The following is a 72,089-nucleotide window of genomic DNA, read 5'->3' as shown; positions in this document are numbered from 1 at the left end:
CTCAGACGCCCAGCAAGAGGTGGAGCCAGCATTGTCACTGGCAGGAGCAGAGCTATCGGCCTCCTGGCAGGAGGTGGGGCCAGGATCGTCCATGGCAGGCACAGAGCCATCAGTCGCCTGGCAGGAGGTGGAGCCAGCATTGTATCAGGCAGGGCAGGCTATCAGGAGCTACTCTTCCCCTACTCTCAATGCAAATGTCCCACTCATCCCACACTGACTCACTCAGACCTCTGGAGCCACCCAGCTCCTGTCACACACACACCAAACCAGCAGAAACCAGAAATAGTTAGACAAGAAAATAGCCACTTTCTAAAAGTCCTATTTTCAAACCCAGAGTCCAAAAACCATCCACACAAACGGATGCGTGATTAAACCCCGAGTTCAGGGATACCAAACTCGACATTGCACCATGCTCCCCGAGCCAGCTAGGATTATAGCATTAATAATCCTGGCAGCCCATTCTAACTAATGGAGAGCAGGTTACCTTACAATAGTGAAAAACGAATATGGCTGTAATTCACTATTAGGACATGCCAACTTGGTCAGGCTTGTCCTTCCTTATGCTTACAATGCACCCTGCCCTCAGGCCTACCATAGGGGTGACTAACATGAAGTTAAGGGAAGGTTTAGGGACTGGCAAGTAGGTGTACTTGCGCGGTCAGCGTGACAGTACCAGACTGCACGTAGGTCTAGTAATGGCAGACCTGTAGACATACTTTTACTAGGCCGCTCTTGTGGGTGGCACAGCATGTGCTGCAAGCCCACGAGCAGCATTTGTATTTACAAGCCCTGGCACTCCTGGTGCACTAGTCTAGGGACTGACAGTAAACCAAATAAGCCAAACATGGAATTCAATCAATACAGTAATTTTGCATAGGGAGCACTTGCACTGTGGCACTGATCAGCAGTGGCACAGTGCCCAAAGCGATATACCAGCAAAAACATCGTAAACAGAGGGGGCAAACAGAAAAAAAAAATGGAGGAGAGACTCAAGCCAGTGATGTCAGGTCTAACACCTTGGCTTTGTGGTTTTGATACAGTTCTCTTCTCAGTTGCATGGACTGATCAGTGGCGTAACCCAAAAAGATGTGGAGACCTCTGCCCTGAGGCTGATTACAGTAAGGACTGTTCTCATATATGAGAGAGCAACTTTCTTCCCACTAATAAGCAACATTCGAAAGCAACTATAAATGACAAAACACACTACAGTTGTTTTTCAATACGTGTTGCATGTCCTTTGGTACAAATACTTCATGAAGCTTTGATTTGTTCTATTCGGCTTTGTTAATAAACAAAAAAAGAATGTGATATTTCCAGCATCTCTGCAGACACCCAACTACAAAGGAAAGAGACGCGCTTTTTTTCGCTTTTATTAGTGACTGATGAGAAGAAGGCCAGCTAAATTTCAAACTCTTCTCTTCTTGTTAAAGCTTTAGAAAATGCTTGTGTCTAGTACGCCCAAGAGTCCAGCCAAGTACTTTAGGTGAATTCGAAATTGCACTGCTGGAGAGAATTAGTTCATAACAATAGAGTTGGATGACGGTATCTGAGCTATTTGAAGAACTGAAAACATGATGCTTCTTTGTGTATCTGATGAAAATAAATATAACAAAACCCGATTACCAAGATTATATTTTCTCTGCCAAAATATACTTTCCAGTGGTATTATACATCATGCCCTCTACTCAGGCGAAAGCCTGAGTCTGACATAAAAGAAGGCTTTGAAAACGCAGTGTGTAGATATCAACCTCATTTAAACTCTTTTGAGGTCAGTTAGTGTAATTAAGTTGCATTTCCTATTTTAGGCTTCTTGATTAAAAATGCATTGATTCTCTAATAATTCTTTTTATAGCTGCTGTAACTGAAGTTAAAAACACAGGTTTCCCAATGGATTGGAGTGAAAAAAACTTGCCAGTGGAAACTAATAGGCTCAAATGAAATGCAATTTACATTCAGTGGTACATTAAAGCCAGACCTTTGGGCTTTGCCAATACTATGCGCTTTTGTATTCTATTCAATTGTTGCTCGGGGTGTCGGAGATGAGAGCCCTGGGAACGTCTGCAATTGTTTTGTTATGGTTTCACCTGTGTCCGAATAGATATCTGTTTCTGTAGCCCAGTTGTAGTATACGTTACTTTGCTCTGGATGTTTGTAGGTGGACGTGTGGCAGCGGCTTTAGGCCCACATGCATCAAGCATTTTTGGAGTCGCAAACGGTGCGATTCCTTAAAATCGGCCGTTTGCGATTCCAAAAATGCTTTTTGGAATGCATCAAGCATTTTTAGAAATCACAACATTTTTGTGATTTCTAAAAATGCGATTGCTTTTAAGAAATCGCAAATTTGCGATTTCCTAAAAGCAATGCATGATTACTTTTATAATTGCGAATTCGCAATTAAGGTGTCAAATTTACCGAATGGTTGAACCACTCGGTAAATTTGCAAAAAGTGTTAAAAACGCTGCAAAAGCATTTTTTACACATTCACGTTACGGACACACATGTCCTTAGGACATGTGTGTGTGCAACATGATGCGAAAACAACATTTCATGGGTGCAGGGGGGGGTCATTTGAACCCCCCTCTCCACCCTTGAAATGCAATCAGGATTTGCGATATTCTAAGTGCGAATTCGCAATTCCCATTCATTCCTATGGGCATTTTAGCCCATAGGAATGAATGGGAATTGCGAATTCGCACTTTGCTAATCGCATAATATTTGAGAATCGGTAAAAATTGTGATTTTTACCGATTCTCAAATATTTTGAGAAAATGTACATGCATCCCATTTTGCATTTCCTAATTTGCGATTCCCTTAAAATCGCAAATTAGGAAGTGCAAAATGAAACAATGATGCATGTGGGCCTTTGTTCCTAGTGTTTGACAATTGTTATGTCTATTTCAGCAGTCACTGTGCACGGTAGCGGCTCCCTGCGCCTTGGTGTAGTGGGTGAGTCCGGCAGGGAAACATATGTCCCCATGTGGGCTCCACAATGTTTCGATTGGGGTTATGTTTGGCGGGTACAGTGTGGGTCTGGGGTGCGGTGTGTATCTCTCTGTTGTTTGCTGAGAGTCACAGTGTGGGTGGGGGCGTGTCGTGTTCAATGCAACCACATACTGTGCATTGGTGAGTGCTGACTATAATGTGTGGTCCACAATCAGTTTGCTTCATGCAGTTTGTGAGGCGTGGTGAAGGCTGTTAAGATTACTTACTTGGGGGCATATTATCCAGAACGGCTTTAAAATTATCGCAGGTTTAGCGGGCTAAAGCGGCGATAATGGGCTTGATAATATGCCCTGGAGAATTCCAATAGAATCCCATTTTCACACCAGAACATTGACTTCTATTGGAATTCTCAAGGGCATATTATCAAGCCCATTATCGCCACTTCAGCTGCAGTTTTCTGCCCCTTAACCTGCGATCATTTTTAACGCCGTTCTTGATAATATACCCCGTAGAACGTCAGAGGGGTGAATGATTGCAGAAAATGTGTGCAAGGTAGTGACATACTTACAACAACATAATATAGATGTTGCTATACTGCAGGAAATGCACTTTGTCCCCGGAAGTGTGCTCCTTATGCAGCGACATATGAGGGGCACAAGCTATGTGACAGGTTTCACCACTGATTTGGGTAGGGTGGAACTCTGACATTAGGATTCAGGAAGTGTGTGTAGACCACATGGTGGTTCACTGTCACAAGGATAATTTGGCTGTACTGTTGGTTGGGCTATATGGTCCAAACTACGAAAACCTGCAGTTTTATCATGCATTGTGCGCTCAACTTGTTCAATGTGGTGATCTACCCTAGATATGGTGAGGGGTTTTTTACTGTGTCTTGTGCTTTGATCTCAATGTCTCCCGTGGTGTGCCACAGCGGCCCTCAGCAGCTGCCCTTGCCCTCAATGATATTGCCAAGTAGTGAGTTTTGCTGAATGTTTGGCGGCATAGATTCCTTGGGGTGAAAGGTACACTCATTTTTCTACAGCACACGATTTTCACACACTCATTAGCTACTGGTTAATGTCCCATAGCCTGGTGTCTCATGTTTGGCAGTGTGAGCACTTTCTGCATATGTATTCAGATTACTTGCTGGTGCTGCTAGTACTGGAGATGAATATTCTGTGGCCACCTACATTTTCTGGCATTTTCCGCAGTTCTCCCTCCATGACACTGTGTTCCATGAGGAACTTGCAAAGGCAATTGAGAAATTGTTCACTGATAACATAGGAACTATAGAAAATTTGCTAGGGTCTAGGAGGCCTTCAAGGCATATGTCCTGGGCGTTACTATATCTAAGTACTCCAGCGTGCATTGGTCGATTTTTGATCATTTTCATGGTTGGAGGTGAAACTGGCAGGTCTAGAACAGGCACATAAGGAGATGATTGTGCAGAGTCTGTTGCCAACATGGCCTAACTGGAGGAATATCACGAGGTAGCACATAGTGAGGTCACTCATCAAGGAAAGTTTGCGACTGGAAGGGTGCGTGGCGAGGTGCCTGGTACTAAGTTTGTGGTGCCTGTGCACCTGCGATGTGACTATAGTACAGTGTTGGAAGTCCAAGACGAGCAGGGAGTATCTCTTTGTTCTGCTGGGCCGGTGACGTTTTGATTCTGTCATTACTAAGTGGATGTTTATGCCTCACACCTATTTCATGTATTGCATGATGAGCAGGCCATGCCAAGCTATCTTGCCCAAATCACAGGGATGTGACTGACGGTGGTGCATAGGGAGCCCCTGATGGTACTTCTCTGCCCTGTGGAGATTGTGGCGGTGCCGAAAGATATGCCAGGTGGGAAGGTGCCGGGCACAGGTGTGCTAAGGTGACCTTTTCAAAGGCCTACTGGTATAAACTTGTCTCACACTTGGTCACTTTATATGAAAAAATGATTCAGGAAAGGTGTATACCCCCTATGAGGTGAGGCGCTATTGGGCACTATTTTGAAGAGTCGGGTAAGTACAGCTCACTGTTGGTCATCTTATAGACCTTTGTCGCGGTTGAATACCGGCACAAAAATATGTGTGAAAACCTGGGCTAATTATCTGGTGCCTCTGCTCCTGGGCATTGTGCACCAAGAACAAGACGAGTTCATACCGGGATGGTCCTCGATATACAAAGTCAGGACACACTTTGTCACGATTTCTCATAACAATCAGATGGTTCCTGCTACAACTGTGTTCTTAGATGCTGAAAAAGTGTTTGATTTGGTCAAGTGGGGATTTATGTTAGCTGTGTTGTGACATATGAGCATGGGAGATGTCTCTCTGCAATTGATCAAGGTGCTCTATACAAGTCAGATTGCCCATGTCTGAGCCAATGGGATAGTTTAAAGACCTATAGACATTACAAGTGGTACAAGCAAGTTTGCCCCTTGTAACCACTATTGAATGCCTTAGTGGCGGAACTGTTGGCTTGCACACTGCACAAATAGCATGCAAACTGCGATATTTGCTTCCTGCACTATAATTTATTGTGACAGCTTATGTGGAAGCTCTATGCAAGGGACGGAGTCCACCTGTCCGATGTTGGGTTAGAGGCGGTGTGGAGCAACCTGTGGGGTGCGACAGCACTGGTGGGCTGCAAATAAAGAGAAGTGCCCTGTCTCAGACACAAAGGGGGGAGCCGCAGGAAGACGTAAGCCTGCCTGGCGGTGTGGCGGGAATAAGGAGATAATACTTGCCAATGGGGCTGGGTCGAGGGGTAAACCCCTCAATGGGGAGGGGAAGAAGGCCGGCTAGCCATAGATGCTAAGTTGGGGGGTATAAGAACACCGCACCCCGGTCCAGTTCGCAAAAAAAGGAGCTAATACTTGCTACGGAGACACACTGACAAGCGGTGTGTAAGAATTGGGACCCTCACACTGGGATGCCGAACGGCAGGGTGAGGAGTCAAACAAGGAGAAAGGGGTAGCAACTGAGACGGCACTCGCCGCCCAGCCCCCACCGGCTGGCAGGGCACAACAGAGACCAACATGGTGGCGAGTAGGGTCCTAACTCTGGGAAGGAAGCTACCCCCGTGCAGAGGAAGCAAGGAGACAACCCAAAGAGAGAACGAACGAACCGCCAGTCCAAAGGGACAACAAAGTGATCCGCAAAAGGCAAGTGGATGATTTATGACCATGCATGACAAGTCATGAAATATTGCTGTATGACAAATGCCATATGACGTATGAATATGCATGTATGATAATAAAACTGCGGCCAACATTGCCACTAAGGGAATAAAACAGTGTTGGCTTATTGATTCGGAGGCCCATCGAAGGTGCCAAGCAGATGGGTACATACGCAAGAATGGGGCACAGTGCAGGGGTTATTGCAGAGGCCGCCCCGCAGGGGGCTCGAGGGCCGGCACCTTAACCCACCCCAGGCCCCTGGAAGGAAAACCGGTTCGGGGTGGCACCCCCAAGAAGCGGGGAAGTCTGTGTCGCACATCCTTTCGGCCCCCCGCTAGCCTCGCCAGGTAGGCGCCTCGCCCAGCGGCCAATGGGGCTGGGACGAGGGTTAAACCCCCCAATGGGAAAGAAGGCCGGCTAGCCAGAGATGCTAAGTTGGGGGGCATTAGAACACCGCACCCCGGGCCAGTTGGCATCTTGGACCCAGGGACAGCGGCAGCACGGCGAAAGGATCTTGTCCCACCCACCCACACCAAAGGAACAGCAAATGTTGCAGTGCTGGAACAAGGGCTAGGAATGGGCGAAATAAGGAGATAATACTTGCTACGTAGACACACTGACGGGCGGTGAGTAAGAATTGGGACCCTCACACTGGGATGCCGAACGGCAGGGTGAGGGGTCAAGCAAGGAGAAGGGGGTAGCAACGGAGATGGCACTCGCCGCCCAGCCCCCGCCGGCTGGCAGGGCACAACAGAGACCAACATGGTGGCGAGTAGGGTCCTAACTCCGGGAAGGAAGCTACCCCCGCGCAGAGAAAGCAAGGAGACAACCCAAAAGAGAGAACGAACGAACAGCCAGTCCAAAGGGACAACGAAGTGATCCGCAAAAGGCAAGTGAATGATTTATGACCATGCATGACAAGTCATGAAATAGTGCTGTATGACAAATGCCATATGACATATGAATATGCATGTATGATAATAAAACTGTGGCCAACATTGCCACTAAGAAAATAAAACAGTGTTGGCTTATTTATTCGGAGGACCATCGAAGGTCCCAAGCAGATGGGTACATACGCATGAATGGGGCACAGTGCGGGGGTTAATTAGGATTGTCTGGCCTTCTCACAGACTTTCACTCACACTAGGGTGTCATGGGGTGGTTCCTGGCTGTTTTGTTTCCCATCAAATATACAATATTCTATTAGTGTGATAGAAGTTGTTCCTGCACTTTTTGCTCGGTGCTTGTCTGTGTGTGCATCTATGTGTGAGTGTGTCCATGTGCATGTTGTTGTGTGTTTCCCTCCTATGGCCTTTGCTGTAGTTATGCTCTATATGTGTTTGTGCATGAAGGAAGTGTATACTGTTGCTGCATATGCAGTTTCTGTGTTGCCTTCTTAACAGTAAAACCGCATGTGCTTACAGGCGTCCTTCCTAACCACTGAAAGCTGTCCTAAATGCGCTTGTTAGGTTTGTATCGGCAGGCAAATAATTTAGTCATATTTAGTCATATCATACCAATCTCCACTAAGCCACAACGGTTAACAAATGATAGCATTTAATTTGAGATGTCTTGTGTACAAAGACGCTAATGCAAAACTCTCCTCCTTACTCCTGACTCCTCAATCTATTGGATGGAACCAGAACTCTGAGAAGCAAAAATAGCCATGTTCTGGAGTCTCCATGTTTCTGAACGGCCTATCCTCAGCTACAGTCCTTCACAGGAGCAAAGTCCTTTTCATGGAACTCTCTCCCTTCATACTTGAGAACCAAAGCAACATTGCTGTCCTTTAGTAGGTAGCTAAAAGCAAATCTGTTTCGGCTACACCTGGCCTATTAAGCCTAATGTGATTCACAATATCTTTCTTGCTTTGTAGTTTGGTCTGGTCCAACCTTCCCCTTTGACTCCTCTTTCCTTGTGTATGTACTTACTCCATCAAATCTATACCCCTTTCCTTTTTTCCTTATGGACCTTCAGCTTTTCACCCATTTTTTTGCTTCGCCTTTGATCTCTCCTTTTCCCCTTGACTGGTCCACTTCTCTCTTCAACTTTCGGTCTCTTTCTCAACATTCTTTAAACCTATTCTCCCCCTTCTACTTCCTACCACCTTCTCTCTGTATACTCTGTGTGCTTATCCTCCCATCATATGACCCCTCCTATCCCCTGTAATGGATCTTGTTCCCTTCCACACTCCCCTTTACCACCCCTGAAAACACGCCGTGGCCTGGCCCTTCCCTATTTTCTTTTTCTTTCTACCGCTGTCCACTACTGCCACACCTACCCCTTTCACAGTGTCCCGCCTCCTATGTTGGCTCCTCTCTCATCCTCCCACCAACTCCTTTTCCACTTGTATCCTCTTTCACCTTCTCCTTACTCTCCCTCTTCAATCTGTTCCAATCTACCTTTCTCACTTACTCAGTCCCTCTTTTCTACCAAGTTATTTTCCTTGCCCACTACCTCTCCTATCCACTTCACTCTACTCTGTCCTCTTCTCTAGTTCTCTGTTTGTCTTCTAACATTCACCCTTCCATATCAGCATCCTTCTGTGCCCTAATACTGCCTCCCATTAAAAGTACTTTATTTACCCTCTTCTACTTTGTCCTTACCCTCCCATCTTCCATCTACGTAACTACCAACCCTATCGTTCTCTTAGTTCCTCTTTTCTCCAACTCCCTTACCTCCCTTAAACCCATTTCCTTCCATTTCCCTCCCACTCTGACCACCTTTCTAGTCTCAGCCCCCCCCTTATCTTTTTGTGATAGATATCTAGTTTTGTATTTTCAGTTTCAATTTTTGACCCATTGGTCCACACTGCTACTAGACCATTTTGTCACTGTTGTGTTACTATGTAAAAACAATTCTGTACATGCCAGTGTTTAGCGCTATGTAAAAATATTAAAGAAATAACAACAAAAAACTTCCTCTTGCTCTCTCAACTGTCCATGTGCCCCTTCTACATGGGTAATCTTTGGTAAGTGACTTATTATTGACAACACCCTTCCTTCCTGGCCTCAAAGTCCTAGACATTGACCTTTGGGAGCAGTCAGCCTGAAGAATGTCATGCCCTTAAAATTATTTACATCTTATGCCTCTTCTTTATTGGGTTGGGTGGGGACACAGCCTTTACTCCTAAATTGATACTATGGATTATATTTTCCATGCATTTTTTACATTGCAAACACTTTTGGCACACATGAAACCCAAGAAAAAAACACACACGTTTGAGGGTAATTAAAAAAGGGGGCTTGGGGGTCTCCCCCCCTAAAATATAACATTTACAAATAGTACCAAACCTATAAACAACAAATGCAATTACAAGTGTTTTAAGAATTAATGTATAATTTTTGAACAACAGGTGGCATTGTTAGACTGTGACAGGATTTTTCAGAAAAAGTAAGCATGATAAAAGTATGTGTGCTAGTGGAATGCATGGTAAAGATTTTTTTAATGTGAGTGAATGTAAATGCATGGTAGTAGTAAGTGTTATAAAATCAGAAATGTAAAGATGTGCGTAGTAAAGGAATTTTGCAGGGATTCTGCACATATACAGAACTATGCGCAGGAAACCAGGACCTCAGTGTATAGTAGTGTACCAAGTACCCACCTGAGTGCCAAAAATCCAAAGCTGACTAACTATAGTGTTTCATTTGTTCTCCGTACTACAGCGAAGCTACCAATGATTAGACAACCCAGAACATGGCACTCCAATTCTCTCAGGAATCGCAGGAGCAAGAACACTCTTTCGCTCACTCACTCACTTATACTTGTCCACAACATGAGTAATCAGAGACACTGTATAGTTTAAAATGTTTGTTTTAACTAACGTGCTCTAACATGCAGTACACATTCTATTACTAACAGCCGAATGCATGAACAAAATATAGTGAGCATTTTTACAATTCCATAGAATATGAACGGGGAAATAATTTTCTAAAGCTGGTGGAAAACGGCCTACTGTGCCTTGCCCTCCCCATGCTAGGAACAAGTTTATTATAAAAATAGAAGACCTCTGGGCTTTGTCAAGGGGACCTCATACCTCCGAGTCTAGATGCAAAGGTTTACATCTCCAGACAAGCCCAGCTCTTCTCTCTCTGGAAAGGTTTTTCTCCAAGTGCCTCTAACATGCATGCATGCAATACTAAAAGCACTCGATTTTCAGCAGTGCAGCTTTGCTTTGTGTTATGTCCAGATGCGGGGTCTAACTAGTGCAGAATAACAAGGGACATTGTTTTTCGACCTTACACGTCATGTACAGACGAAAACCACAGAGAACAGCAAGGAACACAAAAGGCAGGCGATTCTCATGTGATCATGCACAAGCAGAGTCTTAGTGAAAACAAGGTTGTGCTTTAACGTGCGCAAAAACAGTAGCATGGCAGCGAAGCTTATGCTAACTTAGCAATGTCTGCAGTTATTCCACCAACCTCACTACAGGAAGGTATGGAAATGTCATACAAGCGGATGGGTGTTACCTTTATACTGTATTTAATTTTTTTAAACAGTTGACTTCAGTAGCATATGTGTAAGAGTTTGCTATCGCTTAATAGTGTTGACCTTTTGTCTAAATATGTTTTAGTGTCTTTGTTATGTTGTGCATGAAATGCTCAAATCTAACAATAGAACCGGAACCCAAAAAGTGACTAATGTGATAAAAAAATAAGCACTATGTTAAATAGATGCTCAGGCTCTTAAATGTTTACTAACAACGTGCAATTTCCCACAGAATCCCAAGGAAAAAGTTGTCTAATTTTAAATGTCTTTAAAGTAAAGTCAGGGCTGTAACCTGCAACCAATATTTAAAAAGATAAAATGCAGATTCTTAGAATTATATAATCATATCCATATTCCAATCAGAATGTTAATCATTTGCCAACATTTACTTAAACATGTGCTTCACTAGAATACACAAAGTATACTCATGAATGTGCTATGATGCTAATTTATCTTTTTTCTAAACAATAGAGAGAAATGCCCTATGAAATAAACTGTCTATGTGAAGGATTAAGAGGACGTTACTTTCCATTCTATAAGAACTTAAATTTGATCTATGAATTAGGCTCCAACTAGGTAATAATGACAAATACTCCCAAACTATTAGAACAACAATGGTTTAAGAAAGAATGTGCCCTCAGATATACTTTATTTTGCTATTGTATCTTGAACTTTGCAAGGGTAATGAATGATAAAATGATCTTCCATCTCAAACTTGGTGGCATTCCAAAAATTGCACATGATATTAAAATGATGTAAACCTATTAGATCCCATATTATGTGGCATACAACTTTCAGAGGACAGACCAGAAACATGCAATACAAAAAATTGTCCAAATGTAAATATATCTAAGAAACTGGATTAAAGGAACCTCAATTAGTCCGCTTTACGGGGAATCAGAAATGACATCTGAAATCATTCTGCTGCCTGGAGGTCACATATAATCATACACTAAGTTCACACAGTAAATGCGGTGTGTGGCTAAAATGCTGAATCTTGTAAACTATCTTTGTTGCTTACAATCAATGACTACTGTTAACCACAATGAAAGACACAATCAATGCAAAACTTTTAACTTGGTACTACTGCCTTTGCTGGAACCTCTAGCAAGATGCTTGAAATCAGTACCTATAATTGCATCACGCCTTTATTTAATGTTCTGCAGTCTGATCTATTATGTTTGGGTGTACATGATTTAATGTTGCATTTCATGAGAACTATTATATATCCAGGTGGTAAAGTTAAACAATGAAATGAAATGGACAATAATTTTCCCAAGAAAAATGGTATTGATTTGTTTTGAAATTACCTATTCTCTTTTCATTCAGTAATGTCCTGTATGCAGCTCAAGCAAGGCTCGGGGGCTCCCTATCTGTCCAATGCTGCGTCAAGTCTTACGCCTCCTTCAAGCAGGCGCAGGGTTTTGACGCAGCATTGTCCTAAAAGTGACTGAGTGAAATCTTGTAGATTTCACTCAGCCACTTTTGCGAGGCGCACCTGCCCCAGAATGCCCACCCTGCGTCGGAACGCCCACATATGGCTCAGGGCTTTACAACGTGACGCATCTGCCTAGATGCGTCACGTTGTAAATGGGTCTCAGGGATGTGCCACGTTTACGCCGCCATTGCGTGACGCAACGGCTGCGCAAGTCTGACATAAATCTGCCCCTATGTCTATTTGCGGGTTGCATTCATTGTAATAGCCAACATTCTCCGCAAAAAAAGGCATTTGCTTGTGAAAGTTGAGCCATCATTTCTGTTTGCGTAACTTTCCGATGCTTCCCATTTCCATGCTTTTCAGTAGTAATGCCAACCCTTAGAAAATCTGGCCCTAAATATTTTATGAAAACGATTTATGGAGTGATGAATGCAACTCGAATGCTCGTATTTAAATATACTTGTTTCATCCTAACTTTTGAAATCTAATAGGTCGTTCTCTCTGAAGGATATATCTCTTTGTATTATTCATCTGTGAAATGACTTCCGAATTAGTTAGCCTTTTAAACGCTGAAGGCAGTAATCTGTGATACACGGTGATAAATATATTTACGCCACCAGGTTGAAGAATTTTTTAGAGGGTCTGTTTAGGGAAAAATACAAGTCTTCTGAAATATGCTTTGGGGGCACATTGTTATTACTCTGTTTCACTGCGGCGCTGGGAGTCATAAAATCTCCTTCACAGTTGACCTGTCACGGGCCACGTGAATGCTTGTTTTATAGAAATTATATTTTGAAATAAAACGACCCCCTAAGTTCATTGAAGCCACGAGAGATTTTGAGGTCTGCGGCAAGCATAAAATGACAAATAAGCCCAAGCCTGGGGGGTTTTCAGCATTAGGAATAAATCATGTCAGATACGGCTCAGAATTAAATTTGTATTTAAGACTTGCCTTTAAGGTGCAGGACAGGATCTTTGCCAAAGATTATCTACTTGAAAGAATTGATTTCAAATATTTTTTTATGAGAGTGTTACAGCGGTCCTTTGATGATGAGTATTACCAAAAACTGGTTATGAGCTGTGGCAAAACGCTCCAATATATCTTGATTACATTATATTAATACATTTGCAGTGTGCAAAAACCATCCTTTAAAATAGAAAAAGAACACATTTGATCTCACTCTACATTTTTATTTATTTCCCTTTTTTAGAACAATTAACCTAATATATTATTGATTAGCATTATGTTACGGCCAGCAATCTCTTTAAAAACCTTATAACAACAAATACAATGAAACCTCTTTGTCATATAAGGGAGCTATTTGTTACAAAATGGATATCTTACAGTACCTATAAAATCCTGTAGAGACTTGGCAAAGTACTTACAGACTCCACCATCGATGGAAAATACCTGGTAGTATAGCACAAAAGAACTCCTAAAACACCTCTATTAATACAACTGAATCAGGCAACAAGTGTGTACGTGCAGACACGCACACACACACATGCACACACACAGCACAAACACACAGATCTAAAAGCAAGCATTGGCAGAGCCAATATTTTTGATTTGTGCTAACGTCTGCAAACACAGGCATGCACAAACTGTGTTTGCCATCCTTGTGGGGACTATGTGTGGGTACCTGCTTAGTGGGGACTAACCATTCCCAATGTTTTTAAAATATACTAGTGACATGAAAATGTTAAGAAAAAATTCAAGATAAAGGATCCTGCTTCAAATTTGAAAATATATTGTTATTTAATCGCTCGCACAGGACCATCATTGTGGGCACTTGAATGCGTGCTGCCATCCTTGTGAGGACCTACTCATATTTGCCATCTGTGATTGAATATAGGCAAAGGCACATGGCTAAATGTTTATGCTATAAACAATATGCATAAATTAACATCATAATCTTTTCACATATGAATTACTCCACATATCCTAGGGGTACACAAAATGGGAATTATGCAAATAATGTGTTAGAAAATATCATATATCATGATTACAGAAAGGCACTTACAACTGTATTTCACCAACTGCTTAGTGCTCAAAATCTCCTTAAGTAAGGGAACTAAAGCATAAATAAATTAGCAGGTGGAATCAATCAATAGGGCCAAGTGGAGCCCAGAGTTTGATAATGTTCTTACATATTGGTCACAGTAGCTATTGAACCACATCTTCTTAGGAATGCATGTAAAGGTAATACTTCCATAGGAATTGTGTGTAGTGATCCCACACAGGTGGTACGTGATCACTACATTAGGATATTGTGTGATGGTGATTGCACAAGGTGATATGTGATCACAGTAACACCATGGTTTCCAAATAGACAGTATCTATAGACATGACGAAAATCCCCACAGAGATAGTGTGTGAAGATGATTGCGTGCTAAAATAGAGTGACAATTCAATGCTCACATCTCAGCACAGATAGTGTGAAGATAATGATGTTCAAGTCCAGAGACTGTGAGTATTATAGTGATGTTCAAGTCCCCACAAAGATAGTGTTTAATTATAGTGATGTTCAAGGGCCCACAAAAATGTAGTGTGTTATTACAATGATTTTCAAGTTCCCACAATGATAATATATGGTTATTAGCATGTTCAAGGCCTTAGCAGGATGAACTGTAAAGATAATCATGCTCAAGATCCTTCTGAAATAGTGTAAAAAGACAATGTTCAGGGATAGTGGGTGAAGATAATCATGATCACGGCACATTAAAATAGTGTGTAACATTAATATTCAAGTCCCGTACACCAATTGTATGAAAATAAAGATATTCAAATCCAAACAGAAATGGTATGTAAATTTTAAAGTGGATTTATAACAGCGCGAATTGCTGCCCTGAGGCGTCCAAGCGCTAGAGGAACCTGTTGGTGGGGTGGGTGAGGATGCAGACCAGGAAAAAAGGGAAGGAGAACTGAGTTTTATTGAGGAGAATTGAACAGGTGTGTTTTTAGTTGTTTGCGGAAAGAGGCGAGGTCAGGGTTGGATCTCAAATGAGAAGGGAGGAAGTTCCAGATCTTGGCGGCGTTGAAAGCAAACGTCCTTCCACCCGATCTTGTCCTTTTGATTCTTGGGACTGTTGCCATAAAAGCCTGGCTAGATCGCAGGTCTCTACCTGGACGATACTGGCTTACTAGACTGCGAGTAATTAGAGGTCCGGAGTCCCAGAAGGCCTGGTGAGCAATACACATTGCCTTAAAAGTGACTCTCTTACGCACTGGGAGCCAATGTAGGCTGGTCAGTGCCGCTTTGACTGACAGTCTGCGTGGTATCTGCAGCAGAGTGCGGGCAGCGCAGTTTTGTACCAGCTGTAGTCTCTTTAGGGTGTACTCTGGTGCGCCCAGATAGAGGGCGTTGTTGGAGTCTAATCGTGACTGTATCAGGCCCTGTATGGCTATCTGCTTTGCCTCCATTGGGAGCAAAGGAAGAACTTTCTTCAGTGTCCTGAGCAATCCAAAGCAGGTGGCTGAGAGCTTTGTGACCTGGGTGTTGAGTGAAAGGCTCCTGTCCAGCCATACCCCTAGGCTTTTGATGTTATCCTTCGGAGCCGGGGGGGGGGGCCTAGACAGGTGGGCCACAGTGAGTTGAAGAAGGTGGGGTCAGCAGGGCCCAGGAGCATAAGCTCCGTTTTGTCACCATTGAGTTTTAACGATGACAGAGTCATCCAGGCCTTCACCTCCTCCAGGCATTTTGTTAGTCCACCTGAAAGTGGCTGGTAAGCCTCCTGCGCTAATGAGACCCCCAACTGGGTGTCGTCCGCATAGGATATGATCTTGACTCCATACGGACGAACTACCTCAGCCAGTGGCCTCATGTAGATATTAAAAAGCGCGGGGCTTAAAGAGGAACCCTGGGGGACTCCACACTTCAGGGGCATGCTGGAAGACACTGTCTGTCCATCAAACACTTGGAACGACCTGTTGCTCTGAAAAGATTTTAACCAGAGCCAGGCCTTGTCCACAATGCCGACATTCAAAAGACGGTTCAGTAAGGTGTTATGACTGACCGTGTCGAACGCCGCGCTGAGATCAAGGAGGATCACTGCCACTGATCCTCCCTGATCAAGAATTTTCCTGGACTCCTCGATGACCATTAGGAGGGCGGACTCTGTTCGTGCTTAGGTCTGAACCCTGTCTGGGTGGTGTCTAACAGCTGGTTATCTTCAAGAAAGCTAACCAGCTGGAAATTGACGTACCTCTCCACGAATTTACTTACCTAGGGGAGCGGGGAAATAGGACGATAGTTGCCAAAGTCCAATGGGTCCAAGTTTGGCTTCTTTATGAGCGCTCGGACCATCGCCCGTTTCCAGGCATGAGGGACAATGCCAGAAGCGATGGAAGCGTTCAGGAGGCTCTTGATGATTGGTAAGACAGTCTGAGATGCTAGCAGCATGACTTCTGGGGGTGCCGGGTCAGTTGGATATCCAGATTTTACTTTTTGAGCCATGGACTCTAAAACTTCGAGATCCATGCAAGGAAAGTGGTCAAGCATGGGTGGAGAGACTGGAACGGAGTCTGTCGCCCTGGTTTTATCCTGAGCTATCAGAGGAGTGGTAGTGCAGCGGAAGGAAGCGTATATTTTATTTACTTTGGCTGAGAAAAATTCCGCCAGGTCATTACATTGGGAAACGGACTTTTCCTCAAATGCACTGGGGGGAGGGGGTTTTGTAAGTTTTTGCAGAGTTTGAAAGATTTCCCTAGGTTTAGATTTTGCAGCTAGGATCTTGTCAGAAAAAGTATGCCGCTTGAGCAGCTTTTACTTCCTTTTTGTAGGCTTTTATTTCCTCTCGAAATCGAGTTTTTTTTCTCCATGGAGTAGTCTATACGCCATTTTCTTTCAATTTTCCGGCATTGGCGCTTTTTGTTCCTGAGGGCCTCCGAGTACCAAGGTGCTGTTTTATGGGGACGTTTTACCGTTAATTTCTTAAGGGGGAGGATGGTTTCGAGAGAGTGCAGGATCCAGTTTTCATAGGCCTGGTTCGCCAGACATGGATCCTCATTATTAGGGGGAAGTTCTTTCATAAGTTTATTTTTCCATTCATCTGCTGGTATCCGCGCCCAGGATCTGGCATGTCTTATCATCGGTTTTACCGGAATGGGTTTCTGGGTAAACCAAGTAAAGGGCACCAGAGAGTGGTCAGTCCATGGGAGGGGGAGCGGAGGCCCAACCACAAAATCCTGTAGGCGTTTTCAACCCTCCACCAGGGCTATCTGGTCGCGTGAGATTCGGATAAATCCAAATGTTCAGGCCCACCTTGATGGAGCATTGGTGGAGTCCAAGCTTTGGCCTGCTGTACCAGTACCTTAGTTCACAGTTGCATTGAGGACAATATGCAAGGAGCAAAATAGGTGAATGCGTCAGCATTGATCATTCAGATGTAAAGATTGCATCAGCTCTGAGCTGTGCAAAGTTTAAGATGCATCGGGAATGGAGGCAATGCTTTGCATCATTGGTAATGCGATGTCCTTGATCCTTGCAGCAGCAGCGATGCGTCCATGGAACTGCGATGTCCTTGATCGTCTGGAAAGCATCAACGCGTCAGTGTTGATGCAGATGCATCGGTTCCAAACTGCACAACAAAGGCAATGCGTGGGTTTTGGTAGTTGCAGCACTTTATAATCACTTTCAAGACTCCAGGACTGGATTGGACCACTTTGCAGGGCAAGACTCTCAGATGGTAGAATCCTGGTGTTGTAGCAGGTGAGTTGTACATCTTTTGTGTCCCTGAGACTTCCATAAGGAGGCAATTCAGCAAGCCCTTGGGAAACATTGGTTCTGGATTGGAGAGATGCAGGTCCCGTCCTTCCCATGCCCAGGCAAGAGGGCACCAGACAGCAGGTCAAGAGGTAGAGAAATAGTCCTGCAGAGTAGCACTCCAGAAGATTGGCAGTAGGGTTTTATGGAGGACTGGCCTTTCCACTAAAATCTCTGTGCAGGGAGAAGGCTGTGCATTTTAATTCCACCAATACCGGAGCCAACATCATAATATAAGAGGTTGCCATTTTAAATAAGACAGGCCTATTGGCTTGTCAAGGGATAAAGATTTCCTGGGGCCATATACTTTAGGCCCCGGAGAACATAGAATTAATGTAATATATTATTTCTGGAGGAGGCTGCTGTGTCCTGGCCAGGAGCACTGAATAATAAATGAGTGGCTCCGGTAGCTCATTTATTATTATTTGTGCCTCATTGTATTGGTGCTTGGGCACCCAGCTGGTATTTTATTTTGGTTACAGGGTGCAGGGGGAACCCCAAGGCCCATGTGAACTGGTTGGCTCCATGCACTGTGCAGGATCTGGGTGTGGGTGGCTCAGTTACACTCAGTGCACCCAGCTAAAACAGAATGTTGGAGGGCTGTGGAGAAGAACTCTGCAGAAGCCCACATTCTTGTGATCCTGGCTGTTGAAAGCAGTTTCTTTTTGCACCCAACTTGAGCAGGAGCTATGCAGTCCACTGTCCATCCTCGAGAGCAGGGAGGGAAGTAACCAGGGCTATCCTCCACCTACACACACACATGTGGTGGAGCTTGCAATGTGCTTTCTACAAACTCTCTTTTCCCAGGGTAATGGGTTCCCCGGGGGCTTAAAATTGGCATTGGGCCCCAAGGGTGGGGTCGCTGGGGCCAAACATACCATCTCCCAAACAAAAAAACAAACGTGCCAACACCCGGTCCTGGCCCACCACAGGAGATTGTTTTAAAAGGGTGCCTCCAAATTATCATTTTTACATTGTTTCCCACCTGTCTGTGTTATTTTTTCTGGGATCCCCTGCCCCTACAAAGGACAAAGGCTAGTGGGTCACAGTATCCCTACCCTGCCCACTTACATCTTTAAAAAATATGTATTTGTTTGGACAGGGGACTAGGTCCCTGAGTCCTGTAATGGCTGCCAAAGCAAATCTATCAGTTTTGTTGCCAGACATTCAGAGAGCTCGTTCCAGAAATTATCAGGCTTGAATTTCATATTCTCAGCCCAACTGTCAATATGGTTATACATTTTGAACCATAATTTCTCAAAAACAACTGGATAGATTCACACCAAATCACAAAACAAACATGCTTTCTAAGCACCTCACCCCTCGGGCCAAAAAACTTAGCTAAGAAAATAAATTTACTGCCATATTGCAGAGGATCCGGGATTTGCAGTAACATTTATGAGAGAAAATGGCCTGAGATGCCTTGTCAATTGATATGAGAGCCGTTGAATGTATTGTCATATTTCATTTAGCATTATACATGTGATCATTCTTAAGCTCTCATTTGGATTTGTCAATAATGTGAACTGATAATTTGTTTTGTCTTGTATGTAGTAATATTTGGTTGTGTCCAAATTGTGTTTATGTTTACTGTGTTGTTGAGATTTATTTCATTGGGAGGGATGAACACATGTGAATATTTTTTGTATATGATCTTTTGTGTGTGATAATAACTCTTTTGTATGATACTTACATACAAAATTGAAAAATAAATGGCAACCGCTGTTATTGATTAAAGCAGCCACGAATGAATCAAAATTGTTTGTCATTGTTTGTTTGATAATGCCCGGGGTGGACTAGATCCGGGGAATGGCAAGATATTTTTCCGGTGAAGGGGGCATGCGGCCCTCCTCCTGAGCCTTCAGCAGGCCTCGGGGACACAATCCCCTACAGCTGATCAGTTAAATTATCGGGAGGGGTGCTTGAGGGTCCCATCCCCAAGTCCCCAAGCCTCAGGGAGACCCCAGGTACACCTTTTCCTGGATCCAATTTTTAAATTGATGGGAGAGAGGCATGCAACCCTACTTACTGAGCTTCTTTCGGCCTTAGTGTTCCGATCCCCCAGGGCCCATCTGTTTTTAAAATGAGGAAGGGGCATGCAGCTTCTCTCCCTGTGCTGATGTAAGCCCTTGGGACCCCATCCTTTATGTCTGTTCGTTGTTGAAATTGGGATGGTGGTGTGGGAACCCCTATCTGAGCCGGTTTCAGCCCCAGGTTACAATCCCTCAAGGCTCCAGGAATCGCTCCCACCCCCATAGGAAACAATAATGCTTCTGTGAGGCAGGAGCAAACATTTTCTTTTTCTCTCTGCCCGCGAGGGATAAATATTTTCTCCCTTCATAGCAGGGGGCATGGGGGTTCTGGGGCTACCCCTACAGCCCCCAGCAAAAAACTATATTTGTCGGTGTCCTGGATGGGGTTAAGACACCCACAAAAATATGAATAAAGGTCTAATCTTCAGATTGTAGCATACTTTATCAATTGTGGTCTTAATATTTAACATATTCGATGACGTGACCAAGATGGCACCGTGCTAAGGCACACTTTCGGAGCTCTCCGCTCCCACCGGTCTCTTTGAAGCATTTACAGTGTTGCGGGGGTGCTTATTCTTGCTGGGAGCCCCCCCCCCCGAGGTGCGCCGCTAGCCAGGTCAAGTGCTGTGCCGACTCTGGTGCCCGGGTGCTGGACTGAGCTGTTGCAGCGGCAGCGCCCACAATACTGCCACTAGCCTGGGAAGGCCCTCAGTGACTCCGATGGCAGGGCGATTAATCGCTGATCCACCGCAATCTCCTGTGTGCTCCGGGGACTGCAGGCACACATCCCCGCAGCGGTTCCCCCCTACATGCAGGATCACGGCCGATCCATGGCCGGAAGAGCAGGCTTCGGCCCATGCCGCGATGCTCATGCGAGACCCCTGTGCCGCCACAGTGCGGGAGCCTCATTGCCATGGGCCAGCGGAGCAGTGTATAGATATTACCTTGCCTGGACTGTTGGGGGTCGGCATGGCCCGCCCGGCGGAGACTGTGGAAAGCGCTTGCTGAGCCATGCTGCACCCGTGAGGCTCTGAGTTCTGGCCTAATCGTCTGCCCGCGCCGGGAGGTGAGCTCATATGGTGGGGCTCTCCGACTGGGCCTGCTGTTCCCGGGCGAGACAGGGAAAGGCAGCGGGGCCCCACCATGTTGCAACCAGCCCTTCTCTCTCCCAAGGCATCCCTCACCACTTGCACTGGATGGTGAGCCCAGACGTCAGCACAACGCGCCTGGGGCGCTTGACTATCTCCCACCCGGGGACACAGCGTGGACCCCAATGCATTGCCTTGCTGGCTGGGACTCTGTGGACTCCAGTGGCTGCCATCCATGTCCCTTGCTGTCAATGGAGCCTTGAAGCACGAGTGCAGCCTCAGGGGCCTAGCTGCAGGATCGACAACATCCCTGCCGTGTGGAGGAGACAAGGCCCAGAGGTAGGCCCTCGTGGGCACCAAGCTTCCATTTTGCTGTGCACCTGGGGCGGCTGCAAGTGGCTTGCATGGGAGGACATATAGCCCTGACCACACGGCCCAACTCTACTCCTCACCTTTTCTTCACAGTCTCTAAAGTGGGCGGACCCTGTACACTTCGCTCCTTCTCCAGCTCTGGACCCTGCTTGTACGGAGGTCATGGCTTGTAGGAAGGTCATGGCTGCCACCTAAGGTAGAAGAGATAGATCTGTGAAGGAGCTGTTGCTTAAGTCCACTCATCAACCAGAACACCAAGCAAGCCAGGGGATAGCAGACAAAAGCGAGGGGAGTGAGAGCCAGGAGGCCCTGGTCAGTCGCTCCTTACTGGAGTCACACTTTTCCTCCCTCCGAGATGACCTGGCAACTATGAAGAACGACCTTCAAGCGGAATTGCAGGACGTCAGACGTGATGTAGACTCACTGGGTGAATCAGTGCACACGTTGGAAGAGCATGAAGTTGGGAGGGACGAGGAACTGGAGAACCTCCAACAAGAGGTCCTCCGGAAGCAGGAGCAGACTTAGACCTACAAGCCCACACCAAGGACTAGGAAAACAGGTCTCGCTGGAACAACATCCGCATCCGGGGTATGGCACAGGATGACAGCGATGGCGATATAGAGGCCCTTGAGGCAGGTCTTTTCCGCTCTATCCTAGGGAAGCTCCCGGAGTTCACAGTCAAGCTGGACCACACACATAGGTAGGCCAACGCAGCACAGCGCCTGCGCCTCCAGCAGACATCTTGACCTGTGTTCACAATTATCAATTAAAGGAGAGAATCCTCCGTGAGTCTTGACGAAATCCAAACCTCATGTTTCGAGGCCAGACACCCACTTTATTCCAGGACTTGGTTGCTTCTACGCTGCTTAAACGCATGTCTTTTCGTCCGATTACACTTCACTTACGTGACCGGCATAAAATATTCCTGGGGGCACCCATTCCAATTGATTATTTACTACAAGGGAGAACTGAGACAAATTGGCTCACTACAAGTAGACTACAAACTCCTGGGCATCAATGAACCTGCAACTGACAAATCGAACCAGAACTCATGACCCCGCAGATGCCGAAATGGCCATGGCTGGACCATCATTAAACCCCTGAGGTCTACGGTGGGCCCTCACCCGGACACCGTGGCCAAGGAGCGGCAGGCAGTGCTGTCATCCCTCGCTGGAGCATCTTTAGAATTAGGCAGACTCTTTCCATTTGCATGATTCTTTGCAGGTACACCCTCGCCTCTAGCCAATGGTGTTGATTATTCACTAGGGGCCTTCTGGTGAGATAGGGGAGCTGCAGGCCTTGAGTACCCTTTCCTCCTTTTTCTAAGAGCAGGTCGCTCTGGACATTGTCATGGACTTTGACTTTTTTATTTTTTCATGTTTTTGTTTCTTTTGGGGTTTTGTTTCGCATATTGTTGGGATCTCCTCCCTCCTGCTGAATATTTATCGCACGCAAGCAGGTCGACTATGTGTGCATGTTATCAGTGCTTCCCTTGAGGTGTTGTGACTCTAATGATCCCCCATACATAGTATAGATGAGTGTTAGGATTCTTGCACTAAATGTGAAAGGGCTTAACAACCCTGTTAAGCGTAGGGCTATCCTGTCTTATTAGGAGAAGTCTGGGGCATATATTTGCTTATTGCAGGAGACCCATTTAAAGCCCAGTGACACTCACAGAATGCGTTCCAAGGTTTTCCCACACCAGTTCTACTCCTCCCTTCCCACCAAAAAGGCCGGAGTGGCCATCATACTTACGCATTCCTTTCCCAGGAGGGTGGGAGCCAGAGTGATGGAGGTTAACGTGCGGCTCTTGGCACACTCGGTGATCGTAGGGGAGCACACCCTAACACTGTCCACGATATACGCACCTAAGAAGGGACAGGAGACGTTTCTACATAAAACAATAGGTGACTTGACCTCCTCATCCATCTGTCAAATTCTCCTTGGGGGCAACTTGAATATTGTATTCGTTGGTCAGCTCAACCACTCTGGACTACATCTTTTACTCTCATGCCTGAGGGACTTACGCAAGACTCGACTTCTTCCTCCTGTCCTACTTCCTCCTCCCACTGGTGAAATCCTCAGTCATTGAACATCAGGCTCTTTCGGATCACACGACCCTGACCACGACCCTATTGTTTCCCCCAATAATTAGACCACCATACTCCCAGAAACTTTTAGATACACTCTTACACTGCCTTGAAGTAGTCACACGCTTCACAAAAAAGTTAGAGAATTTCTTAGCTATAATCGACACACATGATACCTCCATTGTATCCGTTTGGGAAGCGCTCAAATTAGTAGCCTGGGGTGATCTCATAGCTACCTCTGCCACAGACAATCAGGCCCATAAGAGAAAAGGGACAAACCTTCCGAACAGGTGTTACAATTGGAGGGGATACATAAAAGGACAGGTGACCCTCGAATTTGGCAGAAATTGAAAGCGGCAAGGGCACATTCAGCCAGTCTTGACCTTGATTGGGCGGAATATGCTGTGCTTCAGCTGAAACATGCATTTCATGTTGGGGGTAATAATGTGGCTGTTTATTGGCCCTTAAATTGCATGCCCAGAGACAGGCAGCGACAGTTCCACTCATTCTGACTGACGAAGGAGACGAGCATACACTGGGCGAGGACATAGCAAACGCATTCCGTGACTTCAATGCCACCTTGTACTCCGCACAGCCCTTACCCTTAGGTACTGCCAGGACGTAACACTCTAACAGCAGACCAGGCAGTGGCCCTGGATAGTCCCATCAGGCCTGAAGAAGTCATCTCAGCAATTTCCCGGCTTAAACTCCTCAAATCCCCCGGGCCGGATGGATTCACCGCCCCTTTTTTATAGAACTTTCTGCCCCTTCCTGGCCCCAATAATAACATAACTTTTTAAGTCTATTGATGAATCCAGGGAATTGCCACCTAGCATGCTTCTGGCGTCAGTAGCGGTATTGCCCAAGCCCAGCAAGGATAGCAGGTATTGCACCTCGTACAGGCCGATATCTCTCCTAAACATTGACTTCAAGATTTTTACTGGGATCCTCGCAGCTAGACTGAGGCCCATGATGTCGGGCATGATAAACCCGGATCAGCCGGCTTTGTGGTGAACAGACAGTGTAGCGACAATACCAGATGGCTCCTACACCTCCTCAATAAGTCACACTGGCAGTCCGAGGACCGTATCTTCTAATCAATAGACGCCGAGAAGGTGTTTGACAGGGTCCACTGGCTCTTCTTGGAGACTATCTTGGAAAAGTTTGGGTTTGGTTGCCGCTTTTGCCAGTGGGTCTTCAGCGATCCCTCAGCCACAGTTAAGAGAGAATGGCTTCACCTCCGCACCCTTTAACATCACCAGGGGCACATTGCAGGGCTGCCTGCTCTCCCCCTTACTGTTCGCTCTTCACATGGAGCCACTAGCTCAGAAGATACTGGAGAATTGGCTGATTCAGGGAATCCTCTTTGGAGGAGAGCGTCATACCATTAGCCTTCATGCAGACGACGTAGTTTCAATGCTCAAGTCCGCCCTACCTCTGTCCCGGGATCCTTTGCCGAAATGGAGTCAATGTAGCAAAGTCACAAGCGCTAAGCTTCCCACTGAAGCAAACTACTATCTCAGCCCTTGCTCGGGTGGGCCCAATCCAATGGGATTAAAAGGTTATGCACTACCTGGGCAGTCTTCTGTCCCTCTCCATAGCTGAAACAAAATCCCTCAATTATTCTCCGCAGCTGCGGCAGGCAAGACAAGACCTCCAACAATGACGTCCTTTTAACCTATCGTGGCTGGGAAGAATAGCGGCCCTCAAAATGAGCATACTCCCCAAAATTCCATATCTCCTCCAAACCCTTCCGGTAGAACCACCTCCGGGTACCTTAAGGCAACTCCAATCTGAAATTGTCTCCTTCATTTGAGCGGACAAGAGACCATGAGTGAACAGAGACCTGAGCTACAGGCCTCATGAAGAGGGGGGTTTGGAGATCCCTGATCTTACCCACTACTACAAAGCGACACAACTGCGGGCTCTACTAGAGTGAGCCCAACCAGAGTCTGACAAGTGCTGGCTCTTCATGGAGCAAGCGGTTGCGAAGAAGGCTCTTTGGAAGATCCCTTTACTCCGCAAATCTTACAGACCTCTGGGATTATATGGCTCTCCTGTGGCATGTACCATACTGAAAGCTTGGGACGCGACAGCCACCCGCAACGGTTTGACAACTTTTCTCTCGTCCCTCACTCCCATTACAGAGAACCAGGATTTCTCCCCAGGCCTTAATTGGGATGAGTTTAGCCATTGGGATGCAGCAGTAGGTCGGACTGTAAGGTATTTTTTTATATGGATGGTCTCCGTTCCTTTGAGGATTTTAGGTCTGATTTACATATGCCTGAAGCAGAGCGTTACCATTATTTGCAAATACGACATTGCGTAATGCAACCCTAAATCCGCCCAGGAGCGTAAAGGCTCCTTACTAAGTATGAGCACTGGCTGCTCTCCAAACAGTCCTCAAAGCGAATCATCATAGAACTCTACCATATTTTGCACCCTGCTGAGCAGCCAGCCAAATCGGCAGGTCAAAGACGATGGGAGGTGGAGCTGACCTGGAGGTGGAGCGGACTCTGACCTCAAAGAAATGGACGGATATCCACTATTGAGTCCGGCACTCAGCATGTAATATAAATAGCATTGAAATGGCCTCTAAGGTCATGTCATGGTGGTACCTTATACCCTCCCGACTTCACAAGCATGACCCTGATCACTCTCCTATTTGCTGTAGGGGGTGTGACTCTGAAGGCACACTCTTGCATCTGTTATGTGAATGCCCTGTGCATGCTATTTATTGGACACAAGTGCTGGGCGAGATTGACATTCGCTTTGACACCACACGTATTTGGTCCTGGGGGTGTCTTACAGACTTACCTATGCCAGTATGTCTTGCAGAGGTAGACAAATAGGCATAGCTCTGGGGGCGGCACTGCAAAATATATTGTCCCACTGGGGCACAGATAACTTAACAAACTTACAAGGATGGCTGCACCAATTATGGTATGTCCTTGGCCTGGAACGCATTACCACTTCGCTTCAGGGGGATAGGGCGTCCTTTGCAGATGCATGGCGCCCCTTTGTTTCCCTTCTGTGCACTGAATTCCGGGAGCTGTCCTGCCGTAGATACTTACGGCTGCTTTGACTTCCCAAACTGGGTCACAGCACAAATTGAACATTACCTCCATGTACTATGGAGCGCTAGGCCTGCTTTTCACATTGCTGCTCTGGCATTTAGAACGGGGAGGGTTGAGGGTGATAGGGAGGGATAGGGAGGGAGGGGGGACGTTTCCTATTTTATGTTGTATTGATGCTCTGCAACACAACAGGACAGCTACCGGCCTGTAACTTAGGCCCTATGTCTGACAGCTTCTGATAACATTCAACATATTCACTGGCCCTGTTGTTCCACAAATACAATGCTGGCAGACTACTTAGACTGAAGTCAAGTCAGAAACCTTGAACCACAATGGGTTTTCAGAGTACCACAGGAGGGAGGATGTGGTGTTACGGCAGAGCTGCTGACTTTGGAACTGGAGAAGCAGGTTCAAACCTCTTAGTTCATGTATAGGATAGTCTGAGGCCAGAACAACTCTTATTTAATATACCTGATTAATAAGAATGTGATAGGGAATAGCAACATTTATGTAAAGACTAGATTGCTTAATAGTAGTCTCAAATTCTTCTAGTCCAAGCTTCTTTATCATAGTCTTTACACCCTACCAAACATCTTACCACCTAGAGCTTCGCTTTGACTGGAATGCTTCTATAATTGGCCATCTTCTCTTTTAGCAAATTTATTAGGTGTGCAAAAAAATTATCTTCTACAGATTTTTAGTGTTTATAAATGCAAGCTATTTTCTCTGAGTTGGAATCCACCTCATTAGTAAGGCCTGTGACGAGAAAGATTATGACAGTGGGTAATGAAGATAACCTGTAAGGTACTGATTATGTGTCTGGCAGAGCAGAATTCTCATTTGGAAATCAGATCTGCCCTATCACAACTGGAACAGGTTTCTAACAAACCGTTTTCCTGGGTGCTGGAACACCAGATCTTGTTTTCCTGGATGAAATTTCTAACTGGAAAAATTGCATGAAGCTTTGGCGGCAACAGTTATTTCCCATTCCAAAAGGTGTGACTCATCATAGGTCAGTACAGTTGTTGAGATCAAGTGCTACTTAGCCTAGTAGTTGCTGTGAGCCATTGAAGGATCGGGTAACATTTAGGCCTGTGCCTAATCTTCATTAGTTGAGTGAAATCCTAAGTAATTTATACATTTCGCATTATGTAAAATGTGCAAAAAGCTCACCGTTTCACATAATGTAGTTTTTACTTATTTTCACCTGTTTGATGCTGGTTTGAATAGAGGTTGTCTAGCAGGGAGGCATTTCATCCATGAACTAGTCAATTTCTACATGAGTCAATCTCCGTCTGTCTACACATTTTGTAACTTTTCAGTTCTGGGTATGCCCACAGTCATCACCTATCACCTGGAGGAGTCATCTGAGGTGCAGACTGTGTAATTAAGCAATTATTTTTCTGAAACTTTGCATAACTTTGCGGTAAAATAAGTTGTGAACATTCACCACAACCCTAGTAATTACAAGTATCTGAGCCAAATACTCATTGCAGTAGCAGAATGGAAGACACATTAAAATCCATATTTTAATCAAGTGTATAGCGTTACTTGCAACATACCAGGTTCACAAATATTATGACACCCATGAGGTAGAAGACAACTATGTAATCACAATGCAGTAGGGGGATAGTCAAATATAAAGCCAATACGTTGGGATCTCAAAGGTAGTGGAAAATGTAACTGTGTGTAAATTAAAGAAACACCAGCTGCGCACAAATCCACTTTTTTAAGTCAAATTTCCTATGCTGACAAGACATCATGGCAAATGTTGTGAAAAGAAGCACATATCACATAAATTAAGCACCCCTTCCTTTACCATCCTTTGTCACATAAAATTTAGTTTGAAGCAGATCTTCCTGAGGTACCAATGGAGTTTTTTCCAGCTAGCTGTTCAGCTGTTCTGCATGTCCCCATTTTGTATGGGAGTGCACCCAGTTAAACACCCGCAGCTCCCAGAGCGATGGGAAATGCCATGACTCTACTGAAAAAGAGAAAAAGACATGTGCCGCAGACCCCTCCTGTTTTCCTCCAAAATCCATAGACAAAAACTAATTGCGAATCTAGCTAATTAGTGCAACATTTATTTGGACTAGCACAGCTTGCAGGTGTGTAGAAAGAGTCCTCCTCCCATCTCACTAGCTGAAAATATGGTAATATAGACTTTTTCCAAGATAATATGGCGCCTATTCAGGATGGCAACCCACTACAAGATGAAGGGCCTGATTAGCATTTGCATAAGGATAGGTAACACCTATTGCTGAGAAGATCATTTAATAACCGATTTGAGGGCAGAATTGCATGGCAGCCAGTATGATTGATAGCGATTGTAAAGCTTATGTGATTATGTGACACAACACATGTTGTTTAAACAATTTCTGTTCGATATGATATAATATGTAGCAAAATGCGCTCAACAAAAATATACATCATTTTTCATATGTCACATCCTAAGAGCTAGTTAGTACAAGGGATTAGTACTGCACACTACACTGCAGTAGGGGTTATAATGTATTTCATTGCATGGCGTGTTGCAGGTAATAGTAGGTAAAAAACATACAAGGTAGCAAGAGTACACCTGGGGCCTTATTGCACAAAGTGCCCCGTGGGTGCAACAGGCGTTTGCGCGCCAAGGCACTTTGGTATTACAGAAGGGACTGCACATGCTTGCGCCACCCTTTCTGTAGCACAGTCAGCGCTGGTGTATTTATAGCGCTGTCATCAGAGGGTGTACCCTCATTTGCATAGGGACATGGACCGATCCAAACAAGGGCATCTCTTTGCCTCTATGCCTTACTACAGACGCGGGTGCAAAGAGAAAGAAGCACTCAGAAGGTGTACTGAGAGTGATTCACAAAAATATAGCACACAGTCAGTGCACCCCCTGAAGGCAGACCTCTGGAGGGAGTCAAGGGGGCCCTACATACCCCCCATACATTCCCTGCAGTCACTCACTATACCAACCTGCAAGGGACTCTCTCTCCCCTCGTAAAAGTGCAAGTGGCTTGCGACCTGCACAGTGAAAAATGGAACGGCTGCTTCAAAGGTGCTCAATATTTCCCTTTAATGTGCTGCCCTGGGGGCAGCTGTGCTGGAGGCAGTGCTTTATGCTAAAATATGGCACACGTTTCTTGTTTGCGCAAGTACACCCTGGCGCAAACAAAGAAAATGTACCATATTCATATTACGGCCCCAGGTTGACTGGCAACACTGAAAAATGATAAATTATAGCTGTGGTTTTAGATTAATCTGTGGCAAACAGCCTGGAGAGACTGATGTATATTTCCTGGAACAGGTGGGTTTTTGGGGCTATACAACATCCCAGTGAAATCCCTAAATAAATTACATCTTCCTGTGGCATTATCCATGCTTGATCTTTCTAGGATGTCGATACAGCCGCAGGTCACAAACCTATAACGGTTATCTCTTTCTGATACAGGAACACCACTTCTGAGTAATCAATTTTGCGTTCCTTGCTTCCTGGCAGCGGCTCCACCGCTAAGTCGGAGGAGCTTCACCCATCTGCTCTGCCAGCAGTTTAAAAAGAAAAACGAAAATGATAATAATAAATATTATTTCATTTTCCTTCCTGCCTAGGTGGGGGACCGGGGTGGGCGGGGCTGGGCTGGCAAGAGCAAAGGCCGTAGGAGGAGTGTTAAGCACACTCTAAAGTGTGCAGGATGGTTTGGCTGGCCCTCTTGGGCCAACCAAACAGTCCTCCGCACTTTGCAATTTCCCCACCAATCTGCATTACACAGACTGGCGGGGAACATGCATGGCCTCCCTGTTCCTATCTGAGCACCAAGCCATGACCTTCAGATCAATAACAATGCTGCAGTGCAGCGATGTGGTTTTCCAGGGGATTCTGGAAGGCTGTGTGCTTCCTTTTACGGCACTGAGAAGATGACGGAGGAGAGGCGGCGGCCGGTGGCACCCAGGTAATTTTATTTGATTTTTTATTCCTCCCTGCTCCCTTATCGCCCACCCCCCCGTTCAGTAGCAGCCGTCACTGCTGCTTTTTAACAAATCTTTGTTCAACTGGAAGGAAACCCAATTCACAGTTCCATGACATCCTTGGTTTAAAAGTTTAAGTCTTACACCTGTGGGCTTGGGTTACATCATGGTTGTCATAAGACAGCAAATTTGTTCAGTCCTGAATGGGTCTTATCGACCAAAGGATTCAGGCTCTTTGGGCTTTTACACCTATCTCTAGGGTAGCTTCTCCTTACCAAGTGGGCCTTTCAAACTAGGTTAGTAGCTAGTCTTTCCTAACTGGGTAGTATTTCTACTAGTGTAGGAGCTGTATGAATGCCCATTTCTTACTCTCTTCCCCAAGAAAGTACATAATGCATAGCTGCTTACAAAAACTATAAATACCCAACTAAATGACATTGTTTGTGACATCAGCATTGTAAACCAATTTACTTATGCATGACAAAGTTAGTAATATTGTGGGATTTATATAATGTGAAGAGCAATCTGTGTGCATATATCTAAAACAAATGACAAAAAACCTGTATTCAGATTCTCACACCTAGCATGACAATCACTGGATAAAGAGCTTGACAGTCGGTAACCCCATTGCAGGAACATTATGACAATTGACATTTCCTTTTGTCAGATGTATCATTCCCGTTCAAAAACAAGGGATGTGCTGAAGGAGAATCCACTTTGCGAAGCAACTTCCTTAAAGCATATCAGACCTTCATCCCTCAACATTTTTTTTAAGAAGCAGCAAAATGATGTCCATTTAAAGCACACGTCTTCTGTTTTTAAAAAAATAGGTTTCATCTGGACCAATTTCTACTGCCCCCAATGCTTCTGCCACGACTCACTAAGGGGAAAGTATACCCCTTGCAAATCAGTTACCACCCAACTCAGGGTTTGGTAATTCATCACACCTCTTTCATGATCTTAACTATTTCCATTGCAGAAAGAATTGTAAAAGCCCTTTTGAGTTTGCAAATCCTCTGATTATAGGCCCAGATGTACTAAGATTAGATTCAGAAAAACTAGTTGCACCGACATTCTGTGAACCCAGTCAAATTTTGGATACTGACTTATGCACTAATAGGCCACTTTGCAAGATTCCTGTATAAAGTGGTTCAAGAAAGATCCAACCTACCTCATTAATATTAATGACATAGGTTACAAATTGTGACTCAATCCATTTGGTAGTACTTCTAAATCCCAATTTAGGTGTTGGTAAAAGTTTACATACTCCTAAAACATGAAACATGATTAATAGATAGGGAAAATCTTGTTTGCAGTTGCCAATCCAGCTAATGTGACATCACAAAATAGGTTAGTTTGTCTGGCGTTTTGCGAATCGGAAGGTGTGTTTGACAACAATAGATATTTGTACATCTAGGAACTAGTTTCTGATTTAAGGTTTTGAAGTCTTCTTGACAACTGTGTGATACACAGTGTAACAATTGTAATTTACTATACACAACATTTCAAATATTGAATACATACATTTTGTGTAGTTTGCAAAACAGTCTGTAATATTCATACATTTAATCAGTGACACAAAACCAAATGCATACCAACCATGTAATACAAGAATGATTGTCTGTAAATGTTGTCCATGATAACCTGCAACTCCTCTACAAGTCACTTCAGTACTTTGGGTATTAGCCCTTTACAATATCCATACCATACCACAGTTTCTGTTCTTGCCAACCTTCCATCCATCTCAAACCCTAAAACCAGGACCAACATACCCCTTTGCAATAGCTATCTTATCAAAGAACACTTTTACGCCGCCGGTGCGTCACTTTTTGTGACGCACCAGCAGCGTAAAAAATGTGCCTTGTTGCACCATATTTGCAAAGTGACGCATCTAGGTAGATGCGTCACTTTGTAAACCCCTGCGCTACTTTATACCTGCGCCAGGTATAATGTATGCAGGGGGGTGTTCTGGCGCAAGAAAAAGTCATAGAAGTGACGCATTGAAATCTATAAGATTTCACAGTGCCACTTCTAGGACGCAAATGCGTCAATTTCTTACGCCTGCCTCACAGCAGGCATAAGACTGATGCAGGCCCTTTCACATGCGGCTTGCCCCATGTGAAAGGACACATTGCTGGAGTTGCGTCACTTTTGTGACACACCCCAGCAATGCGTCACTTTTGCGCCATACAGATACGTCAAAAATACTGACGTATCTGTAACTCCTTGCGCAATGATGCGTCATACTGTAAATATGACGCATCATTGGTGTTGCAAGGAGGGCGCAATGAAAAGTGATGCATCGCTGTTTTCACGCAGCGATGCGTCACTTTTCATAAATGAGGCCCTAGAAATACATGGCCCTCAAAAACAAATTCATATAGCGCAGTGCAAGAAGTGGAACTAAGACATGCATAAGAGTCATTTTAGCATGCAAACCTTTTGCACATGTTAACTATGGGAAACAACCGTTACAACGCAGATATTACAGCGCACACCATTACAACGCAGGATCCTTTACAACGCATGCCTTTACAACGCATGATATTACATAGCAGATGCTATTACAACGCATGCCATTACAACGTAAGTATAGGTAAGTATATCATTTTATTTAATCTTTTTTTTAATTTCAAAAATAATAAAAATTAATTAATTAAAGTAATTTTATATATATAGTTTGGGTTTTGGGGTACAGGGGTATTTTTAGGGTTCAGGGTTGGGTTTGGGTTTTGGGGTACAGGGGTATTTTTAGGGTTCAGGGCTGGATTTGGGTTTTGGGGTACAGGGGTATTTTTAGGTTTCAGGGTTGGGTTTGGGTTTTTGGGTCCAGGGGTATTTTTAGGTTTCAGGGCTGGGTTTGGGTTTGGGGTACAGGGGTATTTTTAGGTTTCAGGGCTGGGTTTGAGTTTTGGGGTACAGGGGTATTTTTAGGTTTCAGGGCTGGGTTTGGGTTTTGGGGTACAGGGGTACAGGAGTATTTTTAGGTTTCAGGGTTGGGTTTGGGTTTTGGGGTACAGGGGTATTTTTAGGTTTCAGGGCTGGGTTTGGGTTTTGGGGTACAGGGGTATTTTTAGGTTTCAGGGTTGGGTTTGGGTTTTGGGGTACAGGGGTATTTTTAGGTTTCAGGGCTGGGTTTGGTTATGGGGTACAGGGGTATTTTTAGGTTTCAGGGTTGGGTTTGGGTTTTGGGGTACAGGGGTATTTTTAGGTTTCAGGGTTGGGTTTGGGTTATGGGGTACAGTGGTATTTTTAGGTTTCAGGGTTGGGTTTGGGTTATGGGGTACAGGGGTATTTTTAGGTTTCAGGGCTGGGTTTGGGTTTTGGGGTACAGGGGTATTTTTAGGTTTCAGGGTTGGGTTTGGGTTTTGGGGTACAGGGGTATTTTTAGGGTTTAGTTTTAAAATAAATCATTTAAATTAATTAAAAAAATAATTTTAATAATTGTATTATTTATTAATAATAGTTCTTTATTAATAATAGTTCTTTTAAAAATAAACTTAAAGTAATATATGTACAAAATAATTATTTAAAAATAATTTAATTTATTAAATTAATTACATTTTAATTAATTACATTTTTAAAAAAAATAATATACTTACCTATACTTACGTTGTAATGGCATGCGTTGTAATAGCATCTGCTATGTAATGTCATGCGTTGTAAAGGCATTCGTTGTAAATGCATCTGCGTTGTAAAAAATGTGTTGTAACGGTGTGCGTTGTAAAAGTTTGCGTTGTAACGCCATACATCCGTTAACTATATAGAGCCCCGGAAATTAAAAATACAAAGGGCCTCATTTATGAGAAATGATGCATCGCTGCGTGAAAGCAGTGATGTGTCACTTCTCAGTGCGCACTCCTTGTGTCATGATTGATGCGTCATATTTATAATAGGAGTTACAGATACATCAGTATTTCTGACGTATCTGTAGGCGGAAAAGTGGCGCATTAAATCTCAACAGCAAATGATTACAATAATTCTGGTTTATTTACAAAAAATATGTAGAATTGGTTTATAGAATGTTAACGGCTCCTCAAGAAGGGATTCTATTATACTTGTAAGACTTGTAAGACTTCATATTCTAGCTTCCCGCATGCAACAAATCCTGCATTGTAAAGTAGGTCAGCGAAGAAGTGAGGTAGCATAATTCTATAGCATTTCATTAAAAAATGACAGATGATTAAAACAGTCAGCCAATTTTTACCAGTTAAAAATAGTATGGTCTGGGCCTGCTGCAGCCGTATGGGTTTATGAAAACCCACTGAACTGCCAATGAGAACATTTTATTTAATTTGATTTGTAGCCTGAAACTGAATATCGACATCTAATTTTGTCTATTGTAGAAGCTGATAATCTAACTGAACTAGTGTTTTAGAATTTTTTTAAAAGCAATAAACTGTATTTGGTTCCCTCTTCCTCTTGTTATAGTTATACTGCATAACACTGAGGAGAACTACACCTAAAATTATTTAGCATATGGTATTGCTAACTAACTACCAATATGGATTTCCCACACAAATATTATCGAAGGCCCTGACATTAGTCATTTCTGAGTGAGGCTATTTGATTACATTACAGTTTGCATTGTTGGAATTTTTTGGAAAGCAATGTTTAAATCGCTCCTTTTGCTAAAATACATTTATTCGCTTTGTCAAAATGGCTCAGTGAGTTAAACGCTATATGCTGAAGAGTGTGCCAATCTGTAGGTCATGTGTTACAATCCCAATGAAACCAACTCAACCTTCCATTCTTCTGCGGTTTTTAAACGGACCACGATTAAGGTGGGTAATAGTAACACCTGTTATTTTACAGATATGGACGATTTGCGATGCAGAAAGAGTATTTACTATTATGGTGCTTCTTTCACTTTCATTTGTGGGTAAAAGACACAAATTAGCTATGCACCATCAGTTTGACCTGAATTACAAAACTGGTTAAAAAATAGTTTATGCTCGTCTTTGCCCTCCACCAATTACCATTCAGGTGCAAACTGGGCCCACTCGCATTTTGTGCACCATTATACCACCTGTTTTTGCAAATTGTAACATGACATATAAATTATGAAGTGCAAAAACAGGGTGTTTTTGCAAATGCCGCATACAGTGAGATATTATTGCCAGCTAAAATGTAATGTTCCAAATTCTCTCACTGTCAACATGCACAGAGCAATTGTGATTTAGCTCTGGATGAGAAAGCTTCCCAGGTCATATTAATGTCTGGGTTAGTTATCAGTAATTTACCAGTCCTCATTCTCTCTTTTAGGTCTACCTTCTGATCCCAGAAGAATTAATGTGCGCAAACTTCGCTTTAGGAACAATTCAAAATCACAATTTCAGCCTCATTCTCGGTTCCCTGTTATGTCTGTGAGGGCATACTAGTTGGCGTCTCCATGGAGCTAATAAGGATTAAAAACATCCCCAGAATGGTAAATATCATGCAGATCCTATATTTCCAGCTCCCATTCTGCATGTTTTCTCCCTTCTGGAGCAAAATGGGCCTAAATTCACCTACAGTTACCACCTGCTTACAACAGGTAGTAGATTTTATGAGGGTTTTTTTTTTCTGGGTCCCCGGAAAAAGAAGGAGTCAGGAATGGCTGGAAGGCACAGTTTCCTTATCTTCAGATGGGAAAAGCATTGTCCTTCCACCCACTCTGAAATATGAGTGTGGGCAGTGTCTGAGCAGGGCAGCCTCCTGCCTTCCCCAATGCTCCTAGGAAGTCTTCAGGGCCTGTATCTCTTGGCTTAGAAATATCAGTTCAGACGTTAGGGGACCCGATAACTCAGTGCCCAGAAACTCAAAAAAACCTGTTGTTGCCCAGAGCAATAATCTGCCATGGATACCACTCCGGACAGCTCTAAATGAGGTCCTTAGTGATTTTTTTTCATGGGGCAAACTTATTGCTCAAATATGAACTTTCCTTTTCAGAATAAGAATAAGAAATAATGTGTGGAATCTGTGTTATAACATTATATTTCCACACATTTTTCCTCTTCATGACCAGTCTTCACAATTTAAATTTTGACAGGTACTAACTGGGAAAATTCAACTATGGAAAAAGCTTCACTCCACTTAACGATATGCCACCACAAGATGCCACTCCACACAATGCCACTCCACTCTATGCCAATCCACTCTATGCCACTTCTCTCTACGCCACTCCACTCTATGACCCTCCGCACATCTAATTTACGATTACATAATTGGTAATCCCAAATTAGCGAATGCAAAGCCAAGGGTACCTGGGGGCATAAACCCCCACTGAAGCACCCTCAAAATTCAAATTGTGCACATGTAAAGCGCACACATGCTCTACGGGCATGTGTGTGTAGCATGGCACTTTGAATAATGCATTTTTGTGCATTTTTCAAACTTCCTCCATTGTTACCATCAGCTTCAAGTTGATGGTAGTTAGCATTTCCTTAATTCACAGTTCACATTTAGGAATGGCTTCCTATATGTGCATTAGGGATTCGCAAATCGCAATTCCCTACTTGCAATCACAATTAAGGTAATCACAAAAAAAATTGTGATTACCTAAATTGTGAATCCAAAATCTTTTCATACATGAGGAAAGGCCATTTTGTATTACCATACTGCCAAATTTTGCTATTCACACCATTGGCGAATGCAAAATGCTTTCATACATCTGGCTCTAAGCCCTTCCATTCTTTGCCCCTCCACTCTACAACACTCCACTTTATGACACCCCATTCTATACCTCACCACTCTATGACACTGCACTCCTCATCATCCACTGTACAAAACTGTATGGCACTCTTCTCCACTCTACTTATCTCCCTCTATGCCACTTCATGCCACTTTACTCTATACCACTCCACTCCATTCTACAACACAGTACTCCACACTACTTCTCTCTATGCCACCCAACTCTATCACATGCTGTGCCATTCCACTTTACAACACTCTACACCACTCTACTCCTCTCTACTTCACTCCGTCACTTTACTCCACAACCCTTCATTCCACTCTCCTCTTCCACTATCCATCCCTCCACTCCCCACCACTCCACTCTCCACTACTCTTCTCTACTCCACTCTATACCACTCTGCTCTACTCTACACCACTCTAAACTACTCTGATCTACAAGACTCTACACCATTCTACTCTACAGCGCCCCACTCGAATATACTTTGCAACACTCAGCTCCACTCTACTCTACAACACTCCACTTCACTCTACAACACTCCACTCCACTCTACTCCACTGCACTCCACATCCCTCCACTCTACCACACTTTACTTCACTGTATGCCACTCCACTGTATGCCACTCTATGCCACTAATGTTTAACCATGCTAAACAGCAGTCACGCTGATGTGCAAGCTGTCTAAAATACATTGGCAAAGCCAATAGTTCTTGAATAGGCGAGTTCTATTCACTGTGCCAGTGCTTGTTATGATTGTTCTTCATACACCCTAGGGAATGTAAAAAAACTGTTTTAATTTGGAAAGCTTAGGAAACCAATTTTAAATTAAGCAGTTCAAATGTTTTAAATACACTTACATATTATGGCAATTTTTGCACATCTCTTCTAAGACATTCACAGTAATTATAATAACATGCATTTTCTGATAAAAATAAACTTCCCCATTGCTTCAGTTCACTGCTTGTGAGAATGTTACCCTTACTGCAATACAATGCTATTAACTCATTCATCTAGCCATCATCTAGAACATTTTCCATGGTGCAAATTAATATTTAAACAAAGGCAAAGCACTATACAGAGCCTGCATTTCTGATCAAGAATTACAATGCAACAATAGGTATTGATGCCTTAAGTCTACTTGCTAAAAACGATCAATTCATTTTAAATGGTATCAAATTGTATTGCACCATCATTGTTTATTTGTAGATAGGTATCACATGGCAACAGTGACCCAAATTGCTTTTAGCAATGAATATATGGCCACTAACAATTTGTTGACGCAAAAAGTTTCAAATCAATAGCTTAAAGTTTTATTTTAATAAATGGAGAAAAGGGTAATTTGAGTGGAAAATATTTGGAAAAACACAAGGTTATGCAGCTTTTACTTTGGTATGTATGTCCTTTCTGCTGCTAGTTTCTGTTTCTGGTGAGAAAAGAGTGTTTAAATGTAAAGTGTGTTTAAGAATGCAGTATCGCTTCTTGTCTAGAGGGGCAGAGCTGAGCAAAAATATAAACACACTTAACGAAACACAGGTCCCCACTGGGCAATTTAAAAAAAATGTAGCAAAAATTGACACAGATGTTCCTGAAGTAATTTTTTCAAATTTAGAAGACATTGCCTTTTGGGGACGTGGGTTCAGGTCTCCACAGTGCGATCAAGTCCTCACAGTGTGAGTGTGTTGTCACACCCAAGTCCCCACAGGATAGCAACTCAAACCCACACACATATGCACAAACACACATATCTAAAAGCAAGCATTGGTAGAGCCAATATTTTTGATTTGTGTTAACGTCTGCAATTACAGGCATGCACAACTTGTATTTGCACTAGCACATTAAGACCACACATTTTGCCCTTGCTGATATTTTTTTAATGAAGGCAGTGTGAAAACACACACACACATATATTAATAATACTTTATTGTTTATGGTTGTTTCACAAACTTTTACAATATTTGAACAAATTCTTACAAATAGAACATGATAGAAATTGTAGGCATATTTAAATATCCGTAAAAACAGCAGCACAAATTTCCAATACAGTGCAAAGACGGTAAAACAATCAATTTAAAACTACTCTTAATCGAAATTGTTTGACCGGTTATTAAAAGGGGCAAAAATTCTTTAAATGACTGCATTCATTGGTAGATGTTATAAAAAGACATGTAAATTGCGCCTGAAGCGCAAGGGATTTATAAAAATGAAACTTTAGACTAGCATAACGGCATATCATTTCAATGAGGTATACATTCTGTATTGTAGCTTCATTTGTTACAACATTCTATTACAGATAAAACAGCAAAAAGAACCAAAACTGTAGCAGCATGTGGGTTATTGAAGGGGCAAATAGTGTAAAGCTGCTGATTTTTAAAGACGGTTTTCTATAAAAACAACTAAAAAGGAAAAGGTCCGCCTACGTTTTCAGTAAAGTGCAAATGCCTTTGGGCTGATCTATTACATAATACAGTTGTGTCTGAGAGTAACAGAGTGGGCTGTAACTGTAGCAGAATGATGTTTCAGTAAACTGTAACTGCTATACAACTGTTTGTTTTACATTGATGATCAACTCATAAACACAAAATATGTCTTCGGCATAGATTGCAGAAGACAGTATTTTAAACCCCTGTTTAATGAGTGAAAGTGGCACGGTCTCTAAAGTTAGAGCATTTAAGGATGTCAGTAAGGTGCAAAGACTATGACGCAACTAGTTGTTATATAGAGTTTGTTCTAAATAATACAAGCTAAAAATATCCTAGACTGGCGTTACAGGGGAGAGCATTTTAAAACCCTTGCTGGCTAAACTTGTTGCTGCTATGGTGACAAACCTGGAAAATAAGATGTTCAGCACTATATTGTCTGGTTTCAAAGAGGGAATGATGGACTGCCGGCAGGTACTGATGCCTGAGTGTTCCATTCTCTTCTTAGGCTGGCCCTCCAATCTTTAAGCAATGCTGGACAAGGACATACTACATGTTCGACTGATTCCTCGCTGGTTCCACAGCCCCTGCAGGTTATGATCCCACTGGGACGACCCCAATTGGCTAAATGGTTCGGAAAGGGCCACTCCCCTAACCTGAGGGTCATTAATCTATTTTTCCAATGAACAGCATAAGTGCAGGGAAAGTAAGATGCTGTGGTGGCTGGCTGGTACCCAGCAATGATTGACCAGGCATGTCGGAGTTTGGTGAGTTGTGCCCTCTCCGAGTGTAATTACAAGAGACGTGTGCTCCTCTATATACACTTTTTGAAATGTTGTTGAGTTGGTTTATGATCCCAAAGATATTTTGCTTCCAGGAGCTGCAAACAGTCTTTTAATTACAGACAATCAGCCTGGTTCATGAAAACCGAATTCTGCGAATTCTTAATTGCGATTGACAGCGAATCGCAGTTTAGAATTCGCAGACCGGCATTCATCAAAATCTGCGAGAAAATAAAGCGATTCGCACGCGGGCGCAAAAAGCATTAGCGATTTTAAAAAATCGCAGAAAAATCACTATTTCCGTCAAAATCCGTGTAGGAATTGAGATATCGCAATTTGCGAGATCGCTAAATGCGATCTCGCAATTAGCGAGATCGCAAAAACGGGAAGTCGTATTTCGAGCACAGTGATGACATCACAACCAGGAAGCAGGCAGTTCCCACCTCCATTCAGAACAGTGAGGCATATCTCGAGGCGGCATCTCACAGAGCTCCTTCCAGGACACCTCCAAACTTTCTAATCCTTCACTTTTGTGACTGCAGCAATGGCAGAGGATGCAGCACCAGGGCCCAGTGACACCGGGCGCAAGCGGAAGCTCAAATTTTCTGAGCAGGAGTTGGAGCACCTGATAGACGGAGTGGTTGAAAACCACCCAAAACTATTTGGAAAGGACTCCAGGAGGGTGCCTGAGGCGGAGAAATGCAGACTCTGGCTGGGGATCGGCGCAAAAGTCAATGCTGTGGGCGTGACACACAGGTCGATCAAGGAGCTGAAAAAGAGGTGGTACGACCTCCGAGGTCGTGCCAAGGAGAGGGTGACAGAGAGGCTGGGCGAGACCCTGGCTACTGGAGGTGGAGATCCTACAGTCCCTCCCAACACCCCCTTGGAGGACCGTGTGGAGGACACACTTGAGCAAGAGGCGTGTATAGGGGTCATCAATCTGGACTCATCCCGACCCACCCAAGACAGCCAAGGTAAGTGGCATGCGACTGCGACCCTGTCCCCTAACAATGGCCATGATCCTATAGCCTCCCATAATCATCCCAAGTCATGCAATCCATGCACATTAGGTCATGCCCAAAAGCATTGTGGGGCATGTAGTCTGCCCACAATGTACAAAAACCCCAATGCAGCCAGACATGTCCCAAAGTACGCAATGCCACAGCCAGTCAGGGAATGTCAGCCAGCATGCATGTAGCAACTGCACGTGTGACAGATACATGCAATTAATCTACGTCCACTTCCCCTCAAAGGTGGCGCTGACAACAACAGCAGCGACAGCGACAGGCTGCTCATAGATGAGGCACCAGAGGATGCAGAGGAGGTGCCAACAGCCACACATCCTGCACCATCAGGCGCTGCACCAATCCCTGCTGCCAGGGCACCACCATCTGGGCCAGCACCATCAGGCGCTGCATCAATCCCTGCTGCCAGGGCACCACCATCTGCGCCAGCACCATCAGGCGCTGCACCAATCCCTGCTGCCAGAGCACCACCATCTGCGCCAGCACCATCAGGTGCTTCACCAATCCCTGCTGCCAGAACACCACCATCTGCGCCAGCACCATCAGGCGCTGCACCATTGACAACCGCAACACCACCACCAGCGGGACCCTCTACATCTGGTGCTGCTAGTGCAGTGACACTGCGCACACCCACTGTGGCCATCCAGCACAGCAGGCATGGCAGGGATCACCAGCAGAGCGCAGCACGCAGCGGCAGGAGGGGGATGGCTGTGCGCGTGCCAGGGCTCAGCATAGAGCGCCGGATGCTGTGCATCCATCAATTGCAGGCACGACGGCAAGGGGCAATACAACTCCAGCTCCACAACATTGGCCGCAATGTCGCAAATGTGTCCGACAGGATAGAGCAGATGACAACTGCCATGGAGGCTAACACTGCGGCCATCATCTCGCAGCGCAACACCGTCCGCCGCCGCCACCGCCAGCTACTTACGCGGCTATCAGCCTACACGCGCTCAAACTATGTCATTGGGAATGCCACCTCCCAGCTCTCACGTCGGTCCCTGGCTATGCAGCAGCAGATGGTGCAATGCTGCGAGGATGTGGTACGACTGTTGGAGCAGGTCACCAGTGCCGTACTGGCACTACATCCTACTGTCCCAGCCAATGTTGGTGGGGATGACACCAGTGAGGGGACCTCCAGTGTCAGCAGCCTGTCTGCCTCACAGGTCGGTGTGCTACGCCGCAGCACCAGGCCCACTGCAGGGTCACGTGCTGTCCCAGAAGAAGAGCCAGAGAGGCGATTGGGTGCCGCGTGCCGGAGGCGCACTTGACTTTACTGTACATTGGCAGGGACATGCTGATGATAGAAGCATGTCCTGTGTATTGTTTGGAGCAGTATGGCGCAATACTGCTTGCATGTAAAGAATAGCAAAATTACATTATTATTGTGCCTTCAACAATAATATTTATTCTAGCATTGTACATCGGCCTCCTGTCATTATTTCCATTGGCATGCAATTGTGATTTGTTGGGTGAGGGGAGTGGGTGCACTAGAAACTGTTCATTGTGATGTGGTTGTGGCGTCTGTGTCCTTCAGCTGGGTTCTCCCCGCGTGCATGACGCACATGTGCAGGTGGCCGGTCGTCCCCTTCCGACTCACTGCCAGAAATCTCTACAGGTATCCGCCGCTTGGTAGCAATGTTGTGTAGTATTGCACACACAGCCAGCCTCAATGCGGCAGCACACATCAGGACTGTAGTACATGGCCCCACCAGTCTTGTGCAGTATGCAGAATCTGCTCTTTAGTAGCCCAAATGTCCTCTCAATGCAATTCCTTGTGCGTATGTGTGCTACATTGTAGCGCCGTTGCTGTGGTGTAGCAGGGTTGAGGTATGGGGTGAGGAGGTATTCACGGAGGGCGTAGCCACTGTCACCTGAATGAGAGGAGCAGAGGGTGAGTGCCTGTGCAGCGCAGCTACTTCATCGCAGTGTAACATTGTGGGCCAAGTGTACTTACCAAGTAGGTGTCCTTCACCAAAGTCTCCCCTGGCCAGTCGTGTGTGGAGGCCGCAGTGCCGGAATATGAAGGAGTCATGTGTACTCCCGGGGTACTGTGCCACTATGTCCGTGATGTATGACTTAGCATTGCACACCACCTGAATGTTGAGGGAGTGGTAGGATTTGCGATTGCGGTACATGTACTCCGTTGCAGCTGGTGGGCAGATGTGGATGTGGGTACAGTCAATGCATCCTATCACATGTGGGAAATGCGCAACATTGTAGAATTGATGCTTGGTCTCATCCAAATCCTGTTGGCTGGTGGGAAATTTGATGTGGTGGTGTAGCTGGGTCAGCATTGCGTCTAGGAAACTCCTTAGGCAGCGGAACATGGTGGGCTGGGATATCCCCCCAGCAGCCGCAACTATCCCCTGGAAGCTCCCGGAGTCCAGAAGGTGCAGGCTGCACAATACCTGGAGATGTGTGGGCACGGTATTGGTCCGCCTTGTTGGGTGCTGCATCAGGGGTCAAGGTCCTGAATTAGCTTGATGATCATTGGCCCATTCAGGCGGTACTTTGCGTATATTTGCTCTCTGGTTTGGCCCAGCAGGGTGACCCGCTGGCAGAATATCCTCTCCTGGATTCTGCGTCTCCTCCGTGCTGCTCGCTCTAGCCTTCGCCGCCTGACCACCATGTAGAGTCCTGGCATTGTGAGACTCCTAATGCTGATGCTGCTTCTCCTTAAGTGTATTTGGTCAGGCCTGCACCTGTTACTGATTGGGCAATGGATTTTCCCCAAAAAAATTCCAATGGCTTTGATGGTTACTACCTGCTTTGGGTTGTCCTTAAATTGCGCCGCGCAATCAGCGATTTAGGTTTTTTTTGCAATTTGCGATTTTTCATGAATAGCGATTGCGATTGTATTGCGATTTCGCAATTTTATTTGCAGAATCCGTGGTTTCTCGCAATTTCCGATTCGCTAATGGTCTACTGCCGGTATTCTGCGAATGTTTTTGCGATTTCGCTATTCTGTGTTTGCGATTTCGCTTTTTTCTTATAGAATACCGATTTTGTCAATTGCGCTCGCAATAGCATTTTTGCAGCTATTGCGCTCGCAATTTTGCTTCATGAATCAGGCTGAATGTGTTTGACCTCATTGGCTGTGACTAATTTCAAGCCATAGCAAAGCCTCCAAGCTGCCAGCCCTAGCCCTTCGTAACATGGTGTACAAATTGAGATAAGCACCAGCCCTTGCCACCTGCTGGTCTGAGAGGCCAAATTCGAGTTTGACCTGAGCAGGGGATGAAGATTTCAGTAATGTGAATTCTTGCTTGCAGATTTTTACAGTGAGCTTGTTCAGCAAGCTGGAGTCTTTTTCTAGGATGATTTCTTGACCATAGGTTAAGGAGGGAAGAATTTTAGCCCTCGTGACTGTCATTAATTGAGACAAGCTTGGGCCCAATAGATATTTTGCTAGTTTTGAAAACATCATTGGAATGTCATGGTTTTGGCTCCAATCTCTTGTTGTTGGATCAAAAAGGAGCTTCTGGTATCAATGTGGACCCCTAAGTATTTGTAAGACTGGTCTGTTGTGATACTTTTGCCACTATAGGACAATCCTTGATGATATTTTCACCGCCCGTACGTTACGACCTTGGTTGTGGTTAGGTTCACCTCCAGAATATTGTCAGTTGTGCAGATGCAAAATTGGTCAAGGAGTCGTTGGAGGCCCACCCTTGTGTAACTAAACAGAGCTAGTTTGTTAACGTAAAGGAGATTGCTAATCAGGTTGCCATCAATTTTTGGAGAATGACTGGTAATAACTTCAAGGGACTGCAATAAATCTTCAATAAATAAGTTAAAAAGCAGGAGGGATAACGCACATCCCTGTTTTACTCCTTGTGCTGTCCTTATTTTCCTATAGATGTGTGCTCCTTCTCCCAGTTTAATGGTGATCCATGTGTTGGTGTGGAGCTGAAAAATGGCCTCCTAGAGAGGCTAGGGCATCTGCCATTTCTGTAACTTGGCCCACAGTAGATCCCTTGGCACTCGGTCAAACGTGGCTTTGAAATTGACGAAGCAGCAGTGTATTAGAGATTTTGAAACTGCTGCTTTGTCCAGCAGGACTGATATTTCAGTTAGATTGAATAATGTCTCTGATTTAGCTACAAACCCTATTTGATTAAAAAGGAGTAACAGTTTTTATTCCATCAATGATGTGAGGTCTTCCAGAAACAGATTGGCATAATATTTAGCATCAATGTCGAGGACAGCTATCAACCAGTAGTTTTTTGTGTCTTATACCTCCTTTGTAGATCCAATGTATTATAGAGCCTCACCATGAGTGTGGTATCAGTGACGTAGTCCGACAGTAGTCAAATAATGTTGCAAACTGTTCTGCCCAAAACAAGATATCTTGTTTTTGTAGGGCCTGTGGAAGCCCTTCAGGTCTTCCATTTGTTATGACGTACACTATTCGAGTTGTAAGGGCGACCTGATCATGATTGTCATGATGATTTGGGTTCCCATTGTTGATGGAGAGCTTTATTATCTGGTATAAATGTTATCCTGATGTTATTATCCTGATTTTATTGTCCAAATGGTTATCTTCTATTTTGGGGACGGTCCTATTTGGGAGAGGGGGAGCTTGATACGGGGAACCCGTCCTGATTGGGAGTACCGTTCTTGCCTTGTTGAGTTCAGGGATAACTTTCTTCTCTGTAGCTTCAAAATAGATCATTTAAAAGGATGCCCATTCTACTTTCAAAATGTTGGCACTATCCCAGGCTTTTTGTTTATTTATTTGTCTATTCATGAGGAACCAAAACATCATTGAGCTGGAGTTCTTACAAGTATGAAGTAATTTTAACCAGAATTCCTCTGGGCATTTGTGTTTCCTTGTAGGTATTACCTGCTTGAAGGCCCTTTGGACTTGCTTATAGATGGTAAGGGTCAGCTCAACCCCCAGGCACTACTGTACTCCTCTCAATGCTGTGTTACATTTGTTTTTAAGGACCTTACTCGTAGCTGTGATAATGATAATTTTACGGGTGTTTGATCGACAAATGGGTTGGGGAAATTGTGTCAGCAATTGTTCAGTAAAGAGCATCCATGCTGTGGTTGGAGATATGTTGCTTGTACTATTTTCACCTAAAAGTACCCTGCATACAGTCATTGTGGTGTTTATGGAGAGAATTGTCTGTTTAAGCTATTTAAGTTTCTCCATGCATATTCTGCCGATTGTCGGTCTTGCTTCTGCATGGTTTGGTGAATGAATGACAAGGTTATAATCTGTGGGCAGTAGTCACTCTTCGTCAGGTGCAATATGATAATTCTCGATCAGGGAAAGCATTTTTCCATGGTAGATGGCATAATTGAGATAAGAATGGGCATACATTCGCAGAGCTTGCAGTACTTAAAGCCATTGGGTTTTCCATGGGAAAGATTCCTCATAACTCACAGGAAGATCTTGAAAAGGGTTTGTGTTTTAGCCCCTGTAAACAGGCAGGCTGCGTTGGGGTGATGGTTGATTATGTGACACAAAATTCGGGTTCATTGATTACATGTGGTCATTTTCTCTGTGTCACTCGGACTACTGTACACATTTACAAGTAGTAATAATTACTGTGATCTTGAGCTGCTGATCCTAATGCCAAAGAGCCATCCCTCCTCAAATGCTACCTGGTTGATGGCTACTTTTAACTTGAGTGAGGTGTAGATTGATAGCCCACCTTTTGGTCTGCCAAACTTGTAAATCCTGGTACCAGTTATCCTGTATTCCAGGTAGTCTTCTATGGTAGGATTGTCTTAGCCCATGTTTCCTTGAAGAGTATACCTTCATTAAAAACATGATCACATCGGAGGACTTAAGTTTCTGCATTTAATCATTAATGTTCCAGGACCACATGGATAATGACGATGTATCAACATTGACAGCTGTTTGAGAACTAATTCAATAATGACTTCTGTTGATTAATCCTGATGACAGCCAAGCCCAGTCATCCCTTGTGTGGTCTAAATCCTGCACCCTTTCAACCTTATTATTTGAGGGGACAAGACCCTCAGTATTTTTTAATATTGAGAACGTATTCTTCCTAGCAGTTTTTTCAATGTCCAATGGTTTTGCTAATATTGTAAGGTAGTCTGGGCCTTTTAAGGGGATTATATTGATGCCCCACGAGTAGATTAACTCTGTAGTAGATAGAATTTGCTTTGTGATTTCTGTCAAAGTTAATGTCACTACTGTAGGTTCTGTGATTTGGTGACCTTTAGGGGAAAGAAATTCAGTCACTGCCATGTTGCCGGACTCCAGTTTGCTCAATTCAGGTATAGACTTGAACAGTCTGAGGATGTTCCCCCTATTTAAAATGTTGTGAGGACCTTGTGAGGAATACTCCGGAATGAACAATAACCTAGAATTTTTATTCAGAGGAGCCGTATCATGGCCATGATTTCAATTTGTACCCTTGGTCATGGTAGGGGCCTGACCCCTCCTGTCTGGGTCAGTTATTGTTCCCTGCTGGTGCACCTCATGTTGGTCATAATACAAGTGATCATTTTTGATTGTTGTTTCCTTTTGTGTGTTCGGAGTGACCAGGTATTTTGTAATTGTAACACTAAAAATGTCCTCATTACAGAGTGTGGAATCGGATCACTGACATAATATCGATGACACAAATATAGACTTAACAAAATATCGAGGAAAAAATTAAGAATGCAAAAATATCGAATCCCTATCTCCAAACAGGTAAGTACAAAAATATTGAATAAAAAATATTGATGTAAAAAATATAGTTAGTCAAAATATCGATTTTTTTAATGTCTTAAAAGTAATTGAAAATTAATGAAATAATAAATATAATTAACTGAAACATACTTAAAATACTTAAATAACCTTAAAATGTATAAATAACTAATGTAAGTAAAAAAAACATACAATTTCATTTTTAATACATATATATATATATATGAACATAATGGGCCTGATTCCGATTCTGGATTTTTTTTCCATACAAATAGGATTTGTAGTTTTTTTCCATACAAATTGTACAAGTCCCTTCCAAACCGTGTAGTACGATTCGTACAGGAAAAATACATACAGATCAGCCCAATCCTTACAAATCGGATCGGGAAAAGCTGTACGACACAGACTTGTAAAAAAGACCATACAAATTGTAAAAAGGCTGTCCAACCCATCAAGTACGATTCGTACCAGTTTGTCAGCATACGATTTGTATGGAAAATGGCCTATATATGGGGAATGACTCGTACCGGGCAACGAAGCGAACCCCTATACGCCTCATACCCTGGTATGTCTCGTTCTGGGGGTACGACTCATACCGGGGTACGGGTCGTATAGAGGTATGAGGCGTACAGGGGTCCCCCCACATGCGAGGCATGTGTATGGTGCGTACACCAAAATCACATATGTGCGCACCGTACCCCAAAATCGCCCGTGTATGCACTGTACCCCAAAATCACGTATGTACGCACCGTTCCCCAAAATCGCGTATGTACACACCGTACCCCAAAATTGCCTGTGTACGCACTGTACCCTAACATCGCGCATTTACACACCGTACATACGCGATTTTGGGGTACGTTGCGTACATACGCGATTTTGGGGTACGGTGCATACATACGTGATTTTGGGGTACGGTGCGTACATACGCGATTTTGGGGTACCGTGCGTACATACGTGATTTTGGGGTACGGTGCGTACACAGGTGATTTTGGGGTACGGTGCTTGTAGGGTGCGTACACGACCAGTACCCCTTCGTCGCATATGTACCCACCGTACCCCACTTTCCGTGTCATCCGTACGCACTGTGCATACGCACCGTATCCCTGTATTCATGGGGTGTACGACGCGTACATGGGGGGGTCTGTCTAGTACTGTTTTACGGGCATACAAGGCTTTTCCCGCACTTTTTGGCTCTTGTAAAAAAAGAGCCGTACCGCATGCCGTTTGTACGAATCGTACTTGCCGGGTTGTAAACTGCTGCCGGGAATACATGGGAACGTCACATACAGAGCAATCCGAATCGGAATCGCTTGTATATACGAGTTGTATGGTCTTTTTTACAATTTGTATGGAGTGCGTCTATTTGTACGGATCGTACTTCCTAGGTTGTAGGGACCTCCTTACAAGTACGAGTTGTATGGAGAAACCGCTCCATACCACGGTTTGTACAGTGTTTTTCCAGGATCGGAATCAGCCCCAATATTGATAAAAAATCGACAATATTTTTACCGTAGGATAGCGGGAGGGTAAAACTTACTATTACCACTCCAGTGAGTGCAACAGTAGAGAAAGCATTGGATAGAGTAGGGGTAAAAATAACTATTCCCACTCCAGTGAGTGCAACAGTAGGGAAAGCGTTGGATAGCGTAGGGGTAAAAATTACTATTCCCACTCCAGAGAGTGCAACAGTAGGGAAAGCGTTGGATAGCGGGAGCGTAAAAATTACTATTCCCACTCCAGTGAGTGCAACAGTAGGGAAAGTGTAAGATAGGGGGAGGGTTAAGAATTACTATTCCCACTCCAAGGAGTACAACAGTAGGGAAAGCATTGGATAGCGTAGGGGTAAAAATACTACTCCCACTCCAGTGAGTGGAACAGTAGGGAAAGCGTTGGATATCGGAATAGTAAAAATTACTATTCCCACTCCAGAGAGTGCAACAGTAGAGAAAGCATTGGATAGTGCAGGCGTAAAAATTACTATTCCCACTCCAGAGAGTGCAACAGTAGGGAAAGCATTGGATAGTGCAGGCGTAAAAATTACTATTCCCACTCCAGTGAGTGCAACAGTATGGAAAGCGTTGGATAGCGTAGGGGTAAAAGTTACTATTCCCACTCCAGTGAGTCCAACAGTAGGGAAAGCGTTGGATAGCGTAGGGGTAAAAACTACTATTCCCACTCCAGTGAGTGTAACAGTAGGGAAAGCGTTGGATAGCATAGGGGTACAAATTACTATTCCCACTCCAGTGAGTGCAACAGTAGGGAAAGCGTTGGATAGCGTAGGGGTACAAATTACTATCTCCACTCTAGTGAGTGCAACAGTAGGGAAAGCGTTGGATAGTGTAGGAGTAAAAATTACTATTCCCACTCCAGTGAGTGCAACAGTAGGGAAAGCGTTGGATAGCGTAGGATTAAAGTGCAACAGTAGGGAAAGTAAATACTGCATATATGAATACAAATAAATTAAATATTAATACCAATTACAAATTATTTAAAAGAAATTACCAATTTAATATAATATAATATTTAATCAATTTAAAAAAAATACAAATACAAATTAAATATTAAAAGTAATTACCTATTAATACAAATTAATTACCAATTACCAATTAATTAATTAACAATTAAAACATTATTCAAAATTATTTCAAAATAAATACCAATAAATAAATTAAAAAATGTAATTAATTACAATTAAATTACTTCGCACACTAAAATATCGATTTTTTTAATGTCTTAAAAGTAATTGAAAATTAATGAAATAATAAATATAATTAACTGAAATATACTTAAAATACTTAAATAACCTTAAAATTAATAAATAACTAATGTAAGTAAAAAAAAACATACAATATCATTTTTAATACCTATATATATATATATATATATATATGAACAGAATATTGATAAAAAATCTACAATATTTTTACCGTAGGATAGCGGGAGGGTAAAATTTACTATTACCACTCCAGTGAGTGCAACAGTAGGGAAAGCCTTGGATAGCGGGAGGGTAAAAAATACTATTCCGACTCCAGTGAGTGAGGGCAACAGTAGGGAAAGTGTTAGATAGAGGGAGGGTTAAGAATTACTATTCCACTCCAAAGAGTACAACAGTAGGGAAAGCATTGGATAGCGTAGGGGTTAAAATTACTATTCCCACTCCAATGAGTGCAACAGTAGGGAAAGCGTTGGATAGCGGAAGGGTAAAAATTACTATTCCCACTCCTGAGAGTGCAACAGTAGGGAAAGCATTGGATAGTGCAGGCGTAAAAATTACTATTCCCACTCCAGAGAGTGCAACAGTAGGGAAAGCATTGGATAGTGCAGGCGTAAAAATTACTATTCCCACTCCAGTGAGTGCAACAGTACGGAAAGCGTTGGATAGCGTAGGGGTAAAAGTTACTATTCCCATTCCAGTGAGTGCAACAGTAGGGAAAGTGTTAGATAGCCTAGGGGTAAAAACTACTATTCCAACTCCAGTGAGTGTAACAGTAGAGAAAGCGTTGGATAGCGTAGGGGTACAAATTACTATTCCCACTCCAGTGAGTGCAACAGTAGGGAAAGCGTTGGATAGTGTAGGAGTAAAAATTACTATTCCCACTCCAGTGAGTGCAACAGTAGGGAAAGCGTTGGATAGCGTAGGATTAAAGTGCAACAGTAGGGAAAGTAAATACTGCATATATGAATACAAATAAATTAAATATTAATACCAATTACAAATTAATTAAAAGTAATTACCAATTTAATATATTACAATATTTAATCAATGTAAAAAAAAATACAAATACAAAATAAATATTAAAAGTAATTACCTATTAATACAAATTAATTACCAATTACCAATTAATTAATTAAAAAATAAAACATTATTCAAAATTAATTCAAAATAAATACCAATAAATGGTTTAAAAATGTAATTAATTACAATTAAATTACTTCCCACACTACTCCCCTATAAACCCACAACCCGCAACAGAAAAAAATTAAAACAATTAACATACTTATCAATTAATCAATAAATAAAAAATATTTACCAATTATAATTAAATTAATTACCAATTAAAATTAATTAACAATTAATTCAAGATAAATACCAATAAATAAGATAAAACATTTAATTAATTAGAATTAAGTTATTTCCCACCCTATTCCCCAATAAACCCACAACCCGCAACAGAAAATAAATTAATACAATTAACATAATTATCAATTAATCAATTAATAAAAATGAATTACCAATTATATTTCAATTAATTACCAATTAAAAATTAATTACAATTAATTCAAAATAAATACCAATAAATACCAACAAATAAATTAAAATATTTAACTAACTATAATGAAATTACTTCCCACCCTATTACCCTATAATCCAACAACCCCCTACAGAATTATACTACGCAAAAATTAAATACCATAAAATTAATTACTTAAAATAAATTTTAAAATAAATATACACTTTTCACACATATACTAACATAAAAAAACTTTAAAAAATTCGATATTATTAAAAAATCGATATTAACTTACCTCAAATTCGATATTTTTGCTGACTATATTCTGTTCATTCGATATTTTGTCCATTCTATATTTTGAATTCGATATTACTGCAATTCTATATTTTTGACTTAATAGTCTGACTGTATACTTGTGGAATCAGAGCTGTTTACTTTGTTAAAGGTAAATTGCTCCACAACTACATTTCTCGCAGGCCTCAGGGTTCGTACACTCAAGATCTCTTTGTTAACGTCCCTTGTTATGATTCCCATGCGCTATGGATGAGCGTAAAAGTTGGTAAGGTCAGGTCCTCTTTAGTCAGCTCTGCTGTATTTGAGTGGTGCTGTTTCCCTCTTAACAACCACCTGTTTAAACCTAGGGTTGCCTTGGATTACCCTTGGGACTGGATTCCCATAACTTAGTGCCCTGCAACATAATACCCACATACAACCCAGGAGGCAGTTCTGCTACAGCCTCCTGGGTTCCTGGGTTGACATCTGGATGGATTGCAATTGTGGAGGACTACTTTCACCCCCAGTTAGATTTGACCCTGCTTTACCTTTAAAGATTGTAAAAAGGTCACATATTGCATTTTAGGTGGAATTGTTTACCTTATTGTGCTGTGTTCCGAGACTTTTCTCTTCCCTTTTGATGAGGGGTCGTAATAGCAATAGATCTTTAGTGGCTATGTTTCTTTGTCCCACCTCTTCGCTACCTGGTGGGGTCTTCGTCGCTGTTAGGAATTTTGTCTGCAACCCTGACTGATCAAGGTTACATGTTTGTAGAGGCTGGGACCTTCTGCTCTCTGGGCCTGGAGGATGGTTGTCTAGTGGTGATGTGCTTGCTTTTTCTTCTACTGCAGTGGTAATGTGAGTGTTGGTGGCAAAATCTGTATTGTTATGTAGCTTGAGTACCTGTGTCCATTTGTTGTGAATACTGTGCTGATCCCATGGGAAGTTTCTTGATTTCAGTCAAGACTCTGGTGAGAAATGTTGGGAGAGAGGACAAGCTGTCAATTAATGGGGAATAATAGCTTACTGACCGAATCGTGTTGGTCTTTGATGGCGCTCCCATTATCAGTTTTTTCTAGGCTTTATAGTTTGCTGTCTATTCCTGCTGTGTACACTGCAAGTGCATTTAAAAGGTCAACTTAGAGATCTAGTTTATCGGAGTGATAGTGATAGTTTCAAAAAGAGACTGTAGATTGCAAAGTTTGCAAAAGTTGTAGCCAAATTGTATTAGAGGTTTCTGCGGCCGTTTCTGAAGCTGATCCTCCTTTTCGTCTCTGCATCCATTTGAAAAGAGGATATGTCCAGTAATTAGTGATCATTTAGTTCTCCTGGTACACTAACTAGTTTTTCCAGGTCATCTAGGAGAAATGGTGTCTTTGGTGTTAGGGTTTTTATGTTTCCATTAGAATTCCGAGTCCGTTTTGCTGCTGGTGGGCTGGAAATAATACCTTTAGCTGGAGTTTGCGGATCAAATTGATGAGGATATTGCAATTCCTGATGGATCATAGTGCTCAGATTGATAGGTGAGTTTTTATTTGATCTGACAATTGATGATACATTTTATACAGAAAGGCTTAACCTGGGGGATGACTGTTGCTCGGCCTTACTTTCAGTCAGTGTGACTGTTTCTATCATGAAGTTTACATATTTTACTGGCTCATCCACCTTGATTGTACTACCATGAGGTATAAAGTCACCCTCTGTGGGCAGTGGGGTGAACGCCATGGCGCAAACTGTGAATTGCGCAGGTTTCCTTTTTGGAAACTTAATACTAAGTTGTGTAATTGGAGGAACAATTGTGGGGTCCCCTAATATCAGGGGCCAATACCTTTTGATGATATTTCAGATCTGCTTTTCTTGTCTGCTGTACCCCAAAATAAACCTAAAAGTGTTGGCATCTTGTTTTTTGTCTTTTACTCCCACTATGCTTTTTCTAAGGAGGGTTTCCCTGGGTACTGTGCTACTGCGTTTGATGGCTTGATTAATACAGCAGGCTGTGTAACGTCTGTCTAAGAATCTATTTCTGCTATTGGTTTGCGCTTGTCTGAGATCTTCCTCACAACTACAGATCCACTTTAGATGGAGCATTTCTCCATAAGGAATGCTTTTGATCAAATGTCGGGGGTGAGCACTCCCCGCATGTAATATTGCCTAACCAGCTGTTAGCATTCTGTGTAGTTTAGTTTGTAATCTTCCTTCTTTAATGAAGACTTGCATATCTAAAAAGTTTACACTTTCATTGCTAACTGTTCCTGTGAATTTCAAATTTAGTTGGTTAACATTAAGGGTGGCAATTAATTTTTTAGCATCCTCTTTGGTTCCCTGCCATATTAAAAAAATATCATCAATAAAACTCCACTAAGCTTTGCTATTGTTTCTCATGGTTGATGTGTGTTCTTTTAGTAGGACCAGCTCCTCTCACCATCCCATGTGTAGACTGGGCTAACTGGCGGAGAAGCTGGCCCCCATTGCCACACCTCGCAATTGTTGGTACCAATTGTTTTGAAACAAAAATATATTGTTACACAAACAGAATTCCACCATATCTAACATCATTGAGTTGTTGTGTGCAAATACAGTACTTCTGTGCACTAGATAGTATTTCATGGCTCTTAGCCCATCACATAATTTATGGAGGTGAAAAGTGACGTCATATCAAGCGTAATGAGAAGAAAGTATATATAGATGTATACATATGTGTACATATTTCGAACAACGTAGTGGATCTCCCCACTTCCAGCCGGCGAAGAGAGAGTTACGGACACCAAAATTGCGTGGCAGAAACAGGTATTTATTCAATGAAGCCGCGTTTCGGGCAACAGAGTACCCTTGATCACATATATATATATACCATCTACTGGCGGTCACCAGTAGGTAGTTATAGTTTGGACCTAGTTTCCATTGGAAAAGCGCTGTTTGATTTGCCAATATCTTTGGCGCCATTTGACACATTTTCGCGAAATTTTCAAAGCTAATTGGGCTCTCTAGTCAGCTTCTGTCTTGAAAGTTTCACATGGATTCGTCAAGTGGGTTCAGAGAAAAAAGGGGGCCCCAAAACGGGTTTTTCCATGTTAATTTCCAAAGGAAACCTTTCTTGCAGCTACAACCCAAACTGCTGAAAGGAATTACACCAAATTTGGCAGAGAGGTAGTTCTTGGTTCAGTCAGAGTGCACTCTTTGCTTTAAATGGTGTAAATCCGTTTAGTAGATCAAAAATAAAAAATATTGATATCTGGTGACTGTGGTGGATCCGAGAACCCTCCTGATCACGAGTTTGACTCTGATTGGCTGCCAACACTCCAACGAGGAAGTGTTGGTGGCCATTTTGTGACTCAGTTGAACAAAGTTACAAGAAAACAGTAAGAAAAGATAAAAAACAAGAAAAGGGAGGGCAGGGTAGAAACACCCTGACCTCGTAGGCCTGCTCAGAGGTCCCACAGCTTTGTTTCTTTAAAGCCTCCGGGTGGGCACGTTGGGGCAATGCATCGTTATTATGCAGGGGCCCACAGGAACCCCCACAGCCCCGGGGACCGCCACCTCCCCAGGGCATGGTTAATAATATACTGGGGCACATGCCACCCTGCAGACCTGGGGACCGCCACCTCCTCAGGGATTTTGTTTATTATGGGTGGGGAGACCACCACCTCCCCGGGGCATTGAATAATCAAGATACACAGGTCCATTGCAGACCCACGGTGGAGTGTAGTTCCTATATTCCCAATAGGCTCTGCACATTGGAATAGTATATCCTATAGTTTCGACGTAGGACTGAGGTCTACTAGGTCTCTATCGAATATACTAAACTTAATAGTGAGTGCCCGCTAGCTCAGAGGTCACTAGAAACTTTCTCAAATACACAAGAAGGGATTTGTTTCTGAAAACCACATAAACATGACAACTTTGTTTCCCCAAGAATAAACGCATCTTCAGAGTCGTGGAAACAATAGATAAAATATTTTACTCAGTCAATTGTGCATGCTTCATTTCAACAGAGGTGCAGAGAAATAGAGAGACAGGCGTTTTCAATCAAAGTATTTATTGAACAGTCTTCTTTCTAATGCAAGTAAAGTCAACTGCTACAATCGCAATGCAGGCTGCAAAGTATAATGCGTACAGCGAGAACAATATTATAAAATAATACTGTAAAAGCATTGAATGGTTTCTAAACCATATATAAATACATACCTAAATAACAATGGCTAAAAGTACTCAACTCGTGCTTCTAAAAAACGCCTACCCCAGTGTACCTAACCTAAGTCTAGTACGAGGGAAGAAGTGTGTTGTAGCATAGGTTTTAGTTTTCTTTGCCAAGAATCTATCCAAGATTTCTCTTAGGGTCTAATCATCTCCATACCTTAGTTTAGAATGAAGGAGGTCTGGCATCTCTCGGATTCGATTTCCCAACACCCCGCGAGGGGAGCTTGGAAACACTGGAGCTGGATTCTCAGCTAGAGAAATGCGGCCTCTTGATCAGTGAGTCAGCTGGAGGGTCGGCTTCCTTCGGCACTTGCTGTAGTGAGCTGCGTCGGGCAAGTAGATAGTCGAGCTGCTATGAACCACTGTGTCCTTGCTAGAACAAGTGAAGGCTTATTTATACCTTGAAGGTGCCTAGTTTGACGTAAAGTCAGGCATAATAACGTCAGTAAAGAACACCAAGGGAATAGTAGTTCTTTGTAAACTTCATAAGTTCTTCGACAAATCAATATTCAAGCAAGGGAAGGTACCTGACTGCTTAAGCTGATTTTCCAAGAAATCGTTGTGACGTTTTGGTACGGGTGGAAGTTGCCATGCCTGAATTTGGACTGCATGGGCTATGTCTAAATATGGGTATGATTTTTATGGCTCTATTAGGGCAATGTGAATTGTACCTATATAAGGGCATGAATCGGGGAAAATTTGCTTGGATCCTAAAATGCCATACAACACTCTCTCCACTTTATTATGGTCGACATTACTAATTTTCAAGCATATAAAACATATCAAAAGCACGATGTGTAAAAACCCTACCCAAAGTACATAAAATGCATTTGAAATGGTTGTACACGAAAAGAGCATTTGTGCTGTATGCATTTTTAAAAGCAATGTTTTCAATCAAAGTATATAGTATTATATTTGAGATGCTATCTGAATAAAACATGAGAAATATATTCATGAAATGGCTCTTACATACAGAAGAAAAAGTTGAGACCATTCCATGACAAAATATATAAATTATTTTTTGTGGACAAGGTCAAATAGTGTCTCTTGGAAGTATTCAAAGAATTATTGTTCTCTATGAATAGTTCTACTTTAAGCAGATTACTTTGTGCGACAAAAATAAATAAAAAAAATTCAATTTTGGAAAAAGGTCAAATCATGGAAAAAATAGAGTTCTAAAGTTAGAAGTTTTGTTTTGAAAAGTGAAGGTCGAATACAGCGTCCCATAGAACGATGTGTGCAAAGTCAGTCCCATTGTTTGGAGAAAACATCAAATCTTCTAAGCTGGTAAAAAATGTGTCTACTACTGTAGGTGAAAGTTGGACTACCTCGATAAGCAGATCGACTCACAAAGATGAGAAGCATCACCGCCAGCATCAGCCGCATTAGCAATGTTCGAAGTAGATGTTACCTGTGTGCCTATCCCTCCACGTATCTCACTGTCAGCAGTTTGCTTCTGTGAGATCTCAACGAATGCCGTCATCAGGATTGGTAGCCTCTGGGGACAACACAATGTATGAGCCATTACCGATCCAAGCAAAGTATCAACATCCGTTGGCAGGACTGATGGGAGTGTCAGAAAGATGTCTAACATGCATTCTTCTCCACATAGCAGGCATCTTAGAACAGGTAAGATGCAATCTTGCCAGATTGGTTGGAATGATAGAAACCATGTGATGTTCAAATCTCTATAACGACTAAGACCCAGAATTTGTATCATGCACTCACGACACTTCATTGCCAGTAGGGTGTTCTCTAAGTTAATCTGGGTATCGATGGTGACTTGACTTGCCATTTCATAGCAGAAGGAACAAAAATCTTATTCCTGCTACGAGTCCCAAAATGAGAGGCAGTCCGCCGAACACAGAGTGCACGAAGTTTGGAAATATGCCTAGGACTGCTTCAAAGGGTGCTAACAGTCCCGAAAAAACTGTCTTAAATTCATATACAATACCACTGGTATCTGACATGTTTAGGATACGACCTAACATTTCTGTGAAATGTATAGGGCAGTTTGTCGATAAAACGGCATGTATCTCTGAAGAGGACCTTGCAACTTGAAGTTCATACATCTCTTTGGACGAGGTCAGTGGCACAGTTTTTTGTAAAAGAAAGGCTTTCATTCTGCTTAAAGTATCAATTTGTCTAGAAGAGATGTTCAGTGAAGGCGTCCTTTTCTTCCAACATCATGGGATTGTAACAGTACCCAGGGTTTGTGGATTTCCCTGGAGGGGTCCCAGAAACTAGCCAAAATACAGCTACATTTTAGTTTTTGGGGGAAAATTTGGAAAAAAGGGCTGCAAATGAAAGTGACTGGCTTTTTCCCTGCAAATGGCATCAAAAAGGGGTTCTAGGTCTGAATTTACCATTTGCCCAGCTTTTAAGAAATGACAGCCTTTTGTCAGAAAACCAACATTTTTTGCACAACGTTGGCATTTTTCTGGGACATAGCCTATTTTTGCTATTTGTTGTGCTTTCAACCTCCTTCCAGTAAATGGTAGAAATGGGTAAATGGGTATGAAATCAATAATGGATCCTGGATAGCTGTAAATTTTAGAGAAGTAGACAAAATTCTCAATTTAGCAAGGGGTCATTTGTGTAGATCCAACAAGGTTTCTTTATAAAAACTAACAGTTAGATATGGGAAAAATTGAAAATAAGTTTAAAAAAACAGCCTTTTGTGTCAACGTTTTCACCTGTCACTTCTGCTAATTATGACAGCTCTTTGAAAGCAATATACTGTTACATCTGCTGGACCTTACTGGTTTTGGGGATATATAGGACTTGTAGGTTCACCTAGGACCCGACGAACTCAGAGTCAAAAACCGAGCAGCAATTTGCAAGGGCTTTTTATTATATACTGGGTATATAGCAAGTATTGTGGGAAAATGTATACATGGAAACATCGTTATGAAAGACACCTATGTATTTATGAAATGGGAAGAAAATATAGAATTTAGAAACAGTAGATATTTGCACATTTCAGAAATTGGAAATACTCATACTAGCATGAGAATTATCCGTCATATTTTAAAATGACTTCTTCTTTACACAATGTCTTTCATTTGGAAGGCAGAATTGCATCAAAAGTCAATAGGTAATAATAGTTGCCTTACAAATCTGAATTACCCTAAGTTTCCTGATAGAAATGTTACCTTACTTGTGTGGGTAGGCATAGTGCTCACGACAGGAAATGGCACAAAACCCAACGTGAACACACCACATTTTCAAAAAGAAAATCACCCTTTTTTTGCAAAGTGCCTAGCTGTAGTTTTTTAACCATAGCTCTGCTGGCACCAAGGGAAACCTAGCAAACCTATACATTTTTGAAAACTAGACATGCCAGGAAATTCAGGATGGGGTGAATTGACTGCCTCTTATCTTGTTCTGTTACCCAAAATCCCTTGCAAAATAAAACATTTTGTAAAAAAAAAACATTTTCCTTTCATTTCTGTGGTGGAAAGTTCTGGAATTTGTGTGCATCTACAAATTTTGAACCATCCTGCGTTTTTCAAAGTCTTCTGAGAAAAATGGTACCTCACTTGTGTGGGTAGGCCTAGTGCCCGCAACAGCAAACGGCGCAAACTCAAAGAGGACACACCCCAATTTCACAGTGAAAAATGACCCTTTTTTGGCAAAGTGCCTGGCTACGGTTTTTGAACCCTAGCTCTGCCGGCACCTAGGGAAACCTAGCAAACCTATACATTTTTGAAAACTAGACACCCAGGGAAATCCAGGATGAGGTGATTTGACTGCCTCCCACCAGGTTATGTTACCCAGAATTCCTTGCAAACCTGAAAAATTGTGAAAAAAACGCATTTTCCCTAGATTTATGTAGTGGAAAGTTCTGGAATCTGCGTCTATCCACAAATTTCCACCCACTCTGTGTTCCCCAAGGTCAACTGAGAAAAATGGCATCTCCCTTGTGTGGGTCGGCCCAGAGCCTCCGACAGGAAACGGCGCAAAACGCAACATGGACACACATCAATTTTGCAGTGAAAAATTACCCTTTTTTGGCAAAATGCCTAGCTATACTTTTGAACCATAGCTCTGCCTGCACCTAAGGAAACCTAGCAAACCTACTCATTTTTTTAAACTAGACACTCAGGGGAATTTAGGATGGGGTGACTGACTTGACAGCCTCCCACCAGGTTCTGTTACCCAGAATCCCTTGCAAACCTAAATAATTGTCAAGAAAAACACATTTTCCCCACATTTCTGTGGTGGAAAGTTCTGGAGTCTGCGTGGATGCACAAATTTCCACCCACCCCGCGTTTCCTAAAGTCTTCTGAGAAAAATGGTACCTCACTTGTGTGGGTCGGCTAAGTGCCCGCGACAGGAAACTTGGACATACCTCAATTTCACTGTGAAAAATTACCCTTTTTTGGCAAATTGCCTAGCTGAACATTTTTAAAACCATAGCTCTGCCGGCACCTAGGGAAACATACCAAGATGGGCACTGAGCCCAGGGCCAAAATCTCAGGTACCCCCTCCCAAAACCAGGTAGTTTTGCTATAGGTATTTTTTAAATCTCCACAGTACGATTTGGGCCCTTTCCTGTTGCAGCCACTATCCCTACCCACACAAGGGAGGAACCATTTTTATAGGGAGACCTGGGGGAACGCTGGGTGGGAGGAAATTTGTGGATCCACGCACATTCCAGAACTTTCCCACACAGAAATTTGCAAAAAAAGTTAATTCTTCGGCAATATTTGAAGTTTGCAGGGAATTCTGGATAGGACAATGATAGGGGACCCACACAAGCCATACCTAGCTTGACTCCCCTGGGTGTCTAGTTTCCAGAAATGTGTGGGTTAGGTAGGTGGACAGTCCATCGTACGGGTAGCGGCTTGAGGCTGGAATGCGCTTCCCTTCCATCTGCGCTCCAGCCAATCTGTAGCCCAATTTAAGAAAAGTCTAAAAACCCACCTCTTTAGCAGCAGGACATAAGACGATCCTTGTTCGCCCATCTTTGCCTTTCCCACCGCGCCAGGATACTCCCAAGTAACAGTGCGCGTTACAAAACAATTTATACATACATACATCATCATCAAATAAGCTTTATTCGGCGTTTGGCCATAAAAGCAACACCATAAAATACATACACGTAAAAAATAACTCAACATAACATTACCTAATTAAAAGAAAAAAATGAGTTAAGACCCAACTAAAAATAGTTTAGCATATCAGCAGTTCTAAATAAAAACCCCAAAATACACAGAATCCCCCTTTTTCACCCGCTGTTATTGTGATTCAGTGCTCGAGGACCAGGGTAAAAGTCATGGAGGTCCCAAATACGAATGGAGCCATCTCCAAGTTTTGGCTGGATAGATCGCAAGTAGGGGGCAATGTTCCTGTCTTTAAACCTAACCAGAATCAAGTCCCCCGGAACATTTTTGGGCAGATGACCAAGCCACCCCACCCTTCTGACGCTCTGTATCCCACCGTCTAGCAAAGAGGGTAATGGTCTATTGTTTTGGAGCCAAAAAATGGCTTTGTTCAGTAGGTCCCGGTGCAGTTCACGTTTTCCTAGTCTGAGAGCGGGGACCCCAGAGAGAATGGTGACATATGGGGCTGCTACGGGGGGTAAATCAATGCAATGTCTTCTATCTAGTGCGATCACAGGAGCTCTTTGTGGGGCATGATCGAGATTACGGGTGATATTGCGACCACTTTGAATAGGTGGTATAACAGGGGAGTCACATGTTTGCAATATCCTGGGTGCATTGTCCGTAGGCCTTTTGTGGATATTAGTGGGGGTAGAGCGTATGGGAGTTACAGTGTTTCTGGTCGGTGGGTATGACCGTGCTACCGTTTTTTCAATCCTGCACAGTCTATCTCCCAAATCATTTATTTTAGCAACCAGTGGAGAAAGAGCAGTATCAAGCAGACGCTCGATTTGGGCCAGAAGGGTCGATTGTAGGGGGGATCGAGACTCAGCCTTATCCAGTGGTAATGAGGCTGTATTGGGGCCGGGTACAGAGGGGCTGCAGTTATTAGATGGAGGGAGGGTTGTAACGGGGGAAGCCTGGGGGGAGCAGATTGCTTGAACAGTGTCTCGAGCCATTATGGGGGGGGATAGAGCATCCGGGATATAGGTTGTGCCACAGAGGGCATTCAGCTCTTCCTAGATGGACATTATAGTTGGGTGACTGAATCCAGGTATCCTGGTGACAACTATAAGCAGTACAAGGCAGTAGGGATGGAAGGAAAGGAGCTTGACTGTACCTTCTCCAAAGCTGGAGCCAAGAGTGGTGGCCCGTCCCGGCCTCCTTGTGCCTCTGAGGGCCACAGAGGGCCCGCCCTTTGCCCGGGCTTCGCCCCGGTCGTCGCCCCGCGCGCGGTCCCGCGACGCGGGGACTGCTGTCCTTTAATCAGGCCTCCTTGGGCGGAAATCCGCTGGTGCGCTGCTAGGGCGTCTGGGGGATGTAGTTTTCTGACCCCTCACGGCCGGTAGGGCTGGTTTGCTGGGTCCGTGAGCAGGAGAAAAGGTAGGCTGTCCCCCTGTGCTGGAAGACGCTGACCGCTGCTTGTGCCCCCGAGTGACTGGTGAGCCCCCGCTTTGCCGGGACTGCTGTCCTTTAATCAGGCCTCCTTGGGCGGAAATCCGCTGGTGCGCCGCTAGGGCGTCTGGGGGATGTAGTTTTCTGACCCCTCACGGCCGGTAGTGCTGGTTTGCTGGGTCCGTGAGCAGGAGAAAAGGTAGGCTGTCCCCCTGTGCTGGAAGACGCTGACCGCTGCTTGTGCCCCCGAGTGACTGGTGAGCCCCCCGCTTTGCCGGGACTGCTGTCCTTTAATCAGGCCTCCTTGGGCGGAAATCCGCTGGTGCGCCGCTAGGGCGTCTGTGGGATGTAGTTTTCTGACCCCTCACGGCCGGTAGGGCTGGTTTGCTGGGTCCGTGAGCAGGAGAAAGGGTAGGCTGTCCCCCTGTGCTGGAAGACGCTGACCGCTGCTTGTGCCCCCGAGTGACTGGTGAGCCCCCCGCTTTGCCGGGACTGCTGTCCTTTAATCAGGCCTCCTTGGGCGGAAATCCGCTGGTGCGCCGCTAGGGCGTCTGGGGGATGTAGTTTTCTGACCCCTCACGGCCGGTAGGGCTGGTTTGCTGGGTCCATGAGCAGGAGAAAAGGTAGGCTGTCCCCCTGTGCTGGAAGACGCTGACCGCTGCTTGTGCCCCCGAGTGACTGGTGAGCCCCCCGCTTTGCCGGGACTGCTGTCCTTTAATCAGGCCTCCTTGGGCGGAAATCCGCTGGTGCGCCGCTAGGGCGTCTGGGGGATGTAGTTTTCTGACCCCTCACGGCCGGTAGGGCTGGTTTGCTGGGTCCGTGAGCAGGAGAAAAGGTAGGCTGTCCCCCTGTGCTGGAAGACGCTGACCGCTGCTTGTGCCCCCGAGTGACTGGTGAGCCCCCCGCTTTGCCGGGACTGCTGTCCTTTAATCAGGCCTCCTTGGGCGGAAATCCGCTGGTGCGCCGCTAGGGCGTCTGGGGGATGTAGTTTTCTGACCCCTCACGGCCGGTAGGGCTGGTTTGCTGGGTCCGTGAGCAGGAGAAAAGGTAGGCTGTCCCCCTGTGCTGGAAGACGCTGACCGCTGCTTGTGCCCCCGAGTGACTGGTGAGCCCCCCGCTTTGCCGGGACTGCTGTCCTTTAATCAGGCCTCCTTGGGCGGAAATCCGCTGGTGCGCCGCTAGGGCGTCAGGGGGATGTAGTTTTCTGACCCCTCACGGCCGGTAGGGCTGGTTTGCTGGGTCCGTGAGCAGGAGAAAAGGTAGGCTGTCCCCCTGTGCTGGAAGACGCTGACTGCTGCTTGTGCCCCCGAGTGACTGGTGAGCCCCCCGCTTTGCCGGGACTGCTGTCCTTTAATCAGGCCTCCTTGGGCGGAAATCCGCTGGTGCGCCGCTAGGGCGTCTGGGGGATGTAGTTTTCTGACCCCTCACGGCCGGTAGGGCTGGTTTGCTGGGTCCGTGAGCAGGAGAAAAGGTAGGCTGTCCCCCTGTGCTGGAAGACGCTGACCGCTGCTTGTGCCCCCGAGTGACTGGTGAGCCCTCCGCTTTGCCGGGACTGCTGTCCTTTAATCAGGCCTCCTTGGGCGGAAATCCACTGGTGCCCCGCTAGGGCGTCTGGGGAATGTAGTTTTCTGACCCCTCACGGCCGGTAGGGCTGGTTTGCTGGGTCCGTGAGCAGGAGAAAAGGTAGGCTGTCCCCCTGTGCTGGAAGACGCTGACCGCTGCTTGTGCCCCCGAGTGACTGGTGAGCCCATACATACATACATACATACATACATATATTCACACAAAATCAAGAGGGGGGAGGAAGAGTACTGATCCATTCAGTCTCCTTATGGTTACTCAAAAAATCATGGGGGAAGGATCACTGGTCCTGCATAACCAAGGTTTGCAGGTCGATGTGTAGTGTCTCTCAAATAAAAGACCCTCATGCACGTGTAAGTAAAGTTATCGTAGCGATATATGTTGTCTCCCCGCTCTTATAAACACGTGTGTGCATAATCCTTGGGTCAGTATTCATGCAATCTCCGCCAGGAGGTGTTAACCTTTGGTTAAAAACAGTAGTGATCGTGAATGAAAGGTAGTGTGTGATTAGGAGAAGGGGTTAAAATACCTGGACAGCCAGATAAAAGAGCTTTAATGGGTCTGGATTTGGGTAGCCCAAATGGGAAGAGGATGCTGATGTGCACCTATGGAATTTTTATGGAATTAGAGTGCACTGTAAAGGTGATTTTAAAATACGGTCGACGTGTTTCAGCTCTGTTCGCCTCTATAGGTCAGTGAGCTTTCTTCAGGACCAGGGCAAATAAGTGAAGTGGTGAAGAGAATTAATAGAAATAGGTAAAGTTGTGACCTGTTTTTTCAGTTGGAGTGAGGTCACATTGTACCTGTAGGGAAAAATAACACACATACATATAGGGGTGGGGGAGGTTGGGAGACACACAGTAATGTACAGATTGTACATAAGTCAAAATCAAGTGGATTTTGAAAACAAACAACTAAAAAATGGCAATACTTTACACATAACCACACTCACGTGGGGTGTCAACTCACTCATCCTCATGCTTCTGATGGTGATGTCATGCTCAAGGGAAAGCATCGGTGATTGGCTGAATTCACATTGTGATTAAGATGTATTAGTAGTAACTATGACTGTCAGACTGCCGTTCTGATTCTTTTAGTGGCGATAGGAATACAAATGGTGTTTGGCAAAGTACATGCACAGATAGTGACAAAAATCGGTTAATGTGACTGGGGAGGCCGTTCTGGATGAAACGTGCCTCCTCTGGGTGATTGTTTTCATATGCAATTTATTTAACAAGTTGTGACAAGTGGCTTCATAAACACCAAGCCAATAGTGTGGTTGTAATCACCAGTTCTTTGTTCGGGGCAGAATCGGTGAAAACCATAGGTGTTCTGATGTTGAAGAACGGTATCATGGGTAGAACGGACACGCATGTGTTAGTAAGGTGGGGGGAAGGGGTTAACAGGCTGTTGGTGCTGACTATTTAAAACAAGTGCAAGCGGTTAATTATCTTCACTTGAGTGAGCCCTCATAGCGGTCAACGCAATATGGGTCGGGCGTGTTGCATGTAGCGCGGGCGGATGGGTCCATTAACATACCTCACGAAGTGTTAAGTTGCACTTCTTCGGGCAGCTGGCAAATGAAAAGGAGCCTCGCTGCAGAAAATGGTGAAAAGGAGGTTAAGTGTCAATAATACTTGCGATTGTGTCGAGCTCCATTTCTAAACAACACTCGAGGACGCTACCTTCGTCTTTCTCTCTTCACACGTAGCAAGTGCTGTCACTGCCTAAGCTGACCCAGATATGCTCCGGGTTGGTTCCCGTGACTATTTGACTTTCATTCATGGAAAGTGAAGAGTTACTGGCGCTTGTAATGTATGTTATGCTTTTACAAGTATACTTTTGTGTTTTTCAGTATATATATTCTACACTACAGCTGTGTATTAGAACACAATAAAATGTCACCAGCAACATTGCGTTCATTTTGGCAATGTGATTGTTCATCGTGCATCTTTATCCCAAAAACTCAAATAACATGTTGGCCCTCGACTTGAAGGTCAATTTCTATAAGCCAAATACAATGGTATGCAGCCCAAAAAAGACAAAAACCCGAAGTTTTATTGTAAGGGGCAAGAATATTAAAATGGTGGAAACCTTTACATATTTGGGGAATATGTTCAATAAGGAGATGAAATGGGGTTCCTTGGTTTCTGTAAGGGCTCAGCTAACAAGTAGAGTTGTGGAGGGGCTGTTTAGGTTTGCCTGTAAGTTAGGCCATAATCCAGTGCCAGAGCTTGTTACTTTATATAAAGCAAAATGCCTGTTGGTTGCATCTTACGGGGCGGGTGTGTGGGGCTACCAAAAAAATCGGCTGTTACATTTGGTGGAAAATAAGTTTCTAAAATGCTAATTGATGATTCCAAATAGCTCTGCTACTTCTTTCTCTCACCTAGAAGTGGGGATGGAATATATAGAAGACCGCATAGGCTCTGCCCCCCTGCTCTTATGGTCCAACATATGGATGTCTGAAGAGCTACAGTTGTCCAGGGAGATTATTGAAGACTGTATTAATTTGGACAAGTCTTGGAAGATCCCCTGGCTTCATTTTGTGATAAATAGGTTCTTTGAGATTGGGTTGGGCGAGTACTTTGACACCCCAATTAGTATCCCTACAAATGCCAAGGTTATAATAAGAGGTGCACAACATCTGGGCAACCTTGCGTCATTCTCAATTGGAGGCGTCAGGTCCTAGCTGCCCTTTTATGCCTAAACAGCAATTCTTAACCTTCACCAAGAATAGTCAGACACGTTTTTTTAACAACTTTCTGCTTAGGCACTTTGCATTTTTTAGTGGCTACCTGGAGCCCCTGCACTTTATTTTTTTAAAGATTTTTGGTACCCCTACTAAAGAATATTCATCCATGTACATATGTTGAGGGGTTTAGATACCTGCAATCCCTGACCAGTTCTGTTATTTGCAGTGTGGTGTCAAATTTTATCAAAACTGCAATGGGTATTAGGAAATGTTACGAATCACAGTAACTGGTTGGGGAGAAGAGATATGTGGTATAGTTTTATTTTAAGAAATATGAAGTTTTATGGTCGATGAGGTGTTTATTTTTAATTATTTTTAATTATTTTTAATTGTGGTTTTATCTTCTAATAAGGGTTTTTTAACATTTAAAAAATGTATTGTCTGTTTGTCAACTTTTTCTGGTCTTGGTGCAGAATAAAGTTATTTTGAACTTGAACTTGAGATAACATGAATCTTCCTATAGAGAACACGATGAGTGTACACAGAGGTAAATCTCCTCCAAACTAGGATCCTTCTTCTTAACAATGTGAAGTAACTGCTTTTTTTCTGTGGTGGAGTTGTCCTCATATTCCTCTACATCAAGAACATGCCACCTATATTGGCAGGAACTTTACTGGGGGGGGGGGGGCTTTTGGTAAGCTGTCTATCTTCCTGGAAAAAGGCAAGAAGACCTTTGCATATTCATAGTAATTTTAAAGGGAGAACCATGGACTCTGCTCTCACTAGGAGAGGGCAAGAAAGAACCGACTTGTCACAGTCACTTACATATTGCTCACCAATAGATCAGCAATGCATTTACATCCACTAAGGATTTCATATTGTATTTCAATGTGGAATTTCTGAGAAAATACCTGCTATGTTTATATTTATAAGTGCTTCTTTTTTATCTTTATTTTGATAATCAAGGTTTAAAAAATACAGTTGTACAAGCAGGACCGGTTCAGCAATACGCACCCTTGATTATTCAAACAGAATCCAAATACCAATGCCTTAATCATTGCCCCCCCTTAAATTCAACCCCCCCTAGAATGGAGCACAAATTCCTTTAGCTTCCAACCTGGAGCTCAAACCATGGTATATACACTGATTACCATCTCTGCAAGATCAACGATTGGCTATTAGTGACCCGATATAAATAGTTGTTGTTGACATAGTGTTAATGAACACTCAATGGGAAGGATCCCAAATAGTGTTCCTTGTAAGTCAGGTTTGAATAGTATTTGTAATTTGGGATTTAACCCCTCCATGATGTTGTCCCAGAAAGTACTTAATTTTGGACAGAGAAATATTATGTGGGCCCAATCCCCACAGACGTACCAGCATCCAAGGCAGTTAGTCGATACAGACGGGTATATTAATCTGATGCAATGTTGGGTATAGTATAGGGCACATTTTTAATTTGACATCACATACGGCATTGTGATCCATAAGATAACACCCCTGTCAGCTTGGATAATCCATACTTCCTTCAAAAAGTGATGACAATGAGGAAAAGGCAAACGCAGCCGTGGACTCAAAAATTTACGAATATAGCAGTTGATGCCAGCTGCCTAACACCTACAAGCTTCATTCCGAAATGTGCTCTATTAATATAATCTTTGTCAGTGTCTGCGTACATTCGAAGATGTTCATAAATTTGTAGGAAGGAGAATATCAGATTGGGTATAACATTTTCCCTGTCCTCAGATATCAGGGCCCATATTTTAATTTGCCCTCCCAAAAGAAAATTATACAAAATCCAATACTCTGCCTTTTTCCATTTCCTAATAATCCTGCTCAGAAGGGATAGGCCTACAAATATAATTTAAAATGAAGCAAGAGACAGATGGGTCAGCCAAAAGCAGTATTCAACTAGTAATTGTCAAAATCTCCTTACAACTATATGAGGAATTTTATATCGTGGGTGTTTGGGTAATTTAAGAATTTTCAAAAAGGTCCGTCCAAGCACACCCTGTTCCTTGAACATATACTGGAGATAAAAGCAACTCATTGGGGTGCCCCCTTCTGCATGATTCAGCCAGTCAAAAAAGGCTGCTTTATAGTAATTCTGATTACAGTGGAGTGCTAACACTTTGAACACTTTGTTGGCAACTAACATCTGTAGCATCTGTAACATTGTCCAAAGTTTTTTCCACTGCCACAAAACCTTGCGAAATAGTTTATCTATTTCAAGAAAAAATGGGTGTTTAAAATAAAATAATATTGTTGGGAAAAAGAAAAAGAAATAGGGTGAGAATCAACATTTTAACAATGGCCACAAGTGTAATAATAGATACTGGTACCAAGAGTGGTAGAATAATTCAATTTGAACGGATTGGCAATGTCATTAGATATAAAGATACCTAGATATCTTACAAGGCGAGCTGCTGAAAAATTATGCTGCACTTCGATAGGAAGAATCCTGTGGGGGCAATGGTAAAGAAGCACCTCGGACGTGGTCTGGTAAATTTTATAGCTTCTGATTTCCGAGAGCAGCTGGACTCTACAAAATGCATTGTCTATATTGCAGTTATGTCCAGCCAAATACAAAATAATATATTCAGCAAATACCTTCAGCTTAGGAGCATCAGGCAGTGGTGGCCAAATCTCAGGATCTTGCCAAGGGATGCCGCAAAAGTTTAGATAAAAAGAGTGAACAGTAAGGGTTACATTGGGCACCCTTGCCTCGTGCCCCAAGAGATGGAAATAACTCCAGCCAACTGTGTATTGACCATTATCGTAGCCTTAGGATAAAGATTCCTCACTCGTTTAACAACTTTGGGGCAATGCCAATCTGCCAAAGAATCAAACGAGGACGTCCCACGGCACACAGTCAGATGCCTTTTTGGCAACTAGCACATTGATGGCTGCTGGAACATTGTTGTTAGAATAATAATCTAATGCTTGTATTAAAAAATTGGTGTTAGTTGAAAAGATAATTGAACAATATTACCAAAAAATCGAAAATCTGGTGGGCAAAGATTTTACAAAACTCACTAGGTATACCATCGTTGCCACAAGCTTTAGCACTTGCGAACAGTTATTTAGCTTCTAAAATGTTGTCCTTTGTAATGGGGACTTCAAATATTAGTTGGGTATCATTTTCGAGAGAAGGAAGTACTATAGATTGAAGATAGGTCTCCACAACAACCTTTTCTAAGCAGTCGAAATCTTAAACTCAATAATTAGAGATCCCTTCCCAAATCTCTTTATTAGTTCATAAATTCCAACTCTTTTTTGATGACCATTCCAGGAGCAGCCAGTATGCTCATTCTCTTCATAATGTTTCTGAAAACAAGTACTGTAGTTCACTATATCCTTAGAAAGGAAATATTCCTGCAGCCTCTGACTAGCTTCAGCCAGTTTATGCTTGGATGCTTTCATACAGACCCTCGCATTCTTCCACTTGGATTGCTCAAGCTCAGATTGAAGAGCCCGAATTTCCTCTTCCCTCACGCTATTGCACCGAGCTAAATAAGATATTACCTCCCCCCTAAAAAATGATTTTCAAGACTCACAGACAGAGCGGATGGTTGTGGTATTGGCATTTTGCTGCCTGTATTCCACCAGACAAATGCACATGACCGCAATCCATTGTCAGTGTCAGTAAGGATTTATCGAAGGACCAACTGTGGCCTTGCCATACCAGAGTCAGATCATTTGAGAGCTATGTATGGGACAGAATGGCCTGAGAAGTGCTTTGACATAATATCTGTCCCTACCTATTTCCAATTGTGTGGTATTAAAAAATAGTCATAGATTAAAGGTTTACCATTTAATAATGGCCGCCACGGTCATGGTCACATGATACACAGCAATAATGATTTCACTACGTTTCATTACATGTAAGGGTATGATTTTAATATCAACAGAACTCGTGACTTATGGCTATTCCAATGTTTGTGTTTTGTTTGATTTACTACTGTATATATTCATTTTGTGTAATATTACGTTATACATGCATGTACTCCAGTTGTGAATCGTAGGATTTACCACTTAACAATAGCTGCCACGTTCAAATGTCACGTGATACACAGAAATAATGTTGCCTCATCACTGTTTACTATTTAATTTGCCGGTACCTTTTGTTTGGTTATCGTGTAATCAAGCCAACTCTCTAGCGAAATGTGCAGCGTTATCTTGGAATAAAGAACTTTATAGCAAAGAATATCCCCTGAGTGCGCGTTGTGCTTATTAAGCAACTTGGGAATTTTGAAATTGAATGGAACCGGCCTTTGGGTTCGCCGGTAAACAAACCAACTGACGAGGGAGCCGACCTATATATACCTACTGGCGGTCGGCAGTAGGTATATATAGTTAGGATTTTTTCTCTATGGGATTTTTGAAAATTCTATGTCTAATAACTTTGGCGTTTGTGGACGGAATTGGCTGAAATTTTCAGGAAAATTGAACATTTTGTTTCTGAGCAGCCCCTGACAATTTGGGGGGGTTTCATCAAGGGGGGGCCGAGAAAAAAGGGGGGTCCCAAAACACGTTTTTCCCATGTTAATTTCCATAGGGCGGTTGGCCTCACTTTTAGCTCGAACGGCTGAATGGATTTGCACGAAACT

At 43.5% G+C, this 72,089-nt stretch overlaps 1 protein-coding gene across 1 annotated transcript; it reads left to right on the top strand.

The window, feature by feature from the left end:
• Positions 1-21,889: 21,889 nt before the first annotated feature.
• Positions 21,890-42,587, top strand: LOC147727623 (uncharacterized). The gene is made up of 2 exons (XM_086963657.1): positions 21,890-21,999; positions 41,567-42,587. Exons 1-2 carry the CDS (start codon positions 21,890-21,892, stop codon positions 42,585-42,587), a joined length of 1,131 nt encoding a protein of 376 aa, XP_086819783.1.
• The last annotated feature ends 29,502 nt before the right edge of the window (positions 42,588-72,089 follow it).

Source organism: Lissotriton vulgaris, chromosome 3_1, assembly GCF_964263255.1.
Source record: "Lissotriton vulgaris chromosome 3_1, aLisVul1.2, whole genome shotgun sequence".
Classification (NCBI taxonomy): Eukaryota; Metazoa; Chordata; class Amphibia; order Caudata; family Salamandridae; genus Lissotriton; species Lissotriton vulgaris.
Note: the sequence above shows the minus strand (reverse complement) of the source record. Positions and strands in the feature narration are given on the sequence as shown.

What these genes read in the sequence shown, in the direction of transcription:
- LOC147727623 (XM_086963657.1), top strand. Translation starts at nt 21,890, where the DNA reads ATGGCACAGGATGACAGCGATGGCGATATAGAGGCCCTTGAGGCAGGT. An exon ending in AAGCTGGACCACACACATAG is followed by an intron (nt 22,000 to 41,566) that starts GTAGGCCAACGC and finishes CAACAACAGCAG; the next exon opens with CGACAGCGACAGGCTGCTCA.